The sequence below is a fragment of the Pelobates fuscus genome, chromosome 7 (genome assembly GCF_036172605.1).
Source record: "Pelobates fuscus isolate aPelFus1 chromosome 7, aPelFus1.pri, whole genome shotgun sequence".
Classification (NCBI taxonomy): Eukaryota; Metazoa; Chordata; class Amphibia; order Anura; family Pelobatidae; genus Pelobates; species Pelobates fuscus.
Window position 1 is genome coordinate 171,463,168 of NC_086323.1, and position 72,089 is coordinate 171,535,256.

At 41.3% G+C, this 72,089-nt stretch overlaps 1 protein-coding gene and 1 long non-coding RNA gene across 2 annotated transcripts; both read left to right on the forward strand.

The window, feature by feature from the left end:
* Positions 1-323: 323 nt before the first annotated feature.
* PTPDC1 (protein tyrosine phosphatase domain containing 1) lies at positions 324-35,956 on the forward strand. The gene is made up of 10 exons (XM_063426924.1): positions 324-348; positions 12,628-12,720; positions 19,199-19,370; positions 20,205-20,285; positions 21,217-21,335; positions 22,925-23,062; positions 29,417-30,669; positions 31,222-31,407; positions 31,938-32,048; positions 35,643-35,956. Exons 2-10 carry the CDS (start codon positions 12,639-12,641, stop codon positions 35,727-35,729), a joined length of 2,229 nt encoding a protein of 742 aa, XP_063282994.1. The 5' UTR covers positions 324-348; positions 12,628-12,638; the 3' UTR covers positions 35,730-35,956.
* A 23,718-nt stretch (positions 35,957-59,674) lies between these two features.
* LOC134568876 (uncharacterized) lies at positions 59,675-69,457 on the forward strand. The gene is made up of 3 exons (XR_010084065.1): positions 59,675-59,730; positions 68,730-68,776; positions 69,400-69,457. It is a non-coding gene; the product is annotated as an uncharacterized LOC134568876 (long non-coding RNA).
* Positions 69,458-72,089: the final 2,632 nt, after the last annotated feature.

Below are 72,089 nucleotides of genomic sequence, written 5' to 3' on the forward strand. Positions count from 1 at the left end.
AGCATAATTAAATATATAAATTGTTGCATTAAATAGATGCAAGGTAGGCAGTGCCAGTTTAGAGAGTTACGGTTTTCCTGTAAAGTGTCAATGTGACATGTGGGAGTCGGGTCGCTGATAACATCACGTTGGCATCTATTTAAAGCCATGCATTTGGAAAGAATCCTGCCCTCCTCAGCTAAAAGGCCGGGTGGACAAGCATACAATTGTTTTCTGGCAATGCTGAATACATCCTACAAAAATCTGAAATGAAATTGCATTTCTGTTCTGTGTGAACATTCAAGAGAAACTTCACAATGTCCACAAGTCTTCTGTGCTTCCGATCATCCATCAAACGAAGGCGATCAGGTGAGACTAGACTCTCTTACCAACCCTTTTTGGAAAGTTGAAACCATAGATTAGTTTGTTTATTCTTTTTTTTGTTAGGAAACGTTTTAACGTATTCCATTTCAGAGATTGATTTGTTTTACGTTGTTTGCATAGTAGCTTATCAAGGAAGGTTTAAAATAAAATAATTAAATAGCAATTTCACATGAGAAATAAAGACACCTAGTTAAATACTAACAGACATATCTTGTTGAATCGGATAAGATTAATGGTGGCTGTTAGGGAAAGGAAAATTAAATGATCGGGTGAGAGGCAAAACAAAAATAATGGACAATTTGCAAGCTTTGTGAAGGTTAGAGAAGATGATTTTGAATATGTTGGTGGGTAGTTGACTGGATGCGACAATGGAATTTTAAGCTTGGAGTTCTCATAATTGAGAAAAAAGGGGCAATGGGCAAGTAAGAACATTGTTTAAAGTGACATTTTAAGAATATCCTAGAGCTGAAGTGACCAAAGGTAGGTTCACAAATTTTAGAAGACAACTTCCTTGAAGCTTTGCCAGGTTTAGGTTGGGCAGACCATCTTGGGAGCATAAAAGTATAAATCACAAAAGATAGAGCTAGGGGTAGCACAACAATTTTGATATGTACAGTGATATATGCAGTATGTATTATATAATAGATAAACAAATATATAGTTGAGTCCAAAATGGTTGTTGACAACCCAAGGTATTGCAAATAGGGTATGTCCAGTCTTTTTTAGAAGCTACTTAGTCACAAACACTGGCCAAAATTGGCGTTTACATTAGTTTTTTTTGCATTTTTCACACACACAGAAACAAATATTAACACTAACTTTGGCCCGTGTTTGTGACCAAGTGGCTACTAAAAAAGACTGGACATACCCCATTTGCAATACCTTGGGTTGTCTACTATTGCAAATGGTATGCCATCATGGGGCTAATTCTCATTCCTGGGATACCATACGGTCTCAAAGGCAACGTAACCAATCTGGCGAATTTCAATGTGAAAAAACTGTAACTTCCCAAAACACCATAAAACCTGCACACAATGGTACTATTTTACACGTGAGACATCGCTGAATACAAATATGTATTTTATTGCAGTAAAAGCAAACACTTTCACATTCACAGTTAAAATTTCATGCAGAACTAAAAAAAATAAAATTTCTTATTTTCTCCCATTTTTAAAATATTTGATTCTTATTAATTTATGTTTCATAGCTAAATATTTGATGTAAAATGAAAGCCCTGTTTTCCTTGAATAAAATTCTATATAATAAGTGTGGGTGCACACAATATGAAAGAGTTGAATTACAGTTGAAAAGACATAGTCAAATTCCAGGTTTTGTTTTGATCACAGCGTGTACATTTGGATCAGTCCTTAAGGTGTTAAAAACCACTAACAGGTGATGGGAATAATATTGATTAGAATGTCACCTGTCAAACAGTGGGATATATCATGCTTTAAGTGAACAATCAGTTCTTGAATTTCATGTGTTGGAAGCAGGGAAAATTGTCAAGCGAAAAGATCTGAGTGACTTTGACAAGGGCCAAATAGTGACGGCTAGACGACCGGGTCAGAGCATCTCCAAAACAGCAAGTCTTGTGGGGTTGTTACTGGTATGCAGTGTTTAGTACCTACCAAAAGTGGTGCAATGTGATGGGTGCCCAAGGGATAGGAGAGTCGTAAAAGTATCTACTAGACGGTGAATTGGTTTATATTCTAAAACACGGGTAAAGTTAGGTGTAATTTATTTCATTAGCATAAGCTGTAATTTAAAGATGACGGTAATAAATATTTTGATACTGTACAAATATATGTACTCTTGTAGTTGGCTTACATGGTCCTTTGTGTGTGTGTGTGTGTGTGTGTATATATGTATGTGTATGAACAAACTGAACACACTGAAAAAAATTATAAACGCAACACTTTTTTTTTCCCCCATTTTTCATGAGCTGAACTCAAAGATCTAAGACTTTTTCTATGTACACAAAAGGCCTATTTCTCTAAAATATTGTTCACAAATCTGTCTAAATCTGTGCTAGGGAGCACTTCTCATTTGCCGAGATAATCCATCCACCTCACAGGTGTGGCATATCAGGATGCTGATTAGATCTAATCAGCATGATTATTGCACAGGTGTGCACAGGTATGCCTTAGGCCAGCCACAATAAAAGGCCACTCTAAAATGTGCAGTTTTATCACACAGCACAATGCCACAGATGTTGCAAGTTTTGAGGGAGCGTGTAATTGGCATGCTGACTGCAGGAATGTCCACCAGAGCTGTTGAATGTGAATTGAATGTTCATTTCTCTACCATAAACCGTCTCCAAAGGCGTTTCAGAGAATTTGGCAGTACATCCAACCGGCCTCACAACCGCAGACCACGTGTAACCACACTGGCCCAGGACCTCCACATCCAGCATCTTCACCTCCAAGATTGTCTGAGATCAGCCATCAGGACAGCTGCTGCAAGAATCGGTTTACATAACCAAAGAATTTCTGCACAAACTGTCAGAAACCGTCTCAGGGAAGCTCATCTGCATGAGATACCGTGACGAGATCCTGAGGCCCATTGTTGTGCCATTAATCCACGACCATCACCTCATGTTGCAGCATGATAATGCAAGGCCCCATGTTGCAAGGATCTGTACACAATTTCTGGAAGCTGAAAACATCCCAGTTCTTGCATGGCCAGCATACTCACCGGACATGTCACACACTGAGCATGTTTGGGATGTTCTGGATCGGCGTATACGACAGCGTGTTCCAGGTCCTGCCAATATCCAGCAACTTCGCACAGCCTCCGAAGAGGAGTGGACCAACATTCCACGGGGCACAATCAACAACCTGATCAACTCTATGCGAAGGAGATGTGTTGCACTGCATGAGGCAAATGGTGGTCACACCAGAAACTGACTGGTTTTTGGAACGCCCCGGATCCCCCAATACAGTAAAACTGCACATTTTAGAGTGGCATTTTATTGTGGCCAGCCTAAGGCACACCTGTGCAATAATCAGCTGTCTAATCAGCATCTTGATATGCCACACCTGTGAGGTGGATTGATTATCTCGGCAAAGGAGAAGTGCTCACTAACACAGATTTAGACAGATTTGTGAACAATATTTGAGAGATAGGCCTTTTGTGTAAAAGTCTTAGATCTTTGAGTTCAGCTCATAAAAAATGGGGGCAAAAACAAAAGTGTTGCGTTTATAATTTTGTTCAGTGTATATATATATATATGTTTTTAAATGTTAGTATGCGATCACCATTTTATATTTTTGCTGGACCAGCAACAGGCATAAAAAGCATCAGTTAGTATGAACACTAACTTTGGACAGAGTTTGAGACTAAGTGGCTACTAAAAAAGACTGGACATACCCCATTTTGCATAAATAATGGGTTGTCTACTTTTGTAAATGGTATGCCATGATGGGGGTAATTTAAATTCCTGGACTGCCATACGGTCTCAAAGGCAACGTAGGTCCAGCAAATCTGGCAAGCCTTATATTTGACACTTTAAAGCAGGGGTTCTCAACCTTGTCCTCAAGGACCAGTCCACGGTTTAGGGATTACCTGGGTGTGTCTAAGGTGTTTAGAAAAAGACAAAAAAACACCTTAGAATCTAAGCTGTTTTTTTCCCCTTTTTCTAAACACCTTAGACACACCCAAGCAATCCCCAAATCCTGGACTGGTAGGGGGTCCTGAGGACTGGGTTGAGAACCCCTGCTTTAAAGTGACACTCCAGGCACCCAGACCACTTCTGCCCATTGGAGTGGTCTGGGTGCCAACTCCCACTACTCTTAAACCTGCAACTGTAATTATTGCAGTTTTTTTTATAAACTGCAATAATTACCTTGCAGGGTTAACTCCACCTCTAGTGGCTGTCAACTAGACAGCCACTAGAGGGCACTTCCTGGTTTCTAGCACAGGAAACCTGTGCTAGAGCGTCGTTGGATGTCCTCACGCTGTGTGAGGACCTCCAGCGTCGCTCATTTCCCCATAGGAAAGCATTGAAATGCATTTTCAATGCTTTCCTATGGGGAGCGCTAATGCGCATGCGCGGCATTGCCGCGCATGCGCATTAGGTCTTCCCGGCCGGTGGGTGGGATCAGTCTCGCCCACCGGCCGACGCAGTCAGAGGGAGGAGCGGTGGCGGAGGAAGAAGCAGCGACGTGGGACATCGTCGCTGCCTCAGATAAGTTACTGAAGGGGTTTTCACCCCTTCAGCAACCGGGGATTGTGGCGTTGGAGGGAGAGGGGACCTGCAGTGCCAGGGAAACGGATTGTTTTCCTGGCACTGGAGTTTCCCTTTAACTTTCCAGGGTGTGGAAAGCCACATATAATTTTCCAACTTTACACACTTTTTTTTTTTTATTTCTTTTTATATATTAAATTGTTTCCCATATATAAATATTTGATGTGAAATGAATGCCCTGTTTCCCCTGGATAAAATTATATATAATAAGTGTGGGTGCACTTGATATGAAAGGTGAATTCTGGTTGAACGGACATATAGTCATATTCCAGGTTTTGTTGTGGTCAGAACTTGGACAATTATTTCTGTTGCTAAGGGGTTAAACCTATCTGTCAAGCCTTTGCATGCTGTTTTTTTTTTTTTTATACTGATTTTTTTATGTCTTGTTAAATCTGCATACAAATGTTTTATCATTACATTTTTATTACTACACAATAACTGTCATAATAAGTTTATTTTGTAGCAAAATAATTCTGAATTTCCCCAACATAAATTTGTTTACTTTTGTGTGTATTTTGTAATACTTAAAAGGACATGCATCACTTGACAATTATTTTTAAAATCCGCAAGCAAACACTTTTTAAACATATATTTACAAACCAAAATTCCTAGATTTTACTAGAAACATGACGTAAAGTCATGATTTTATTAAAGACACGGAGGCGAGTATTATGCATATCTCTTTCTTTATTTCCTCAGCAGCAAAGATAGAGGAATATAAATATTATCAAAATGAAAGAAAAAACTGTACAGGCATAACGAGTAGCCAATCACATAACAGAGGAAGTAGCTATATAAGTCCTGTGTCTCCCACAATCCCCCTCTTTCTTGCGCAACCGAAGACCAGGTAAGATAAACGATGTCCCACTTGATCCAAACAGGAAACGGGAAACAAAACGAGAACTTCAAGCTAAAAAAGATAGAAAAATATGGTAATTTCCAAACTCAAACTGTAGACTTACCAAACATAAACGTGAGGGATCTACATGAAACATGATTCTGAAATAGAATATATACATGATTAGAAATCAATATAAAACTGTCAAATCATCTAAGCATGATAAAAACTACACAGTACAAAAACATGAACTCAATACAGACCCAATTGCCCACGTACTTGTATTGCATCGAAGCATCTCCAATCCCAAATCCACACCGGGAGGGTGGGAGGGAATAATACTCGCCTCCGTGTCTTTAATAAAATCATGACTTTACGTCATGTTACTAGTAAAATCTAGGAATTTTATTAAAGACACGGAGGCTCCTATTATGCAAGTTTAAAGCTGTGCTATCACCTGAGATGCGACGTGTTCAATTGGTCTGAAATAGAAGTCTCTGAAGGTCGACTCTCGGGACCAGTCCGCTGCGCGCATGATGTCCTCTAGGCGGCAACCAACTGTGGATGCCTTCGAGGCCATAGCACCCCTTACAGAATGAGGCGTAAAGACAGATGTGTCTATACCCGCTAGGGATAAAAGCCAACGAATCCAACGCGCCAGCGTCGGAGTCGATACTGGGCGATGAGGAGCCTTAAACGAAATGAATAGGGGATGGCGTTCAGATGAGCGCACCGCACGTGTAGCCTCTATATAGGCCTTCAAACAATCCACCGGGCAGAGCGCCGGACACAACGGGAATCTAGGATATACGAAGGATTTGGACGCCGACTTAGTTCTCCTAGATATGGTGAAAGTAACGCCATCCGGCGTAAACACAAAGGCACCCCAGTCAAGAGCCCTAACATCGGAGACTCTCTTACAAGAGACCAGGCAAAACAGCATAACCATCTTGGAGGATAGTTGTTTAAGAGTCAAGTCCTGGTTAGGGTACCAATCCGACAGAAAACGCAACACAATGTTGACGTCCCAAAATGTCGAAAACCGCGACCTAGGCGGACGGACGAAGCGAATACCCTTGAGAAGACGGCATACAAAAGGATGTTTGCCGATGGGTACACCTTCCAAACCACCATGACCGGCCGATATGGCCGATCGAAAAACATTGATAGTCCTGTACGCCTTGCCTGAGTCGAACAGGGCTGTAAGAAACCCCAGTATCAAGTGGAGAGGGGCAGATATGGGATCCACTGCCCGTTCCATGCACCAATCAGCCCAAGACTTCCATGCAGCTCGGTAAGCTGATCGTGTGCCCGGAGCCCAGGCGTTATCGAGGAGCAAGAGAGTCGACTGTGGAACGTCAGGGACAAGCCAGCGTCCCCTGAAAGGAACCATGCTACCAGGGGCAACTGGTGCTGGAGCACCAATTCGTGCGAGTTCCCATCCGGATCCAGAAGGAGGTCCTGGAAGTTCGGCAACAGACGAGGGAAGTCTATGGACAACTCCATCAGACGAGGGAACCACGGCCGTGATCTCCACAGAGGGGTGATCAGGGTCAGACAACAGTCGTGACGAACCAGCTTCGAGATCGTACGAGCGATCATGTTGAATGGGGGAAAGGCATACAGGTGGCCTGGAGGCCATTCTTGAAGAAAGGCATCCGTCGCCACTGCCGCCGGGTCCGGTCTCCAACTGAAGAACCTCGGTAACTGAGTGTTCAGTCGAGATGCGAACAGGTCCATCTCGAACCGACCCCACAACCTGTTTAAGCTTTGGAAGACCGAGGCGTGCAAATGCCAGTCTCCCGAGTCTCTCAAATGTCTGGAGTTCCAATCCGCACCTGAATTGTCCAGACCCGGAATGTGTTCCGCCGTCACCGAGACGTTGTTTAGGAGGCAGAACTGCCAAAAGTCCTTCGCCAGCAGAGCCAACATTTTGGACTTGGTTCCGCCCAAGTGATTTATGTATCGGACTGCCGATACGTTGTCCAATTTGAGGAGAACACAACAGTTCGCCTTTCCAGGGGTAAGGCTGCGAATCGCAAAGGCCCCCGCCAGGAGTTCCAGGCAGTTGATGTGTAACGACTTCTCTGCGTCGGACCATCTGCCCCCCGTGGAGATGTCGCCACAACGAGCCCCCCAGCCGTGCAAGCTGGCATCTGATTCCATGACCACGTCCGGAACGGAACCGAAAATTGCTTTTCCGTTCCAGGCTTCCATGTGTGCCAACCACCATACCAGTTCGTCTCTGGACTCCTCGTCCAGACAAAGTCGGGATTCGTACGATCGACCCGAACGTAGGTGTGACCCCTTGAGCCGTTGGAGAGCCCGGTAATGTAAGGGGCCTGGGAATATCGCCTGAATGGAGGAGGCCAGTAGGCCGATGATCCTCGCCAACTGCCGGACTGACAAGTCCGAAGCGCGAAGAGCTCGACGGAGCTCCTTCTGGATGGCTTTTATCTTGGATTCTGGTAAGTACAGGAACTGCCGCACGGAATCCACCTGGAACCCCAGGAACTCCATAGACTGGGCGGGTGTCAGGACCGACTTGTCCCAGTTCACCAGAAAACCTAGGTTCTGTAAGAGGTTGATCGTCCAGTCTAAATGCAACTTCAGGCATTCCAACGACTGTGACATGATCAGGATGTCGTCCAGGTAAATAATTAGTCGAACCCCTCGGGTACGGAGGAACGACACCACCGGCTTCATAACCTTGGTGAAACACCAAGGAGCCGAGGAGAGGCCGAACGGAAGGCATGTAAAACGCCAACGCCGTCCGTGCCAGGTGAAGTGCAAGTAGTCCCTGGATTCTATCGCTATTGGAACCGTGAAGTACGCATCCTTCAGGTCCAATTTGGCCATCCAATCCGACTGTCTCAGAAGGTCTCTGAGACAATGGATGCCTTCCATCTGGAAATGTTGGTAGCGTAGGAAGGCGTTGAGAGGGCGAAGGTTTATCACTGGGCGGACACCGCCCCCTTTCTTGGGTACAAGGAAGAGATTGCTCGTAAAGCCTGGAGTGGCGAACGGCAATTCTTCGATGGCGCCCTTTGAGAACATCTCCGCGACTTCCGCGGAGATCATCGCGTCCTGCTCCCGTGGGAGGGACAATTCCCTGGGGGTATACGTTTGGACCGGCAGGGAAACAAAATCTAGTTGGTAACCCTTTACGCATTGCAGAACCCAAGCATCTGAGGTAATAACTGCCCACCTTGGGTAAAATAAGGCTAGCCTCCCCGCCACCCGAACCTGATCGAGAAGGGAAGAAGGGGTACTCACCATAAGGGCGTCTGCCCGACGACCCACCACGGGGGTATCTAGAGCCCCACGATCTCCCTCTAGCCGGGAAGAAAGGAGGCGTTTTCGGGTCCTGGAGCCCTCGAGAGGGGAAAAAGGAACCTCTGTTGGCCCTGAATGAGCCTCGGAAACCACGGCCGGGAGGACGGTTCCTGCTACGCCCGGCCCCACCGAAAACCTTGGGCGCGAAGACGCGCTTCATATTAGCTTGCGCCTTGTCAATAGCCGTAAAGGTTTTTACATAGGACCCCATGTCCTTCACAAAGGATGTGCCGAACAACATCCCCTCATCGGCTGAGTCAGGTTCAGCTACGGTCATAGCAGCCAGTTTAGGGTCTATTTTCAAGAGAATAGCCTTGCGTCTCTCGGAAGACATAGCCGTGTTGGCATTCCCCACAAGGCATATAGCTCGCTGGACCCACCCGATGGCCACATCCATATCTAGAACTGAGTCGCCATTACGGGCTGCCTCAAGGAGCTCGTACAGCTTAGACAGGGGGCCCAGCGTATCCAGAATTTTATCCTGGCACCCTTTTAGGGAGTGGTCAAGACCCTTTTTAGGCTTCCACCCAGACTTATTAAGAAATTGGGCAATCTGAGGGTCCACTTCAGGGGTCTTACAGGCAGCGCCAGGGAGGGAAGGTCGTGGGCATTCGGCACGCAATTTATTGCGGCCTTCCTTTGACAGAGGTGTGCGAATCCTCTTAGCCACATACTGGGCGATATGGTCCGGAGGGACCCATTCGGCAGACCGCGGGTGACGCAGGTCGTCCGGGTCAAACAGGGGGTTCCCCTGTGGGTCTAAAAGCCCTTTTTCATTATCCCCAGCGGGGTCTGGCACTTTTCTACGGGGGACGGCAGAGGACCCAGAAGGGGTGACACCCGTAAGGGGTTGATCCTCGCCAGACTCGTCCTCCCCATAGGAGTCATATTCCATAACATCGGAATCATTGTCCACACTCCGGTCGGTATCCGACCCATCATCCAGGGCTCTAGCCCGTTTCCACAATCTAGCCTTTTTAGCCCGGCCAGGGGCTCTTGTGCGCGTGGGATGCGCGCTATCTGCGACCGCCAGAGGCGTGTCAGTCATGACAGGCAAAGCCTGCATCGAGGAGTGGGACCCGAGATGTCTAGCCTTTGCCTTCGCCTTACGGGCACCCGGCACAGTTAGGGCAGGGGAAGGGGACCCCGCACCCAGGGGGTTAGGGGCAGCCATAGAAGGCAAGAGCACAGACTGAAGTGACTGGGCAAAGGAGGATGAAACAGTCCCCATAGCGGAGGCAATAGCCTTTTCAAGGGAAGAAGCCATAGTAGCTTCTAACAAGGCCTGGAGTTCCTGAGAGGCCATAGCGCCCTCGGGATTATCTATCGTAAAATCCCCAGAGGGGACAGTAGGCCCATCTTTGCTATCCTGCATAGTGAGGTACAAGAGAATCAAAACTGAATACTAGAAAAATGGGTTGATTAACCCAGTAGAACAGAAAAAAGGGCTAAACCTGATCGTTGGTGTAGCAAGGGGACCCGTAGGAAAGGGACCGACCGCGCGGCACAGCAGGGTGAAACGAATGGTCGCCCAAAATGGCCGCCGCACGTGTCAGGGTGTGCCCGTGGACCGGCTCCAGGCGGGGGAAGGGGCGCGTGCACCTACCCGCGTGGGCAGCCCGCGAGAGGGGAAAACGAGCACACTCAGTCGCGTTCACAGGGAAAGGGCCACGCGGCTGAGATAGCGCCGGGAAGCGGCAACAGGGGCGGTAGGAGGGGAAAAACAGCCCGCGGCGGCGGGCAAAGCCTCTAAGGGAACCCCCAAATACACCAACGATGTAGGTACTAGTTAGTAATCAACGATAAATAAAAACGACAATAATGAAACAAAGCATAAGCAAAACTCACAAGTAAATAAAATGCAATGAGTAGGAGAGCTCAAGTAAAATACTTAGCTGTCTGAGGAAGCAGCAAAGAAAGAGGGGGATTGTGGGAGACACAGGACTTATATAGCTACTTCCTCTGTTATGTGATTGGCTACTCGTTATGCCTGTACAGTTTTTTCTTTCATTTTGATAATATTTATATTCCTCTATCTTTGCTGCTGAGGAAATAAAGAAAGAGATATGCATAATAGGAGCCTCCGTGTCTTTAATAAAATAAAGTGAGAACGTTTTGAAAAGTATGGAATGTATATAAACTTGCTCATATTGCATTTTTAGGCACACCTCTCAGCTAAGGGAGTTTTTCCAGTCTCCCCCTCCCCCTCCTTATTTACTAAGCGCCATTTTAGTTCAATACACTAGTGACAGAAATAGGGCATCATTTTTCAGCAGCAGGAGAGAGAAACACAACACTAGAGTCGGTGCTGTATCGATAGACTGATCAGACTCTCAATGTTCCTCTCCTGTTACGAAGTTGCAAGGTAAAGAGGTCTTCCAACTGCACATGAATAAATCTGTCAGGCATGCCCAGTGCACTTTTACAGCATTCCTAGGGATATGAGACTGATTGGCTACACCAGTATACCCCCTAGCGTGGATGTTGAAAGCATAAAAATCACATTTACCTGGTTTTTTTCAACCTGCTGAGTGAGGCAACTGCACCATTCAAAGCCAAAGCTTTTGAATAAGATAATTGTCCTAAAGTGATGCATGCCCCTTTAAAGGTGAGTTGTCATTTCTCAGGAATTGTAATTTTGTGTGTAGTAATTCTGTATAGTTGATAAATATATGTAAAAAATAAAATTTAAAGGGACACTATAGGGACCAAAACAACTTTAGCTAAATGAAGCAGTTTTGGTGTAGAGAGCATGCCCTATTTAGTCTTACTGCTCAGTTCTCTGCCATTTAAGAGTTAAATAACGTTGTTTATACAATCCTAGTTACACCTACTTGCATGTGACTTTCACAACCTTCCTAAACAATTCCTTTAAATAAAGATCTAATGCTTAAACTTCCTTTATTGTACATTCTGTTTAAGTTAGAATATCTTCTCTCTTGCTATGTTAGGAGCCTTCAATGCCCTGCAGGAGCCTTCTGTGTGTGATTAAAAGAACACTGTAGTGTTAACAATACATAGCTGTATTTCAAACACTACAGTACCGATGCACCTTAACATTTTGGTCCTTCATTTGTAAAAAAAAATAAAAATAAATTTTTTTACAAACTACTTACCTTTTCTCCAGGGGGGCAGGACTGCAGGCACCATAACAACTTCAGTAAGACTTGTTAAAATGCCTAGAGTGTCCCTTTTGCAATTTGTTTTCTGGCTGTGCCTGAACTGAATTGGAATAATTTTCTAAATTTTTAATATACATTTAAGATAAAAAAAAGAGTGTATCGTGAAATAAAGTTAACTGGATATTTGTAATGTTTTAAACAGGTGTAATTTCTAAAGAAGTGATGGTTCCACTTTAAGATATTAAAAATGAATAATACAAACTATTTCTTGTGCTGAGTACAGTTTGGTAAAGATTTGTAAAATACCGCTAAGGTGACACCAGTTGCAGAACAAATAAAAATTTAGGGTGGTCACAGGTTTCATTTTTTGGCAGTACCAACAAAACCTGTCATCTTTCTAAGTTGAGTCATAGTAATATCTATGAAATATGTTGTATTGACAGACTGTGCAATATCATTTAAGTCTCTGAAGAGGGGAAACTGTAGCTTGTTATATGTAATGTCAGTTGTTAAACTGCATGACGTGGTAATTCTGTTTATATTATTACTCTATATTAAAGCCAATTTTCTAAATGATTTGCTTGTGAATTTCTACTGTGATTTTCAAATTATTCAATCTGTGTGCTAGGCGTGACATTTGTAGATAAGTTATGTTTAAATATAAATAAATAAGAATGCAATATTTCTGTGTGGGTTGACTCCGTTTCTCTTTGTTTTTATAGTAGGCCCAGTTATGGCTTCCCGAGTAATGATACAGAATGAATTCCAATGCAGCTCACCCGTTAGCACCACGCAACTCGCAGACATGAGTGCAGGTAATATACTTTGCTGTGTATTATTGTAGTGAACACAAATGTGTTATCAGTTGACAGAATAAAGCCTACCGAAGAGATCACATTCCTTTTAAATTATTTTATTTTGATTATTAATATAGAGATGGGGCAGGTAACCTTCTGTACTCCAGATGTTGTGGACTTGGGCCGGCGCTCCCTATAGGCCAACTAGGTGGCCGTCTAGGGTGCTGCTCAAGCGGGGCACAGGCAGTAGCTCTAATGCTAGTCCCTCTATGAGGGACTAATTCTGTATTGCATTCCGCAGGTCATGGCACCGGATGCTAGGGAGCACTTACATAGATGCAGACCAGTGCCTGGTGGCATCAACCTCCGCATGCAACTACCACAGAGAGCTGCCCCCCACCGATTGAAAAAGCCAGAGCAGTGCAAGGGCGCATTGCTCGATTGCTCTCGCCCCTTGCCCTGTACTTGGGGTCAAGTGGGTGGGAGAATAGCGGAGGTGGAGCTGAGAGCGAGGCAGCAAGGTGCAATGTGGAAGCCTGGGACACATGGAGAGCCAATATGAAATTAAGGTTAGAGGGACATTTCATAGTGTATGTTTTAAAGAATGTGTGTCTGCCTGCTTCAGGTGGTGGGTGGGTGTCTGCTAGGGACAGTGTGTGTGTCTGTCTTCTAGGGATAGTGTGTGTGTGTGTGTGTCTGCTTGAGTCAGTGTGTGTGTGTGTATGTCTGCTAGGAACAGTGTGTGTGTTTGTGTCTGCATCTGCATGGGTCAGTGTGTGTATGTTTGTGTGTGCGTATCTGCTAGGGACAGTGTGTGCGTGTCTGTTAGGGACAGTGTGTGTGTGTGTGTGTGTGTGTGTCTGCATGGGTCAGTGTGTGTGTGTGTTTGTGTGTGTATCTGCTAGGGATAGTGTGTGCGTGTCTGCTAGGCACAATGTGTGTGTGTGTCTGCTAGGCACAGTGTGTGTGTGTGTGTCTGTCTGCTAGGGACGGTGTATGTGTGTCTGCTGGGGACAGTGTGTATGTGTCTGCTACAGATGGTGTGTGTGTGTGTGTGTGTGTCTGCTAGGGTCAGTATGTGTCTGCTGGGGAGAGTGTGTGTGTCTGCTAGGGACAGTGTGTGTGTCAGCCAACACAAGTAATTTTATGTCTGCTTGAGTCTGTGTGTGTGTGTGTGTGTGTGTGTCACTCTGCATGAGTCGGCGAATGTGTGTGTGCATTGGTCAATAATTGTGATTATGTGGATCATTGAGTGTGAGTGAGTGAATGAGGGTGTGTATGTATCAGTGATTGCATTTGGGCAGAAAGGACCATCTTATAAAAAAAAAAAAAAAAAAAATCAATAGTTTTAAAAGAACACTATAGTGTTAGGAATATAAACCTGTACTCCAAATACTGTAGTGTATATGTCCCTACATAGATTGAAATACCCCCCCCCCCCCCCCCCCACCATAAAATGATCTAAAAAGAAAAAAAAAGGGGGTTTTACTTTTATTAAAAATTGTCAAGCACCAAGACTCCCTCTGCACTGCTTGCCTCCTTACCTTGCTTAATGTCACTGATGGGACAACACTGGTCCAATCCAATGTTCTTCATGCAGGAGCATTGGGGACCTGATGCGCATAAGTGGCAAACTCTATGCACTTTCAACAGAAGATGTGCCTCTAGTGGCTGTCAGTGTGACAGGTACTAGAGGTATGTTTAGCCCTTCAAGGTAAGGCAATGTTTTATCTTGCCGAGTTAAACCTACAGCACCACTGTGGAGTGAATGGAGTGACAAATTTGTTTTTTGCCTAGGGAGGCAAAAATTCTTGCACTGGTCCTGTGTGGACTACATCTCTCCTGATGCTTTGCTAATATGATGGCTGTAAGAGCATTATGGGAGATGTAGTCCACATGATCTGGAGAGCCAAAGGTGTAGAGGATGGATACTAGCATCCTTCATGCAGAGAGGAATCACCGCTCATAAATTAACTCTTGAATCATTTTAATACAGTATCAGTTTGTCCCAGTGCCTCCAGGAATCAACCATGACTTGGCATAGACCTATTTACTTCTTATGGACACAATGGTGTTTAGGTTTACCTGATCCCTATCTCCCTCTGCCCGAAAAGGTGATTCCACCACTTCTAGATTTTTTCAGTCCAGGTTCGAACAAAACACAATCTTTTTCTGTCTGCCCTATTGCAAACTGGGCAGATCTGCGAACCTCTAAGCAAATGTTAACAGTTGTATTCAAAGTCCAAGCCTGTTTTATAAAAGAGATTTCAATGTGTGCAATTTTGTATAATAACGTGATACTGTGCATTGCACAAAAACGTTCAGGCAAGTCTTGGAAATCGGATGTTATCTCCTTGTCTTGGAAACCAAGCTGATCTTCAACTGAGCAATCGGAGACACTAACATAAATGCCACCACGAAGAGCAAACTGGGTTTCTATGTCACTAAACTGGAAGATTCTGAAAATATTGGAACGAGTATATTTCTGTTATCCATTCAACATACCACATTTTTCTTCTTTATCATCTGTCTTCGCACTATATAATTATGTCACTGGCTCGTGTGTCGCCCTCCCATTCAAAATCCCAGTACCTAAAACATGCTGCACTTAAAATTCCCATAGTTTATTTTCCTTGCTGGTTCTTTTACTGTATTTATAGTCTCATTTTGCTAATTGCAACATTTCTTTCCAAAGTCATTAGAATCTTTGCTGCAATCATACTGGAGGTCGCTGACTCTGTTTTTCCCTTTTCACTCAGTTTTATGAATGGGGAGCTATTGATTCACTTCGAGCAACAACTGATTATTATTATTATTATTTATAAAGTGCCAACATGCTCCGTAGCGCTGTTCAATGGGTGGGCTAACAGACACGTATTTGTAACCAGACAAGGAACAGAGGGATTGAGGGTCCTGCTCAATGAGGGAGTCGGTTAGAGTGACACAAAAGGTAAAGGTAGGGTAGAAACGTAGGTTGATACTGTATTTTTTTCACTTCCAAATCTCTTTAGTTTTCCTCAAACTAAATAAATCCAAAAAATGAATCTTTCTGCAGCCCATGTATGCTTTCTTTTCATAAAAGTTGATTGGAAGGTACTCAGTGAAGCGTAGCCAATAAGAGATCAGTGTCAGCTAAAATGTTGACTTAACTGCCCCGCAGCCAGTCTCTGTCCCTGCCTTATCTGTATTTTTAAGTATAATTTATCAACTTGTGCTAAGAAGAATGGTCCAGATTGCAAGGCGACAGTGATTGGCTGTGAGTGATGTTATCAGCTCGGTTCACACTGATCTCTCATACACTGTGCTGCAGAGTACCTACTTGGAATACATATAATACGGAAGTTGACTCGTGAAAAGTGGGAGATAGCTGTTACACTGCAAACTAATTTTTTTAAATGTATTTATTTATTTTTTTAACTGAAGAGATTTTCAAACAGCCAATACACTCTGAAATAGCCTTTTCCAGTTAACCAGTCAGAGGCCGGAGTAATGGAGGTATAGGATCAAGTCGTTATTGCAATAGAGAGAGAAGCAGCGAAAAAAATGTTTCTGAGGGGCAAAGAGTTTGAAATGTTGCACATATAATACAAGATACCAGTTACAAGCAAAGAAATGTTTAGTTACCATCCCCTTTCTACAATTTCTCCCATATAATACACTGCAATGCACATACCCTTTGTTTGCACTTGTCTTGAGTGGAGGGTGAGGAAGAAGAGAGCAAGTAACATCTGTTGGCCTTGAGAGTTTCTTACAAAAGAAACTGCTAAGCAAACACTTGTGTTTATTAACCCTTTCTATTACCACACAGCAAGCTTATCCAACAAATACTGAATTATACTGGTTTGCATTTTATCTTTACATAACTATATTTGCCAGAGATTAAATACAACATTACGAAACATTAAGAAAAGGACAAAGCTTAACAAGTGCACTTAAAGAAGTGCTAACCGTTACAAACCTAGCATCTCAATGGAATGTTATAGTGTTCCTCTAACAATTTGAATGTCTGTGGGCCGATCCTCCCCCCATCACCACCACCACTCAGTATGCAATAAATTAAAAAATCACATCTACCTTTCAGCCTACGATGTGCCGGTCTTTGCACTGCCACCCCACCTCCTTGCCCTCCCAACACTAACGATCTCAGACTATCCAATGCTTCCTCAAAGGGGAATCAAAATGTTCTCTATGAGATCTGAGTCTGACTCGCACTGAAAGTGCCTCTAGTGGCTGTGGCTGTCAGGAAGACAGACATTACAGGTGTGTTTAAACCCTGCAATTAAAACATTAACTTCCTCACGAAACAGGCACAGTGCACCCAGACCACTTCATCTAGATCCTTTTTTTTTTTTCTGCTTGCATATTCTTAACTTCTAAAATCACCCTCGGAGTTGACAACTCTATTCCTCTCTGCACCGAATGAAGCTAAACTAAAATGACTTAACAGGACCTGTGTTCTCACTCGTCCAGTTTTCATTTCAGTAGTAAATCATAGCAATTCTTATTAGTTGCTACATAGACCCTTTTACACACACACTTGCCTTGAGTAGTGAAAGGGTTAAGTATTCTAATCCATCCAGGTATACAGTATCTCCAATATCCTATTGGAACGCAGTATTGAGATTTTGTTTCCATGGTGACACTCCAGCCTATCCTGCCATTAGATGCTCCACATATATGTGTGCAGTGTGCTCTTAGAAGCTGGATCACTTGGTGAAGGGACACACAACATGCAAGAATCGCCCCGGAGACTCTCAGCTGTTGGCATCCTCAGCAACTTTTTTCACGGACGTAGACACTCCACATCAGATGTTTTCAACCATCTCCAACGGAGGCGTAGCTCCGCCATAGAAGTTTTATCTTCTTCAACGCATAGAGTGATGGTGGCTGTATCTGCAGTCGGAGAAAGTGACATGAATGCAAATATTTGCGAGCTCACACGTAATTACTTCCTTTTTTTAAATTCAGTTATCTCTGTTCTCGGGGGAAACTGAGGCTGTTAGTTTCAAGTATGGACTTTGGAATATGTTCTTCAAAGGTTCTTTAAACTTTCCCACGGGAATTGGGCTATTCTCCTGCTCTCTTCTCCAGGCAACCTATGTATCAAACTTTGTAAATACTCACTACTTTAAAAATAAGTTTCTGGAAAATATTCCAAGAATGTTTCTTATGTCCGTTAATACTCTGATGAATGTACTTGTTAATCTCTTTTTAATTAAAGTAACATATTACATGCTCAAAATTTTATTAGTATTTCCTTTCCTTGATATTTCTATTTTTTTTTTTTTTTTACTTTTACTTTTTGTTATGACAAGGCTGTTAGCATATTTAGGGGAAAATAAATGTAACTTTTTATTTTTTTTTTTACTGAGCCAGGATTTGTGAATAAAATAAGAATTTAATTATTTATTTTTTTAAAATTCTGTCCAATACAAGTGAGTTGGAAAGTTTTACCAATTAGCCAATTGTGGGCAAAAATGTGCAATTTAAAAGGGATTTTAAAGAATTGACAGTTTTATTGAATAACCACAGTTATTTGGCTAGCAGCTGTTTCTGTGTAGTCAGAAATCATTGCAAATGTTGGATGTATTGCAGGGTCACACAATTGCAAAACTGACCCATATTTCTAAACATTTGTTTGAACCAATAAATTTTTCTTCTTTCTTTCCATGAAATACAATTTTTATATTAATCTAAATACTATTTCAGGAGTGTAATGATTGAGGTTGCAGAATGGATGATGGATGGAATTTGCATGATGCTGTGTAAAAAAATAGCTGCCAGCTCACTTGTTGCATGTTCATTTATACATTTCTATTTACACAGGCTAATCATCCTAATATCTAAGATGTATGTCTTCAGCCAGGGATTCTCTTAAATATAATAGACAGGGCTGTATTTAAATCTTTGTTCACTGGATCATTGCATTCATCTCAACATTCTTTATATATATATATTTCAATAAGATATGAAATGTGCCTAATGGTAGCAATATGTAGATGTTTGATTGTAGATGTGTTTAACTTGTCATGAACCTATCTCATAAAATGCAGGATGGTAAGCTCACTCTGTTTAGGGAATAATCAAGAGTTCTGCTGTTGTTTGCCACTAAATTCTTGGTGTACATGCTACTCCATAGCGTAGCTCCCCTGGCTGTAAATTGATTAATATGGTTCACAGGTATTTTGATATATTATACAATTTGTACATTTGCTGGCAATCCTGCTAGCACAGGTATAGATTAAATGCAATTGTCTTCTAAGTGGCATAATGTCTCTGTTACGCAAGTCAGGTGCCCTTTAAAGCTAACACAATAGCAGATATGGTTCTGTAAATGGTAATTACTAAGATTTGCTTTGTTTAACTCCTCAGCATTTTACACTGTACAAAATTGAGGAATTAGACACATTTGTGCATTTCCTGTTCACTCATAGAAAAGGAGACCCAGATTACTCGGCTGAGCTGAAAATTGATTGAATATTAATTTTTCATTTAGGAAATGGTAGACGTCCTACTTCAAAATATACAAAGGTTGGCGAGCGTCTGCGCCATGTCATTCCCGGTCACATGCAGTGTTCGATGACTTGTGGAGGACGTGCCTGTAAATATGAAAACCCAAGCAGATGGAGTGATGAGGACCAGGCTATAAAGGGTCTTTACTCTTCCTGGTAAATGAATTGGTTGTGGTATGGAATTGGGAAGCCCTTATTCACACTTCATTCTATGGAATTCTCCCTACATAGTGACAATAAGGGAAGCATTATTGAAAAATTACTCTCACTTTTATTTCAAGTCATTATTAAAATTAGTATTTAATGTGATTTAGTTCATGTTTACTTTTCTTATATCTATTAGAGTGTTTTTTATTTTTTTATAGCAAATCACATTTCTTTACAACATCAGAAATAATAGACAATTGTTTTTTATGTATAATCATTATTGAAGATTTTTTACATACATTGTTTTAAAAAAACATTATAAATATAATACATTGTATTTCAACAGCATTTTAACAATAGAGAAAGATACATTTTTATTGTACATAACATCTTTTTTGAGGACATTCATTTATTTATAATCATCAGCATCAGACCAATGTTGTAACAATGTGTCATTGTTATCTTGGAGGTACAATATGTACATATTCTTTGATACTTTCTCTTTTGAGTAAACCACATCAAGTGCTAACCGAGAGATAGGAAAACCAAATAGAAAGAAGAGAAAAGAAAAGAAAGGGAGGTGTGTGGGTGGAGGTTGAAAGGGAGACAGTGTTTTTTTTAATTCTGGAAAATATGATCTTTTTTTATCATCAACAATTATTTTACTCTGAAAATATTTGTTTATGAAGGAGCAGTTAGACTTAATTAAAAAAAAAAAATATTTATTCATATTTTGATTTGAAGTTTGAGAAATGTATCTTTACAAGGCTAGGAATAAACTATAAAGATTTCCACAAAACAAATATGAGTTCTACATTTTTCTTCTCGCCATATATTTTTCAGGATTACCGACAACATCCTGGCAATGGCACGACCTTCATCTGACATAATTGAGAAGTTTAATATAATTGAACAGTTCCAGAGGTAATTACATGGGTAAACCAAATAACAATCCTGTATTAACATAATCTGAAATGTGTAAGAACGACTAGATTCAGATAGATAGGTACAAAGTGAGTCTAAGTATTGTGAGAGCAAATGAGCACTTTTTATAGTGACCTTAACCCCTTAAGGACACATGACATGTGTGACATGTCATGATTCCCTTTTATTCCAGAAGCTTGGTCCTTAAGGGGTTAATTTTCTAGAGTAGGGGTTCCCAACCCAGTTGTCAAGTACTCCCTACCAGTCCAGGATTTAGGGATTATCCTGTTGTGTCTAAAGTTTTTTTTGTTTCCTCCTAAAAATAGCCTTAGACACAACTGGGTGATCCCTAAATCCAGGACTGTTAGGGAGTACTTGAGGACTGGGTTGGGAACCACTGTTCTAGATACCTGGTTACAAGTTCCATCCACACTATTTTAAAGTGACATTCTAATCACAGCTAATGAAGCTTATCTCAAACCGTCATTGCCATCCAAACTTGAACATTTATATAGAAGAATATTTGCACCATAACCACTACAATGGACTCTTATGCAACTTATGTACTGTGTTTTGCGGAAGAATGCAGTTTCACGTGTGCTCATTGCAACCAGCATTTCTTGTATATAGTTACAGGCCAACTGATTAGAGGCACAAGCCAACCTTTTAGAGTTATGTTGCGTCTTAACATGTCAAAGTATTTTGGATGCAGTGCAAACCGACAGAAACTGTATTCGGTAATGTGCTACCATATTTGCCAGTGTTTTTCCATTCAGGAGGTGATTTATATTCACCGTTAGCTGTAGTCTGCATTCACTTAAGTGTTTTTACTTGCTCATTTTGTTTTCTTAACTAATTAAGTTGTCAGTAAATAAATACGAGAGGCTTTTTTTTTTCAACCTGCTCCTTTTTTTCCATTTTTTTTCTGAAGCCATGGTATAAAAACAATAATTAATCTGCAGCGCCCTGGGGAGCACGCCAGCTGTGGAAATCCTTTGGAACAAGAAAGCGGTTTCACCTACCGTCCGGAGGCTTTCATGGAAGCTGAAAGTGAGTCTTACCCTGCTGTTTGTTCTAATTAATTATAGAACACCCCCAGTGGCTGGTGGAGACCTGTTGTGTTAGGCACTACACACTGCCTGGGAAGATAGGGTCTTGTGTAATATAGCAATCAGCAGGTTGGAGGAATGACTACTGCATTTTAATAGTAATTGGAAATTGAACGTAGACCCCCACAGTGAGTGGAATTGTTTCATAACATCCTTGATTCCTAAACAATACTGCAGTTACTGATATATTATTTCAGTGTATTAACGTATTATGATTAATTGGCTATATTTTAAAATATTTTTTATTTAAGATGAATACAAAATTTTGTTTACGACATGTTATTTAGTAGAGCAATTACGAAGAACAAGGGAATCACTTATTTTAGATGGAGGCAAGCACTCCAAAAATGTGTTTATTGACATAGAGGGATTGTCAGAATTGTTTAAAGGGGACTGCATGTGTAAAATAGGCTCCAAGCATAGTTGGCAAGAGTCATTTTACTAACATGTTAAATGCAAACTAACAAAGTTATTTGCAAATTAAATGGAAAATCTGAGACAAAAATAGTTGATCTGGAAACATTCTCCATCCCAGCGGTAGTCACAAATGATCTATTTTTGCTTCAGTTTTCCAATTCTGATTTAATTTGCACAATAACTCTGTATATGTATAGCCTTTCAATACAGCCTCTGCAGGTAGATGTGAATCAGCTAACGTTGTTTTGAGTAACACCAGTCTGTGATGTAAGATTTTAAGAGTCACCATTATCAGAAATTGCTTATGCACTATAATATTTTGTTAAAATATGTCTATGCCGTGTGCTGGTAATTTAAAATCTGTTCTGCTGAAAAGATTCCAGCTAATTTTGTGCATTTTTGCCCCAAACATCAGCAGTGAGTTTGAAGAACCATTTCTTGTTCCTTGTACATTGGGAAGTTCTGAGCATCTTTATAAATCACACAATTTGATTGTTTGTTAAGATCGCATGCTCTCTGCGTTTTCATCAGTAACTGTTTCTAAGGATTTTTTTTTAAAATGGAGTGTTCACACTGATAGGTCTTTAAGTGGTAATTCCAGTTATACTTACTGTAACCTGCTTAGATTGTAGGGTTATTTCAAGCACCATCACTATTTCAGTGATTTTAAGTGGTGATGGTGCTTGGAGCCTGCTTGTGCAGTGCTTCGCTATAAAAAATGCTGCACATACCGAGTGTAACCAATCTGCTGCCGGAGGTGTAACTCCACCTCCGGCAGCGTCATTAGGGTGAAATCGGCCAACCCGGAACTAGAGTTCCTCCCTGGCTAATGTCAAATCTATGCAGCTTTGTAATAAAAATGTTTTGCAGCAGAAGTAAAGCAATGAGTAAATGTGCCTCGTGCCATGCATAGACCAACCAAATCGAGAATGAGATTCATTGACCATTGATTATTATATATTTTATCAAATAGTTGTTGCAGCTCTAATCCAGTGTAATATTGTCATGAAGAAAATAACATTTACTGCAAAAATGAATGATTACCAGCTAAAAGTAATAATTTATAAATTTACATATGTACCCAATATAAATGGAATCTTTTCTTTATTTCAGTTTACTTCTATAATTTTGGATGGAAAGATTATGGAGTTGCGTCACTTACAACAATTCTTGACATGGTTAAAGTGATGACGTTTGCGTTACAAGAAGGCAAAGTAGCCATTCACTGCCACGCAGGGCTTGGACGCACAGGTAAAGGGTCGTCGTTTGATTCTTTTTTTTTTTTCTCTATAAAATGATAGAGGGGAGAATTCTGCTATCCAGCTGGTAAATGATTGGTTTTCTTTCGAACAAAGTATCTTAATAACAGAGGTTGAAAACACAAGACATATTTCAGTGAATAAAAAGTTATTTTTATTTGAATTTTTAATACAAATAAATGTGTTTTGCAGTACATTTTACTGAACATTTATTTTTGATCCCAGTAAAGCATGAGAAAATATGCAAATCTCTTTTAGGAACTTCTGGAGTGCAAGAATATAAACATAATTTTGTCCTGAAACTTTTAATTATTATTATTATTATTTTACTGGAAGCAAACTGACATGGCTGCATTAGTCCATTCAGGCTGCCTCTCCTGTTTCCCACTGAAGAAAATGAATGTATATATCTGTAAAATTAATCTTCCAGTAAATTAACCTCATCTTAAATGGATGCTCCATGAACCATAACCACCCCAGTTTGTTGTTTTAGATATGATGCAAGGGAGGCTAAGGGATGCAGTCTCTCCTGCCAAATCATTTTCAAACAGTTTGGCAAAACTGTAAAGAATTTTTCAGCTTCTAAAGCCCACCTCTGTGTTTGGGATGTCGTAGTCATTGTGTGACCAAAATATTTGTGTGGATTTAGCTCACATTGCAATGACAATCTCTCAAAGACAGATATACAAGAAATGGTGGAAGTGCACTCAACCCTTTATCCAGGAATCCAGGGTGCTCCAATGGACAAGTCCCAGTACCAAGAAAGGACCAAGTATAAAATTGTTAATTATAGAAAGTAATCCAGGCACTCCAACGAATTCCAAAATAGGAAATTTATTAGAACCAGGAACTACACAGCAACGTTTTAACCCCTTAGGGTCTTTATCAAGCTTGATAAAGACCCTAAGGCAGTGATGGCGAACCTTTTTGAGCCCGAGTGCCCAAACCGCAATACATGCCAACACACAGTCCGCTGAATACACACACAGTCTGCTGAATACACACACAGTCTGCTGAATACACACACACAGTCCGCTGAATACACACACACACAGACTGCTGAATACACACACAGACTGCTGAATACACGCACACACACACACACAGACTGCTCAATACACGCACACACACAGACTGCTCAATACACGCACACACACAGACTGCTCAATACACGCACACACACACTGCTGAATACACACACATACTGCATTGAGGTGTGAGGTGCTGTGTGTGTGTGGGGGTGCTGTGTGTGTGTGGGGGGGGGGTGCTGTGTGTGTTTGTGGGGGGTGCTGTGTGGGGGGGTGCTGTATGTGTGTGTGTGTGTGTGTGTGTATGAGGGGTAATGTGTGTGTGAGAGGGGTGCTGTGCTGTGTGGGGGGTAGGGGTGCTGGGCGGGGGAAAGGGTGCTGGGGGGTAGGGGTGCTGTGGGGGGGGGGGGGTAGGGGTACTGCTGTGGGGGATAGGGGTACTGTGTGGGGGGGGTAGGGGTACTGCTGTGGGGGGGTAGGGGTACTGCTGTGGGGGTAGGGGTGGTGCTGTGGGTGGTAGGGGTGCTGCTGGGGGGGTAGGGGTACTGCTGGGGGGGTAGGGGTGATGTGGTGGGGTAGGGGTACTGCTAAGAGGGTAGGGGTACTTCTGGGGGGGTAGGGGCACCTGTGAGGGGGTAGGGGTACTGCTGTGGGGGGTAGGGGTACTGCTGTGGGGGGGTAGAGGTACTGTGTGTGGGGGTAGAGGTACTGTGTGTGGGGGGTAGGGGTACTGTGTGTGGGGGGGTAGGGGTACTGCTGGGGGGTAGGGGTACTACTGTGGGTGGTAGGGGTACTGCTGTGGGGGTTAGGGGTTCTGTGGGGGGTAGGGGTACTGCTGGGCGGTAGGGGTGCTGTGGGGGGGTAGGGGTGGTGCTGTGAGGGTAGTGGTGCTGTGGGGGGGGGGTAGGGGTACTTCTGGGGGGGTAGGGTTGCTGTGTGTCAGTATCCCCCCCTCTCTCCTTCTTACCTTTAATGAAGTAGGGGAGGGGGGGGAAACACAGCCATCCCTGGTGGTCCGGTGGTGGTAAGCACTGCAAGGGGAGGGATCTGTGAAGCAGCTCCCCTGTCCTCCCACGCGATGCTGTGTGGAGCGTTGCCATGGTAACGCTCAGCAACACTCCACACAGCATCGTGCGGGAGGACAGGGGAGCTGCTTCACAGGTCCCTCCCCCTGCCTCCCGACACGGAAGCAGAGTAGGCGCCTGCCCAAAACAGGCAGTGATGGTGATGGTGATGGTGAACCTATGGCCGCGTGCCCACAGAAAGGGCCCGGCGTGCCACCTGTGGCACGCGTGCCATATGTTCGCCATCCATGCCCTAAGTGGTTGAAACGTTGCTGTGTAGTTCCTGGTTCTAATAAATTGCCTATTATTTTGGAATTCATTGGAGTGCCTGGATTACTTTCTACAATTAACAATCTCTCAAAGACACACTGAAAGAGTTAATACCAATGTAAGAGCACTGGAAGGTGTTATATAGCACAGCCAAATCTTGCTATAATCCAATGCTCAGAGCCTTATATGGCAAAGCATGTTCACAAAGGTGGCTCTCTAATTAGTCGGCTTAGGCGGACGTCTAAGGCTTCGTGGCCGCCTAAACCGTTTTAGGGCAGACTGTGTCGGGTCCTCGGTCAGTGAGCTAGAACCCGACACCAGGAGGGGGCCTGGCGGCTTACTCAGTATGCCGCCAGGTGCGATGACCCTCCGTGCCGTCTGCCTGGGAGGAGAACACCCGTGGCCTCTGGTCTGCAGCTCCGCAATGTGCAAAGCTGCAGACCATGTGGCCAATCAGAGTGTTGCCGTGGGTTACCACAGCAACGCCCTGACTGGGTCTCGCGCAACACATGTTCTGCAGCTCTGCACATTGCGGAGTTGCAGACCGCACATCACCACTGGACCACCAGGGAGCCCACCAGACCACCAGGGAATAAAGAACTCTGGACCACCAGGGAATTAAATAAGGTATTTAATCTCATGCCCTCTCAGACCACCATTCCCCCCCTCCCTCCCAGTATAACCTGTCCCTCACACCATTACCCCCTCCCTCTCAGTAACCCCATCACTTTTACCCCCCTCCCAGTATACCCCCTCCCTCACTCCATCACCGCCTCCCTCCCGGTAACCCCTTCACTATCACTCCCTCCCAGTATACCCCCTCCCTCCCAGTAACCCCTTCACTATCACCCCCCTCTCAGTAACCCCATCACTATTACCCCCTCCCTCACACCATTACCTCCTCCCTCCCAATAACCCCCTCACTATCACCCCCTCCCAGTAACCCCCTCACTATGAGCAGTCTCCCAGTATATCCCTTCCCTCACCCTCCCTCCCAGTATCTCCTCTCACTATCACCCCCTCCCAGCATACCACCTCCCTCACACCATTACCCCCTCCCAGTATACACCCTCCCTCACACCATCACTCCCTCCCAGTATACCCCCTCCCTCACATTATCATCCCCTCTCTACCAGTATTCCCCCTCCCTCCCAGTATCCCCCCTGCCTCACACTATCACCCACTCCCTCACAGTATTTTCCCACTTACAGTATTACCCCCTCCCACACACCATCATCCCCTTCCTCACAATATCACCCCTCTCCCACACACTATCGCCCCACTGTCCCTCACAGGATCACCCCCTCCAGACAGGATCAACCCGCAACACACACACAGGATCACCCCCCACACACAAACTGTCACCCCCTCACACACACTGTCACACTCTCTTATACACACTGTCACCCCCTCACACACACACACACACAATGATGCCCCCCACACATTGTCACCCCCCACAATGTAGTATCACCATACTCACACACTGTCAGCCTCCCCTCACACTATCACATGCCCACACATTGTCACCTGTCACCACGCTGTCATCCCCTCTCCACACTTTCAGCCCCTTAATCCACACTCACATTAACCACTCCTAATCCTGTTAATCTCCCCCCTCCAAACTCACCTGCCCTCGCTCTGCCACACTCACCATGTCAAATTAACCCCCTAATTCTGTCACACTCACCTTCTCTCACTCTGTCACAGTCTCCCTCCAACCCTGCCACACTTATCCCATCACATTAATGCTTCTAATCCTGTCACACTCTGTCATAATCACCTTGTCACCTTAACCCCCCTTAATCCTGTCACACTCCCTCCTCCAACCTTGCCACATTCACCCTTCACCCCAAAACTGTGATACTCACTCCACCCCAACTATGCCACAATTACCCTGTCACATTAACTCCTCCAATCCTGTCACACCCGTCCCTCCTACCATGCCACTATTGCCATGACACACTTACCTCCACTCGTCCTGTCACACTACCTCATCAAACCATGTCATACCCGCACTCCCTCATTCTTAATCACAACCCCCCACCCTGTCCCATTCGCCCCCTTCGTCCTGTCACACTCTCCCTGCCACTGGTACCCTTTACTCACTCTGTCACAGTAACCAGCTGAAGACATACACACTTTATTATTTGGTAAAGGATTTTTTACAAGCAAATTTTCATTTTTGTTTTCGATAACCCCTTCACACCAGTACTTATGTATAAGCAACTGCCAGGCTATGCAACCATACCCCACAATTGTGTATAAACAATTGGCATAATTGCAAATTAAATTTATTTATTGCAAATTCATTTTGTTTGCAAATTATGCTACAACTACAGCCAGAGAGCTCACAATACAGGTGCACAGGAAGCCGTAACACTGCAAGCTTCTGAACAATGAATGCAGAGACTGACTCTGTATCCAGTGCTGCAAGCCTGCCTTTCAATATAGCAAATGCTCCTTACTCACACACAAAATACAACCCTATTATTTTATACTTTTGGTGTTAGTGGAGCCCCATGCTTGAATTTAACCTATGGCCTCATAAAGTCTAGAACTGCCTCTGCATGTTCATACCATATTCATTGTGACTGTGTGCAGAAGGTATGTGTATGGCGGAGTAGAGGTGTCTGTGATTGTATGATTGTATGAGATGAAGGTGGTTGGTATCTATATATACATATACATGACAGAGGAGAGAGGTATGTGCAGGAATGGACTTTGAATTTTTTTTTTTGGCAACTTTAGAGGCAGAGCAGCCCAGTAGGAGGGTGCGGGGACTGAGAGGCCATGAACATTTTAGTTTGCTGTACCTCCAGGGCATCTTATGCTGAAGAGCACTTGCATGGAAACAATGCCCTGTGTTTTACACAGAACAAGCAAAATGAATCACACTATTGCAGTGCATTTGCTGGTGACTACGTGTGTGTGTTGAGTTGATTGCCTGTGGTGTACTGTGTGTAAAGCAGTCTGTTTGTAGTGTACTATGTGTGGTTAGTGACAATAGTGTGTCTGTGTTTCCAGTGACTTTATAGTATGTGTGTCTAGGGGCTGTAGAGATTGTGTCTGTTTGTCTAGGGGTTGTGAAGAGAGAGAATACTTGTATGCATTTGTCTATGGGATGTGGTATATCTATGGTGTGTAGTGTGTTTAAGTGCTGTAGTGTGCATGTTAGTAAATAGGGGCTTTAGTGTGTATGTACAGGGGTTGGTGTGTGTATTTGTATAGGGGGCTTTAGTTTGTGTAGAGCTTCTATTGCTTAGAGGAATGGGGTTTCAGGGTTCTGGGGTATAATATTAAATTATTATTATATTCATAATAATAATAACAACATATATACCCATACATAAATTATGTATTACGATAAATTAAATAATACTTACAAAAAAAACTACATTTTGTTACCTTTGGCCAAGGGAGAGCGAGTGGGATGAGTGAGCACTCTGGCTGCTGCTTCCAAGGAACTCTGGCTTTACTGAGAGCGTTGCCCCCAGCAGGAGGTTAGATCAGCAGCTCCCTGCGCTGCTCTGCCTGTCTGTGCAATGGGCCGGTGAGAGAGATCTCGAATCTCCTCACCAGCCCATCAAGGGACTTTGTTGCATGTTTGGGCTGCGCTCAGTGAGCGTCAGCCCTGCATGGGCCGGCCGAGACGATCCTTTGATCTCCCTGATCGGCCTCGGCCCTTGGCCATCGCGGCCCACCGGGCATTTGCCCAGTTTGCCCGATGGCCAGTCTGGGCCTGGGTATGTGTGTATGCATGATAGAGGGAAGATATGTTTGTGTAATGGAGTTGGGATGTACATATTATGCAGAAGGTACACATATGTGTAAATGTGTATTTCCTCAGTCATCTGCGACTTAGACAGGCTGGAAATAAAAATGTTAAGGCTATTTTCAGGTTTACTGCATATTTTCTATATTTTTTTTTTTTTTTTTTAAACATGCTCTTTGTAAGTTAACATAAATATCTTTTCCCAACAGGTGTTTTAATTGCATGTTATTTAATATTTGCAACGCGAATGACTGCAGACCAAGCTATTCTTTTTGTACGGGCAAAACGTCACAATGCTATTCAGACACGGGTGCAGTTGCTCTGTATTCGAGAGTTCACTCAGTTCCTGACCCCACTCCACAATGTGTTTGCCTGCTGTGATCCTAAGGCTCATTCCGTGACTTTATCTCAGTACTTGATCCGTCAGCAGCATCTTCTTCATGGTTATGAAGCCCGCCATCTCAAATATGTGCCAAAAATTGTTCATTTAGTCTGTAAGTTACTTTTGGACTTTATCGAAAATAAGCAAGTGATTGGAGAGGAAATTATGGACGTGCCAGATCTCTCTGCTGAAATTGAGAAGACCGTTTCTTTGTTACCCACTGTACTGTTGGATAAAGTGTTAGGAAGAGATATTGAAGTTGCTGATCCATTATGCCCTCCTATGACCTCTGCAGCTTGCTGTTTTACCCAGGATTCTGCATTATCGAGCGAACAGGAATTTGATCCTTTATGGAAAAGGAGGAACGTTGAGCGTCTCCAGCCTTTGTCCCATCTGAAAAAGCGTTTGAGCTACAGTGACTCTGATCTAAAAAAGGCAGAATTACTCCTTGAACAGGGTGAAACACCATGGACTGAGCCAGCTCAAATGTCATTCATAAATAACCTAAACCAGCAGATGAAGGTGAAACAATGTTGCGTCTCAGGATATGATGGCCTAACTCAGCAAACACCCAAGCCAAATTTTAAAAAACAGCCCTCTGTGCAGCACGCCTTTTCTTTTTGGACCCAAAACAAGCTTGGCAGCATCGAGACCCAGAGGGATGGGTCTCCACTTTTTCACAGGAGGAAGGTCCCAAAGGAAATCAAGCGAAGCCATACTTTTTCCTTAGGATATTCCTCATTTCCAGACGGTGGCCAAACCCAGTTAACAGATTCTAATTTATTAACCAATATTATGCCAAACCGGTGTACCCAAGAATCCGGTGACTCTAACACTCCTGATATCTCAGAGCCAGAAAGGGCAAGTGGCTGCTCTCCAGAAGAGCATTCTTTATCTAAAGCCACGTTTTACCTAGAAGGTGAAAGCCATGGACAAGCAGAGGTGGCAGAGTTCATCCCACACATAGTTTTACAATGTGAGCTCAGTCTTGAGGGCAGGAGATTGCTTGTAGCTAGAGCTCTTGCAGAGCTAAATGTGGACTGTTTAACAGACGTGGCAGAGAAGGTGAAGGGTTGGCAGGTATGTGTAACGTAACTTGTGGTGTAACAATAGTAGTTGTTGTGGCAGTGAACATGCGGCTAGTCTTCAAAGACACAGTTTACCTTGAAATCTTGCAACTTCTATAACCTCTATTTGCCATAGGGGTTGGGGTGCAGTGGGGTGGCGGTAGGGTTTACCTAGGAAGCAATTAAAGTGGCACCTCAGACCAATAAAGTACTTCAGATATTGGCACTTTTCTAAATAACACTGCACCCCCCCACCCCCCTCCTTAATATCTGATTGTTCCCCCTAATGCTGTGTGTTGCAGTTTCATCTCACAGCTATTCACTCATATGCCACAGATGGTAGAATGGAGGCACTATATTGGGTAAGCAGGAATTGATCTTCGGGTAACTATACATTTTAATCTTTACATTTGCTGACATTTGTGCTGGCAAAACTTATAGATTTAATCTATAACTACCTGAAGGTCTTCTTTAACTGTGAGTACTAAACGCTAAGTTGGTGTAGAGAGAGAATTGTGTACTATTGAGGTGTGGCATCCATAAAATTTGTGTTTGATTTTATTAGAAAGAGCTGAATTCTCGAGAAGCTGCCTGGGATAGAATCTGCTCGGAAACAAACCTATTCGTTCTCTGCAGTCTCATGTGGTCTTGGATGGAGCAGTTAAAAGAACCAGCTATTACTAGGGAGGATATCGATTTGCTGACTGGCTATGGAAGGGATCTGAACAGCGCCCTTTACCTGCTGGACAAAGTAATTTCTTTCTTTGCAAAACATGTTTATAAACCTTATAAAAGTTAGTTTAAAACATTAAAGACAACGAAAGTAATTAAGTCTACAATGTACACTTGCACGTGCACATGGCCATTAGTACTCCTGATCTATTTAAAATTGTCCTGCTACTTTTCTGATGCTGCCAAGGCAGAGATTTTGCAGGCATATTATTTGGAGGGGCAGTCAGTCGGGGTGTATAAAAAACAAATCAAGTTTGATCATTATACATTAATAATCTATACATAGAAATAAGAGTTTCGCTTTAGAAATCATTGATTTCAGCAAATAGTTTTCTTGTATTTGGGGAATAACTGAAACCATGAAATTCACCAGCAAACAGTAGTATTGGCAAATGAATAAGCATGTATATATTAAATAATAGGGTACAGAAACTCTAATATGTTAAAAACAAAAAGGAGAAACATAGAAAAGAGAATTTTTGTAGGAACCTATATGGCACAAACCCAAGATGTGATTTAACTAACACATTTATTTATTTTTGCTTTTAGAGTCGATATCAAACCATCCTTTGTATTTTACAATGTGTGAGTATACTACAGCCAATAGCCCCTGATATAGAGGACGCTTTGCTCACACGGATCATCAAAGCTTTTACGAAGGTAGGCGCAATTATTTGTTCATTCAAAGTTATTATTTACACACACACCTACAATATCTGTTGCTGGATTCATGAAAAGTGCTACCAGCAGTTCGTAGAATGAATGCTTTTTTTTTTTAATCAATGAATTAATTTATAGGCCGCTATACCCTGTATCCTGATGCCCTTTTATAAAGAATTGATTTTTCTCCTGGATCTTACAAAATTGCACATTACTATGTTACTAGGCAGCTCTTTTCATTACATTTTAGCAGTATGTTGAAGTACTATATGTGCATTTAAAAAATATTAAAATTCAATTTTGTTATCGCTGTACAATGTGCATACAAGAACAATGAAACACAGTTGGCTTATGAACAGAAATGCAGCACAATTAACAAAAAAATATTATATAAAATGTACTCTCAGCTTTTGCTTTTTTTCAATCTATAACTACTATCATAATCCCCTAGTATAAGCATTATAATACAAGTGGTAAATATGGACAGAGTTCTTTGCATGCAGGCGCTGAACTTTCCCCATAGAGATGCATTGAGTCAATGCATCTCTATGAGGAGATGCTGATTGGCGCAACGCAGTGTTTTGCTGCGCATGTGCAATAGCTTCCCAATGCTTTTCTATAGGAAAGCAATAAATTGGCTGAGATCATCAAGTTTAATGATTTCGGCCAAGGGGGCAGAGCCAGTTACAACCGGACCTGAGCGGCGCTGGAAAAAGGTGAGTAAGTCACCTTTTAACCGGAGGTGACACTGGGGGAACTAGTGTTATTTAGACCTATATTGTCAGGAATACACATTTGTATTCCTGACACTATAGTGCTCATTGAGGCCTGAAGATTTGCAATAAATGTAAGAATATGAAATGTAAGTGTTTCTTATTTTTTGTTGTTGTTTGTGACTGGAGAGACTGAAGTGTACCTTTGGTAGTTTGCATCAAAATTGTTAATCTTTTAAATGGACCCCTTTCTTTATTGGTGTTTGCTTGAAATCAGGATAGTGTATAGTGTATATATGTGTTTGAAAATTGCAAATGAATGTGTCCATCATTAAAAGTTAGAAATGCTGATTTCAGTAGCTTTTGAATAAGAGCAGAAATGATTTTCCATTATGATTTTCCTTTCAATACCCACAGCGGTATTACAGAAAGTAGGCCACTCAGCTATTCAGTTAGCCCTTTATACACTGAAGTCGTCTCTACGTGCTACCCTATTCCATTCATACCTGCTCACTTACTGAGCAAAGAGAGCTCATTAAATCTCCTGTACAGGGTCAGGCTAATTTCTTGATGTTGTATCGATAAAACATTGTTTAGGGACAGAACAAATGATGCCCAGCAAAGCAACAAATGCATTTACAGATATATTTTTTTCCCTGTTATATACATACTCCTGTTGATCTCATGCTGTTTTGACCCAGTTTTGTTAGATGGATAATTTTAATGCTGTGCTTGGTAAGATCAGTTTAAAGGGCCATGCCTGGCTGGACTTGACCTCCCTTTGTTAATGCATTGGAAAGGTTCCTGCAGAAGCTGACAATCCCAAGGGTTTGCTATTTTCTGCAGAAGTATATATGGAATATATAGTACAGCACTCTGCAACTGATACGATTAGTAAACTGCTGCCTAAGCTGATAGTAGCTGCATGGTGATTGCAATCAGATTACTGACAGCTCCGTATGCTGTTTGTGCAGAGAATTTTGGGTACATAGGCACACATCTTCACCTGTGTGCCTCTTAACCTCCCTTTTGTGTTTCTTATCCCGTCTTTTAAATATCTTACTCCCTTTAGTGTATTTTATCTCCCATTTTTACATTTGTGTGTCTCCTATCTCTGCTCTTTGTATGACTCTTACATCATCCCACATTTTGTGTGTCTTACTCCTCCCAGCCCCTTTGTGTGACTCCTTCTCTCCCAGCCCTTGTGTCTTTTACTCTTCCCAGCTTTGTGTGTGTCTCTCCCCCCCCCCCAGCCCCTCTGTGTATCGCTTTTTCCCCTTCTCGAGCCCAGCTGTGTATTTCTTTCACATCCAGCCCCTCTCCCCTCCCCGTCCCTTAGTGGTCCCTCTCTTCCCTGACCCTTAGTGTTCCTCTCCCCTTCCCTCCTTTCCCTGTCCCTTAGTGTTCCTCTCCCCTCCCCCTCCTTTTCTTGTCCCTTAATGTATCTCTCCCCTCCTCTCCCTGTCCCTTGGTGCACACCAACCCCCATAGTGGTCCCCTCCCCTTCCTGGTGTGCCTCCTACCTTTCTTGTAGTATGGCTGATCGAAGCGAATCCTGGTACAGTGAGCTTTTCCTGTCAGTCCGGCCAGGTACAAGGAAACAGAAGTTCCTGTACCATGGTCCGCTCTGCTTGGCCACGCTACATTCAGTGGTGTATACACACTGACAGTCACACACACTCAATGACAAACACACAGACGTCTCTGACAGCCAGATTAACTTATCTGACACACTCATTCATTGACAGACACACACACGCACACTGACAGACATACACTCTGACAGACACACAAACACCGACAGACTCATTGACAGACACACACACTCAATGACAAACAAACTCACTGATTTGACACACTCACACACAGACACACACAGACACACACTCACTCACACTAATTATTAATAAAATTATAATTTACATTTTCCACCCGGCCTCCCTACCCGGAGAGCTGGTGTGGGTCTCTCATTGGATGTCCAGTGTAGCTGCTGGGTGGCTGCCTCGGATTCCAATTCAGCCCCATGCCGTGCCGGGGATCCAGAAGGTGGCCTGGTAGGAGGGAGCACTTTCCTCCTGCCGGTCACTGGATTTTTGCGCCCCCAGAGCCATTGCGCTCTAAGGCGGCCGCCTGATGGACGCGCCGGCCCTGTGTTTGTGATATGGCCAAGACAATTATGGAGCTCTAGCTCCTTTACATTAAAGTATCACTCTAGATCCCTAAACAACTTTAGCTTGCTGAATAGCTTAAGTTGTGAAGGTCCTCGTTTTTTATTTTGTAAAAAGTGCAGATTTCAATAGAAATTATTAATAAACCTGGTTACACCCCCTTGACTTTCAAGCAGACAACCGGTCCTGTTACTTCCTGGTTGTTTAGCTCAGTGGAGCTAAACTCAAGAGGCAGCAATTGCCCAGAGCACCTGCCTTGCAAAGACTTCTCATTGAGCTGCATTGGGAAGTCTGTGATTGGACAGTCACAGAAAGTCCGGGTGGGGCAAGCAGGGGAGGGTTTTGCAAGATGTGTTTAGATATAATTCCAATGAAAAAAAGCATAAATAAATGCATGCATGTTTTCATTTGTGGTATATCTACTAGATGGTGATTTGTATTTCTTTTGTATTTGGTTAGTGGAGTGGCCGTTTAAGTGGTGAGCCTTTCTGTAGCATAAAGCTGCTGTATGGGTTATTAGACAGGTAGAGGAAAGCATACACTTGTACTAGCTACCAGTTGGTCAGATTCATTATGTGTAAATCAAATGACTGAGCCAAAATGGGTTGCATGCTAAGGGAAGAATGTAAGCTATAACATTGATCTAACACTTATTATCTTAATTTTGAGAGATAGAAATAATAGTTGACTGTACCTGTTTTTTCTCCGTTAAGGTTTCAGAAGATTCCGAGAATGGTCCTTCGGTTTACGGTACTCTCAAAACTATCCTTAAACACACACTGGCGGATATCCAAAAGTAGACAGAAAAGGAATGAGGATCTTCATGAACTACGCCTTGTATGTTTAGTAAACACCAGGAATAGGAAACCGCAGGGACGCTAGCTACTTTCATAGTTATAATTACCTCCATGTATTGCTTGTTAAAGACATTATGGGAGGAAACGTGAAGTAGCATGTGACATTATGGTGACCCTAGAAAATAGAACTGTAGGCAGAAATATTTATGAAGAGCAATTATGACACCCCAGTTTTTGTTGCAAATTATATATATCTATATCTCCAATAAATTGAAGGTGCACTCAAAAGGTCTTAATCCAAGTGATTTTTATTATTTGTAAATTATTTCATCAAAAACATCGATCAATGTTTTGACTCCTCAGGGTCTTTTTTAAGATCATAATCTTGAAAAAGACCCTGTGGGGTCGAAACATCGATTGGGACAAAATATTTTTGATGAAATAATTTACTAATATTAAAAATCACTTGGATTAAGACCTTTGAGTGCACCTTCAACTTATTGGATATAATACAGTACGCTGGTTACACCAAGGCACAACATTGAAAAGATTTAATGGGGTGAGTGCCAAGGACATTTGGAATATATATCAAATTTATTGCCATTGTAAGGACTACTGACAAGTGTGTGCTAAAAAAAACAACATATGTCTGACATGATTATATCTGCAATTTCCCTTCTCCCGTTCATTGATGACTGGAGATGCAGCTGGTTCTAAACAGAACATGGCATCTCATGGTGTTAACTGGGTAAAGCCTATCAAGTCGAGGGAGGGAGGAGTGCAGCCCCACAAATTTGAACCCATGTAGCTCTCCCTTCCTGCTGTGATGAACAACTCCCATGATGTTTAGCGCTCCTGCAGTTCCCTATTCTCTCTTACAGGGTTCACATTGATATGTTGGCTGTACAAAGGGCTAAAACCACCATGAATGTATCATATTTCTTCGTAATGTAATGTGCATTTAATAGGTTATTTTAAGAGCCTTTGTAATCTTAATTACTGTAAATGTTTGGTGTATTTTTGTGTTACTTTCTTAATATGGCCTGGTTTATTCTTTGTAATGAATAATAATATTTGTTTGTATTACAATACCATGATGCTACCTTAGCAAAAATGTCCTTATATTGCACTGTGAAAGATTTAGAATTTAGAATTCAGACACTACGGTAATAGTGTAGCGATCACCTTGTAAAAATGTATGCGCTATAATGTATTTATTGCCATAATTTTAGGGCTTTCTTAAACACTCCAATTAAAGGACAATATCGGGGGTAAACCGCTGAAAGAAATCGGAGCTTACAGTGGTTGTTTTAAAACATTTTTCCTGGCATTGTTACTGGATCTAAATCAAAAAGGGCATTAAAGATTTATACATGCTAACTATTTCCACCCAGGTTTTCTACCAACATGCATATGGAAATGAAAGACATTTTGTCATCCAGTTATTTGCAATACTCATTTGTGTTTTGAACACATGAGATTTAAAACACTTATGTATAAATACAGTACAATTAAGTCTGTTACAGGGCAGTGAGGCCTACAATACAAAGTTATTAGGCCAGTCCTTCTATGCGAAAGGTCAGTTTGAAGATGTTATTTTTGACGGTTTGATAAATACACTTGTATCTTTGAACTTTTAAAGCGACACTCCAAGCACCATATCTACTACAACCTTCCTAGTATAAGTAGTCAAACTGTTTGTTATGGTTTCACAACTTAACTGTTGTCTGCCAGGTTATGGTTGTAGCTGCCTGTGGAGTCTGAAGGTCCTGCTAAGCCCTGCACTCCCAACCAATGAGCTAAAGACTCTAAGTAAGTTTTCTCACCATTCTCACACAGTTTCACAACTTACCCTGAGAGGGTGTCTGGGCAGTCCAGGTACCATAACCACTACAGCGGGCTGTAGTTGTTGTGGTGCTTGGAGTGTTTCTTTAAAAAAAAAAATAATACATTATATATATATATATATATAATTTTAAAAGTTACGTAGTTTTTTATTAGACTTGTGCTGCACTATATATCAAATAACAGGGCTTTAAGAGCTTTTGCTTGGCATATTCCAACATATTTCAGTCAAGACAGCAAGCAGATGGGAGCAGCCATCTTCCCATGATGTGTTATAGATGTCAGCGGCATTTCATTGCACAAGACTATCTGTGAGATTTCCACCATCTTGGTGGAGAGAGAAAGATAACTTGCTAACGGACATATCACCTGGGGGGTATCTTAGCAAAAAAAAAAATATCATAATTTCTCTTCAAGGGACTCTCCAAGCTGGAACTGACACCTTTAAAGTATTATATAGATAATGTATTAAAAATATGCAAAAACAATACATTTAATGTTATAAAAAGGATAATCACAACTGATGTCCCTGCGTTTACTACAACTCCCGTCCCACATTGCAGCCTTTTTCTCACCAAACCAGGAAGTAGCTAGTCATGATTCCTGCTTAACTTTCCATGGCATTTCTAAGTTGTTATATAAGCAGTGCTATATATAGACAGCACATGTTTCTTTAAATTGTAGTCATTGTTGGCTCTCTACTGTAGAAGGCCAAAAGCAGAAGTCATGGAATCGTACATAGCAGTATTTTTGAAGTGAAGTGAAGAGGAAAAGAAAAAAAAGTAGATTTATGGGACAAAACAAATTATTTGTAAAAAAGAAACACCAAGCATAATTACACATTGCTCTTTACATGTGTTGATACATAGAGTGCCTCTTTAAGCATTACTTTTGAAAACAAAATCTTTTTTTTTTTTTTTTTTTTTTTTATAGCCAACAGATTGTTTATCAAAATCTGTATGTGACAGGTCTGGTTTCAAGTTATTTCTAATTCCAGCAAATAACCCATGCGTTCACCATAACTAAAATAGTCAAAATAGTTTACAGAGGTACTCAAGCTGCAATAAAGATGAAATATTATTGTTATTAAAAAACATATTTTTAAAATCAATCTATTTTAGCAACTGAATAAGGTTCTAGTACTTTCTAGAATGACAAATACAGTACAAATAATAATAAAAAAGTCTTATGGTACTTAACTGTATGACTTTAAAGGGACACTATAGTCAACAGAACAGCTACAGCTTATTGTATTTGTTCTGGTGAGTAGAATCATTTCCGTCAGGCTTTTTGCAGAGAAAATACAGTGTTTACATTACAGCCGAAGGATACCTCCACTGGCCACTCCTCAAATGGTGCTCAGAGGTGCTTCCTGGGGCAGTGCTGCACACTGTGCAGTACTGCCATTCAGTGTCTACACCCTCTGCATTGAGACACTGAACTTTCCTTCATAGAGATGAATTGATTCAATTCATCTCTATGAGGAGATGCTGATTGCCCAGAGCTGTGTTTGACTTGTGCTGGCTCTGCCCCTGATCTTCCTCCTTGACAGTCTCAGCCAATGCTATGGGGAAGCATTGTGATTGGCTCAGACCACCACTTCTGATGATGACAGCAGGCAGGTCTGGGCCAGCAGTTGCAAATTTGAATACAAGTAAGATTTTACTACATTTAGGAAAGCAAGGGGGCTGAGGGTGCTAGATTGTGGTTTTAACACTACAGGGTCAGGAATACATGTTTGTGTTCCTGACCCTATAGTGCTGCTTTAATTGATTTTCTGTAACTTTGTCTGAGAAAGAAATAGGTATTAATTTATTAAAATAGGACATTTACAATTAAATAGCAATACTATCTGGATGTATTATGTATCCAGCTGCTTTCCTGTCCAAATGTCATAACAGAAACTACTCTTGTTCTGATGAATTTGCACTAATCTCTGGAAAAACACTTAAAGTGTATCTGTGCTTTGTAAATGTTTGTGAGACAAGATCCACTCAGGTAAATTACAAAATATAATCTATATATTGCACTAGGTAAACTACCTGTAAATATATAGATTTTTATTAAATATTTTACATGCCATGTTTTGATAAGGATTTCTAATCTAGGCTGTGCTTCACAATTACTTGTCAGGCTTACAGTCTCAAGTGCTGGACTTTGTAAAATAATATTGTATATTTAATCAAATTGGGCCCTTTCAAATCCCATATAATTACTGTTAATTAACTGAATAGATTTTTTTGTGTTAATAATAGAATTACAAAAAGCATATATTTTAAAATGCACTTGGCAGCTCACCATTAGTGTTCAGCCATCTTATTTTGCTTGAACGTAATAAAGTTTTAACAAGTGAGATTGGGCAATTCTGCTTTAGATTATCCTTGTTTATTTCCACAGCACAGACTTTCTTTTCTTTGGGCAGTTAACTATATTATATGTTTGTTTACAAGATTTACACTCCTATCAGGGGGGATATGATAACATTATACAAATATATTCTGGGCCAGTACAAACCATTATCTGGAAATCTATTCATAAACAGGGCTATACATAGGACACGAGGTCACACATTTAGGCAGGAAGAAAGGAGATGTCATCTAAGGCAAAGAAAAGTTTTTTTTTTTTACAGTAAGAACTATAAGGATATGGAATTATCTGCCTGAAGAGGTGGTTTTGTCAGAGTCCATACAGATGTTTAAACTGCAATTGGATAAATACTTCCAAAAACACAACATACAGGGATATAATTTCTATTTAGTGGGGTAATAGCTGCTTGATCCAAGGAGATATCGGACTGCCATTTTGGGGTCAAAAATTATTTTTTTTTTCCGTAGTTTGTTGCAAAATTGATCAACAGCAAAAACATATGTGAGGAAGGCTGAACTTGATGGACAAAAGTCTCTTTTCAGCTATTAACTATGTAACTATGTAACATTTAATGTAATGTTTGCACTCTCTTTTTAAAGGAAAACTGTTACTTCACATGATTTTTATTATTATGGTTTACTTATTTCCCCTCTTTATATTTAAAGGATCACTTTAGGGTCAGGAACACAAACATGTATTCCTGACCCTATAGTGCTAAACCCACCATCTAGGTGGCTTACCCCCCCCCTTCCTTATAAAAGTCTAAAACATATTTCCAGCACCACGCGAGTCCACTGGTGCTAGCTCCGTCCCCTTTGTGGAATAGGGAAAGCATTGGATTGGCTAAAATTAACACATGGGCGGGGGGGGGGGGGGGGTTGCAAAATGCAGGAAATGCAATGCATCTCTATGAGGAAAATTCTGCATCTCCATGCAAAACGTGGGGACGCTGAACGACAGGGCTGCTTACCGTGCAGCCCTGAGCCAGGAAGCCCCTCTAATGGCCATCTAAGGAGTGGCCACTTGGAGGTGTCCCTTTGAAAAGGCAGTGTTTACATGCAAATGCCTGAAGGGAGCTATTATACTCAACAGAACAACTATGTTAAGCTGTAGTTGTTCTGGTGACTATAGTGTCCCTTTAACTAATATGTGTTTGTGCGTTCTGAGAAAAAAAATAATAATTTAGAAATCATTACTGCTGTATTTAGCTGTATTCTGTTACTTGATGCCTCCATCTTGGCTCTCTGTCAATCATAATTCTAAGCGCTGCCATTTTATGTCATTGAACATACTATGTGGAGGTGGGGAAACTGGAACAATGCTTCTGTTTTTTCTTTTCTCCTCTAATGCAATTAGAAGTGAATTGTGATGTCAGTTGCTAAATCTTTAATATAGAATTAAAGCAAAACAGAGCACTGTATAAAACAGTTCAACATATAGTATAGTTGATTTTCTAAATTTTATTCAATATGAAAATTTCCAGAAAAAGTTCCCTTTTAAACAAAACTTGCAGCAAACTACTTCACGCCTTTATCTTTTAACCTTATACCGTTAATCTCACTTTACAGGGAATCAGCAGTATGAAGAAACGTGTCCTCAAACTTTGCTATTTTTTCATCTTTCCTAATCTTTTAGTGACTGGAAATGGCTTACTGGTGTCAATATAAGTGTGACATCATGAAGTGGCTCGCTAGTCTGGATTGAAATTTGAGGTTTCAGTCTGCAAAACTCAAATTGTCTCATAGATGATATTAATATTGTCCTCTTTGTACATTAACAGTATATTATTACATATTAATTTCTTGGGGAAGGAATACTTACTAATCACTGTGACCGAAGAACCTTTTTTTGTGACTGGAATGTATGGTGCCTTTATTCCTTGTAATAATGTTGCATAATATTGGCTGTCTACTTGTACAAAATAATAAGTAACAATTATGCCAGTGAGACATTATTATGTATACACATGCTTTTGAAATAAAGGAATTGACAGATTATGCTCATGTGTGTGTGTTCATTTCAACCTCTCTACTTCTCATTTGTCTGTTTTTATTTATTAGTTAAATAGCTAAAAAACTGTCCAGGCACCAACTGTACTGATCAATGACACAACAGTAAGAATATGATTCATTAACCCATCACTAACTTTTGTACCAAATCTAGATTACTGAGAACAAACTGTGAATGATTCCGAATTTAAAAGGGACACTGTAGGCACCCAGACCACTTCAGCTCATTGAAGTGGTCTGGGTGCAATGTTCCATCACCCTTAACCCTGAGCATGTAATTATTGCAGTTTTTATAAACCGCATTAATTACCTGCTTGGGTTAACTCCTCCTCTAGTGGCTGTCTACCAGACAGTCACTAGAGGGACTTCCGGGCTCAAAGGCGACTTTTGGTAACCTAAATGATGCTGGACGTCCTCACGCTATGCATTAGGACTTCCAGCATCACCGGAATCCTCATAGGAATGCATTGAATAATGCTTTCCTATGGAGAAATCCTAAGGCGAGTGCAGCCATTGCCGCACGTGTGCATTAGGTATCCCCCGCCAACTGATGTCAGTGGGGGAGGAACCTGGGTGGAGCCTAGCCAGCGACAAGCGACATCGGTGCTGGACCCAGGTAAGTGACAGAAGGGGTTATTAACCCCTTCTGCACCACTGGGGGAGGGGACATTGACATAGGTGGAAGCTATAGTGCCAGGAAAACAAGTTTGTTTTCCTGGCACTACAGTTTCCATGTAAGCCCCAATTTTAATACATTTATAGAGTAGGATACATTTTTAGAGTGATTTTGGATAAACTTTGAAAATGATTTTTTTCTAAATATTTAAGAAAAAAAAAAAAATCGGTAAAAATATTTAATAATTTTTAAAAGTGTATTAAAAAATATTAAATCATATGAAAAGCTATTTCAAAGATTTTCAATTACATTTTTCTAAATATTAAAGTAAAAAAAATCAGTAAAAATATTAAATCATTTTAAACGTTTGTTCAAAAATATTAAATCATATGAAAAGCTATTTCAAAGATTTTAAATCATTAGTAACAAATAAAAAGTTCTGTTTATTTAAAGCACCACTATTGTGACCCAGACCACTTCAGCTCAATGAAGTGGTCTGGGTGCCAGGTCCCCCAGGTTTTAACCACTTCAGCCCAGCGGGAGGGGAGCCCTGAGGGCAGGGGGTACCCTAAGGATTATATAGTGTCAGGAAAACGAGTTTGTTTTCCTGATACTATAGTGATCCTTTAATACATTTTTGCAGCAATCTTTTTTATAAATGCTTTGATAGATTTTCTTAAAAAATGTAAATTAATATACATAGTTAAAAAAAAAAAAAAGTGACTGTCACACCCTACTTACCTTTTCCCAATCACTTCCTCTCTACTACACAGTTTTTCTTTTTTCATTTCTAATCTATTTCTAACTAAAAACATAAAACAAAGCAAGGACTTGGCTCTGTCTATGGAGCAGAAAGTACAGCAGAGACATCAGCGAAGATGACCTGCCAGAGGAAGATGGCAACCACTGCGATTAACAGGTTCAAGTAAGTTGAACTCACCTTTCCCTGCCTCATCCCCCCCTCCCCCTTACCCACTGCACCCCCAGCGGCTATGTCACAGTCAGGGGTCTTTGCAAAGTCACCAGACAGTGACTGTGCCACTTTAAGTTTAAATGCAATAAAGTTTTTAAAAAATGAGCATGACAGAATGGCTCTGCCACCGTATGGGGCTTCAGCTGCCAGGAGCCGATGTCAGAGCCGTAAACTCGCACATGCACGGAAATATAACACTGAGGTCTATGGAGGATTCTGCGTTATCGACGAATCCACCAAAAGAGCTTTTTTTTCCCAATACATCCATCACTGCTGAAGGCTGGCAGGCCAACTTACCTTTAGCACCGATGCACGGTCATGGAGGCGTGATCGCTTGGTGACCGGCAGGAGGGGAAGCGCTCCCCTCCTGCCAGTTACTGTATGTAGCATGGCCATGCCTGGACCGGGGGAAAGGAGCTTCTGTTACCTCTCCCTGGTCTGACAGGAAGCAGTTCCGTGCTCTCTGTGAGCACTTTCTGTCAGACCGAAGAGAGGGAAACAGAAGCTCCTGTTCCGAGGTCTGGGCTCTGCCACACTACAAGCAGGTAAGGAGGGGCTAGGAGGGTAAATGAGACACATGTAGAGGCTGAGGGCTAAATTAAACACATGGTGGAGCTGGGCTGGAATGAAACACATAAAGGGGCTGGGGGAATGCAACACATGGAGGGGCTGGGGTCGAATGAAACACATGGAGGGGCTGGTGGGAGATTGAGACACATGGAGGGGCTGGGGTGGGGGTTTGAGATACATGGAGGGGCTGGGGGAGAATGAGGCACTTGGAGGGGTTGGGGGGGAGTGAGACGCATTGAGGGTCTGGAGAGGAGTGAGAAAATGGAGGGGCTGGGGTGTAAGGAATGAGACACACAGTGGGGCTAGGCTGGGGGGAATGAGACACACAGATGGACTACTCTTTGTTAAGCTTAGAAAACATACTGAGAGGTCCCTACTTTTGTTAAGCTTAGGAAAAATACTGAGAAGTCCCTACTTCAGTATATCTTTTGACTGGGTTGGAATTTCAGTGAAATTCTAACACAATCAATCGATGTGAGTATTTCATAAAGATTCTATCTTTATAAAATGCGCATTTGGGGAAGTTGGGGGTGACAGAGCTACTTTAAATTATGTTCTCTAGAGTGGTAATTTAACCCCTAGGCTGAGAGCCAAAAATTTAGTGAAGACCCATTGTTTATCATATTCATTATACCCCAGGCAACTACTCTGTTTAAAGGGACAATCCAGGCACCCAGACCACTTCTGCCCATTGGAGTGGTCTTGGTGCCAACTACCACTACCCTTAACCCTGCAACTGTAATTATTGCAGTTTTTTTTATAAACTGCAATAATTACCTTGCAGGGTTAACTCCACCTCTAGTGGCTGTCTACTAGACAGCCACTAGAGGGCACTTTCTGATTCATAGCACATGTTTTCTGTGCTTGCGCATCGCTGGACGTCCTCACGCTGTGTGAGGACCTCCAGCGTCGCTCAATTCCCCACAGCTATTAACAGAGCAGGAGAAAATAAATTCTAAATTAAACAGACTATGCAATAAAGGAAATGTAAACATTAGATCTCACTTTGCAGGAGGTGTTTAGGAAGGCTGTGTAAGTCACATGCAGGTAGGTGTGCCTAGGCATAAACAAAGTGATTTAATTCCTAAATGGAATTGAGCAGTGAGACTGCAGGGGCATGATCTATACACCAAAACTGCTTCAAGCTAAATATGTTTTGGTGACTATAGTGTGCCTTTAAACATTTTAAAGGCTGTAAAAACATTTAAAATAAGTTACAGCTTATCTTGAATACAGCACTGAGTCACGTTCATAGAGAACCTTCTGCAACGCTGTGCCACCCATCAATGATCCTCATACAAGCATTGTTGGACCTTGGAGGCATGCTTCTCATCAATCATGTTATTCTCATTGAGAAGCACTGATTGAGAATCAATAACTTGCCCACCTTCCAATCCAAGACACAAAATAGGGAAGGCTTCTCCTTGTAGGTGCGCTCACAGCTCAAGAAGCTCATCATGACAGACATTTGTTTTTGCGCAAAACTGTTCTGTGCTGACTAAGTCAAGTGTGCTGGAGGTGGAATTACTGATTTATCTATATATAGGCTTTAAATGGACACTTTAGTGATCAGAACAACTACAGCTTAAAGGACCACTATAGGCACCCAGACCACTTCAGCTCAATGAAGTGGTCTGGGTGCCAGGTCCCCCTGGTTTTAACCCTGTAGCTGAAAACATAGCAGTTTCAGAGAAACTGCTGTTTACACTGCAGGGTTAATCCAGCCTCCCTGACAGCCACTAGAGGCTGCTTCCGCAATTTACACTGAGTAAATCGCACTTATCTGATGCTGGACGTCCTCACTGAGTCCAGCGTCAAATAAGATCCCCATAGGAAAGCATTGAGTAATGCTTGAATCCGCACGCGCCTCTGGCCGCGCATGTGGCTCCACTTGGGAGCTGACGTCGGCAGGGGGAGGAGAGGTCATCAGTGCCTGGGCTTCCCCGGCGCTGGATTAAGGTAAGTGGCAGAAGGTGTTTTAACCCCTTCAGCATCGAGGGAGGGGGGTAATCCAAGAGCCTATAGTGCCAGGAAAACGGGTTTGTTTTCCTGGCACTATAGGATCCCTTTAACGTAGTTGGTCTGGTGTCTATAGCATGTCCCTGCAGGCTTTTTAATGTAAATACTGCCTTTTCAGCCTGCCTACTAACACCTCACTCAGACGGCCACTAGAGGTGCTTCCTACACAATCTACATGGAGGTGCTGAATGTTCCCCATAAAGTTGCATTGATTCAATACATCTCTATGTGGAAATGCTGATTGGTGCAGCGTGGTATTTTATAATAACCTCCCAATGCTTTTCTGTGGGAAAGCATTTGGTTGGCTGAGATGACCAGATTTGATTATCTCAGCCAAGGAGGCAGAGCGAGCCGTGATCAGATCTGCGAGGCGCTGGAAAAAAAAGGTAAGTTCCATACCTTTTTAACTCGAGCCAAGGGGGTTGGCAACTTAAATGGCGGTTTCCAAACTACATGTTTGTATTCCTGACACTATAGCGTTCCTTCAAAGCTGAAATGCTGCACATTCAGATTACTTGCACCATGGCCACTTCTAAAAGCAGAAGTAGTCATGGTGATTGGAATAACCCTTCAAGGAATGGGTCAGTAATGCTTTGCGTCTCTCTTAGTTAAACCACTGACATACTGGATATTATGACTTCCCATTCTATTCTGTAATAAATAGGTACACTACCATCTGCACTGATAAAGTTAGTGCACGTACCGAGAGTTTTCCCCAGATATGTCCCTGACATAACATACTTATCAACCAGTCTCGTCTCCTTTTGTATCAAAGGACAGTCTCACACACAAGTCACCCAGAGTTAAGTCAACTTCTTTTAAGGGGAACACACCCATTGCATACAGGAGGCAGTGGTCGCCCAGGGACAGAGGTCAATGCCAATGCACTTGCACGGGGAGCTGTTTTTGGACGCCAGAGGTGTGTGTGTACCCCTTAATAGAGGGGGAGACCCACACCCTAGGCAGGCAGCAGCCAGCCAGTGACAGCTCACCAGCAGTGGGTGCAGCTCAGCCAGTGAGTCAGCCAGTCCGCTCCTCCCTCCCTCCCCGGCCCTGACTGGGTTCCAGATTCCATTCCAAGCAGGAGGTTTCATCCGGGTCCCTCCGCTCCAGGATCCCGCTGGTGAGTCAGGCTCTCTGTATACGGTGAGTGCGCTGGGCCTGGAGCTGGGAGAGGGGGGTGTGCAGGAGCAGACATGCTGTGTTCAGATATATAGGGATCAATCTGGAGATGGAGGGGTGTGTGGGGGTCACCTTATAGGAGAAATCCTGGGGCTGTGAGGGTTAACATTACAGGAGAAATCCTGGGGATGGAGGAGGGGTGCATGGATCCTTTGAATTTAATTGGGGGGATTAAGGGGTGAATCTGAACACTGCATAAGATCAGTCCTAGAGAAGAAGGGTAACATGGGGCTAACCAAGATGATTATTGCTAGAAATGGAGGGCTCCATGGAGCCACCTATAGGGTTAATAGTGAAGAAGAAGGGGCGTGATGCATGGGAGGACCAGTGAGGGAATGAAAGGGGGCACTGAGACTAATGGATTACCTATATGTTCGATCATGAGAATGCAAAGCTGTGTTGGATAGCCCTTATAAGATTACTGTTTTTTGGAGGGATCATGGAGCCATCCTGTATGGTCTATCCCAGGGATCAGTGGCTGTATGGGTACATCTTAGAAAGCCAATCTGTGAGAAAAATAAAAGTATGCATGGTTTTCACTATAGATACAAACATAGAATGGAGGGGTGTATGGGGTCACCATACATGATTTTTCCTGGAGACTTAAAAGTCAGTATATGGGATGTCTTTATTTTGTTAGTCCTGAATGTATGGTATGTGTAGTAACCTTATAGGGATAATAATCGAGCTAGATGAGAGTATGGAGTGATAAGGATGAGGTGGGAGGTATGGAATGCCCAGTAGGGCCAAAGTGGATATTAGAACTCTCAATATGGATTGATTCTGTTGATAAAAAGTATGGTTAATTTTAATGATGGAGGTTTTTATGGGGACCATATTGGGTATAGGTTTCCCCAACATTCTACTGTATAGTTTTAACCCTATAAGTTAACCCCAAACAGTCTATGATTAACTGTAATAACACTCATATACAGATCCATATAAGGCCATCACATACCTTCTTTCTGAAGAAGGCCTGCCCATGCACACCTCCATCATTTAATTCTTGAGTTGGAGATGTAGATTGTTATACTACTATTAATGCTGGAACTAAAAGTGTATTTGGGGATGACCCCGAGTGTGGATCACCATGTTTTTGTCAATACTGGAAATTTGTGTTCATGGAAGTCAACGTTTATGGTTAATCCAGGAAATAGGTGTAAACGAAATCACAAGGTTCTTTAATAGATTATTAAAAGTTAGTACTTGTATTTTTTGCCTCTGAAAGAACTGACCTTTCAAGGAAACAAGACTGAGGTTGGAGCAGATAATGCTGAGGATGAAAAATCAAGTAACCCATGTTGGGCTGCTAATTTATGTTTGAACCACTCTATTACCCAATTCTGTCATGGAAGGTGGTGTATATGGCAGATCGATCATATCTGGAAATTCATGTATATTGAGGTCACTGTCTATAGATCAGTACTGAAAACTGGTGTATACAGAAACTGTCATGTGGGAGTTAATGCCTGGAAATGGGTAAATATTGGAGTTGCCCCAAGGGTTCGATCCTAGAAAATGGTGTATACATGATCCTCGTGGTGCAGGAAAAATGATGTGTATTGTGGTTGCCACATAGAGGCTAGGCCTGTTAATATGTGCATATGGAGTTTCTATGTAAGAGTTCATTTCAGGATACTGGTGCATAATGAGTTGCTATGTAAGAGGCCATTCAATGAAATTGATTAATTTAGGGATGGCACAGTGTGGTCAAAGATGAAAATTGGTGCATATGGGATTTGTCCTAGAAACTGGTGTATAAGGGCAATGAAATGCACTGCAAGTCATTATGAGGTCATTCGGCGGTGTATATCTTAGCTAAATGTGAGTTGGTTCTTGAAGTTGGTGTATATGAACCCTAGGGGGTCCACCCTTGAAATTCTTGTATTTCACATTTGCAAATTAATGTACATTGGGTTACCATTAGTATATTAGCTAATATGGCGATTCCACCATTTGGGATATTAGTGCTGGAAATTTGTTTAAATTCCTGTTGCAATTCTCAGGTCAGTCCTGCAAAAATGTGTATTTGGAGATACCACGTAGGTCACAAATGAGTGCTTATAGGGCCAAGTCAGCTTTGACTTTTTTGCAAGTCAACATAGGTTGGAGCTAGAAAATGGGGGCACCTTGTGGGAGAGTAGTGCTGGGCACTTGTGTACATTCATGTTACTATTTCAAGGTCAGGACTGGAAATTGGTGTTAATGGAGTGTACCAAGTGGGTCAATTCTTATAGTTTGGAGTTACCATAGGGCAGTACTGGACATTGGTGTAGAGGGGTCAACGTTTGAGCAATCCGTGCAAGAAGTGTGTGTACATTGGTGTTGTAATGTGTGAGATCAGTGCTAAACATTGTAACTATAACTATAGTGGGGTTACCATGTGGGATGTCACTCCTCAAATTGGTGCATATGGTGTGGCCAAGTAGATCAGTTCTGGAAAGTGTTGTATAAGTGGATTGTTACGTCAGATATTTCTTGTTTAGTGAGGTTGTAAGGTGATGTTACTCCTGGACATTGATGTACATTGAGCTTGCCAATTCAGGGTTTATTATTATTATTATTATATTATTTATATTAATTCTGTAACTTTGTTAATATAGTATCATCAGATGGGCTAAGGCTTGACATTTGTGATGACTGAGGGTAAGTATTTCTTGATCAGCCCTGAAAATGTTTTCATATTAGTCACTACTGGACGATAGTGCACGTGATTGTTGCCATATGTATGTGTCTGGCCTGGAAATTGGTGAATGTGAGTGTTGCAATGGGACTGCTACTGGAAATTGGTTTACATAAAGATTTTAATGCAGGAGGTCCATGCTACAAACTTGTGTCAAACCAAGCTGGTAAATCTGTGTATTTTGGGTTACCATATGGGTGCTACTCCTGGTAATTAGTTTAGGTAGCATTTGCCATGTGGTGTCCAGACCTGGAAACAAATTGGTGCATGAAGAATGCGATGGCGGAGGCGGCTAGCCTTATAAATTAGAGTATATGAGATTTTTGGTGTGGGGATCAGAAATAAAAACTGGTGTGCATAGCAGTTACCACATGGGGAAGGGGGGGGGGGGGGGGGATGAGGACTTGGGAATTGGGTGTTTGATGGGTTTAGTTAACCCAGAATATTTGTTTCATTTTATTTTAGTGGGGAAGAGTTAAACTTGTCGATTGAAGTATATTTTGGTCATATCCTATGCCTTTTTTATATATATATTTCCACGATCCCAGCACTCTAGTTCCCGGTCCCGGTTAATGATTCTCCGGTGCCAACTCCAGCCATAGCATAGGAAAGAAGGTGAGTGCACTCTGGAGACTGTAGTAGTAAAGTGGAAATGCTTTTATTTAGCACAAATAAACATCAACGTTTCAGTCCTCCTGGACTTTTCTCAAGAAAAGGTCTTGAGAAAAGTCTGAAACGTTGATGTTTATTTGTGCTAAATAAAAGCATTTCCACTTTACTACTACAGTCTCCAGAGTGCACTCACCTTCTTTCCTCTCTCTCTATAGGATATATATATTATGTTTTATACTTGTGTAGATGGGGGTGGCTGGTTATAGGTTACATATCACAGTGTACTCGGTGTATGGGAGACACTGTGCAGTTCTGCCAGAGCAGGGTATACTGGGGGCAGCCTGTGACAGAGCCATGTTACTATTAATAATAGAGGAAGACATACAGTATAAGGAAGGAGTTGATGTTTGGGAGGCCCATACTCTGCCGGGGGGGAGAGGGGGGATGTTAATACGGGTCTTTGTGCAGCAGCTAGTGAGACCATGCAGGAGGCAGTGCACGGGTTAATGTCACTGGGATGGTCAGTCTGTGTGGAGGCCGTGACCGGCAGCGCAGGGGTTAACGCGCGCCTCAGTCAGATCGTGCAGGACGCAGTCAGGCCGCCGCTGATTGGCTGGGTTAGGGGGCGGGGCAGCCGCTGATTGGCTGGGAGAGAGGGCGGGGCTCCGCCTTGTGTCTGGGGCGGAAGTAGAATGCCAAGGAGCAGCCTGCCAGGGGGGAGATCCCTACTGTAATGGAGCAAAGCATCATGGGAAGTGTAGTTTTTGGGATCCATCTATCCGCGGCCTACCGACATCCAAGGGTTAAACACAGGACTTGTAGCTTCCCAGAGGGAGGAAATAAGTAGTGGGTGCAGGGGACGGACACCCCGTGTGGTTAAAGACAAAGGGAGCAGCTTCTATTGGGCAGCAAAGAGGTAGTGGATGCAGGGCTGGAGTGAAGGAGTAGTAGATACTGGAGCTATTTCCCATGGCTGCTGTGATGGAGTAATGGCTAGTTTGGTAATGGCATTTCATAATATTGATAGCAATAACAGGGGGTAGTGATTATTCTCTCCAGTGTACATAAATAGAATTGTGACCAAAAAGCGGACAGCAATTGGGATGAACATTAATCAGAGGTTAGCCTTCAGAGTTGGGAGTAAATTAATAGATGCACAGATAAAGGGACCTACATCTTGGAGGTGGGTGCAGGATAAGACTCCTAGACCCAGTTAGTAGAGTAGTATACTACTGCTTCTTACCAATTTTTACCAATCACCCCATTTTTTTTACTTGGTATTAGCTCAATGATCTATCCAATTATAAATAAAGTACATTTGTAAAAAAAAGAAAAAGGGGAAAAAAAAGAGGAAACAAACAAACAAACAAAAAATATAACATCTTTGTTAGACGCTTTCTAATGTTAATAGGTTATAAGGAAACAATTATTATTATTATTATTGCCATTTATATAGCACCAACAGATTCCGTAGCGCTTTACAATATTATGAGAGGGGATTTAACTATAAATAGGACAATTACAAATAAATAAACTTACAGGAACAATAGGTTAAGGAGGACCCTGCTCAATCGAGCTTACATTCTATAGGAGGTGGGGTGTAAAACACATTAGGACAGGAATTTGCAATCAAATAAGGTGGGCTGCCCTTTAGGAGAGGGCAAGAGACAGGTATGTGAGGTAGAGGTTAGTCTTGGAGGCCATAAGCTTTCCTAAAGAGATGGGTTTTAAGGCACTTCTTAAAAGATGCAAGACTAGGCGAGAGTCTGATGGCGGTAGGCAGGCTATTCCATAGGAAGGGAGCTGCCCGCGAGAAGTCCTGCAAGCGCGAGTTGGCCGTACGGGTGCGGACAACGGACAGGAGGTGGTCACGGGCAGAGCGGAGAGACCGAGAAGGGACATACCTATGGATATGTGAGGAGATATAAGAGGGGCTAGAGTTGTTCAGTGCTTTATAGGTGTGAGTTAGTACCTTGAATTGACTCCTATAGCAATGTAAGGACTGGCAGAGGGGTGAGGTGTGAGAGAAACGACTAGAGAGGAAAATCAGTCTAGCAGCAGCGTTCATTACGGACTGTAGGGGTGCAGTACGGCTTTTGGGAAGACCAATCAGGAGAGGGTTACAATAATCCATGCGGGAAATTACTAGAACATGGACAAGCTCCTTGGTAGTATCTGGTGCAAGAAAGGGGCGGATGCGGGCTATGTTTTTAAGATGGAATCTACAGGATTTGGCAACATGCTGGATGTGAGGCTCAAAGCTGAGACCAGAGTCAAGTATGATGCCAAGACAGTGCGCTTGCAAGGATGGACTGATGTTGGTACCACAAACTTGAAGGGAGAGGAGGATCAGTATTAGGAGGAGGAAAGACAAGGAGCTCAGTTTTTGAGAGATTGAGTTTCAGAAAGCGGGAGGACATCCAGTCAGAGAAGGAAAAAAGCCAAGCAGTGACACGTTGCAGGACGGCAGGGGAGAGGTCCGGGGAGGAGAGATATAGCTGGGTGTCATCAGCGTACAGGTGGTAGTGGAATCCAAAAGAGGTAATAAGTTTGCCAAGAGAGGCAGTATAAAGAGAAAATAGAAGGGGACCAAGGACAGAGCCTTGGGGGACTCCAACCGAGACAGGACGAGGGGAGGAAGTATCATTAGAAAAAGAGACACCGAATGAGCGTTGGGAGAGATAAGAGGAAAACCACGAGAGGACCATATTCATTAGGCCCCGTGGCTGGGGCCTAATGAAAATGGTGTGCACGTTCTTACCAGTGGGGATCCTCTCAATATTTGACTCTAAGTTTAAAACCACCGACTCTAAGTTTAAAACCACTACGATAAACAGATCAGTCTTCCTGTTGAAGGGAAAGGAGCAGCGTATTTGTATTCCATATGGAGGGTACATTAACCCCTTAAGGACACATGACATGTGTGGCATGTCATGATTCCCTTTTATTCCAGAAGTTTGGTCCTTAAGGGGTTAAAAGTGGTGGAGGCATGCATATGTCTCTCAGAATTGGGTCCCATTGCAACACACACATTCACCAATTTCCAGGCCAGACACATACATATGGCAACAATCACGTGGGCTATCTTTCAGTAGTGACTACTATGAAAACATTTTCAGGGCTGATCAAGAAATACTTACCCTCAGTCATCACAAATGCATTTCATTGCCCTTATACACCAGTTTCCAGGACAAATCCCATATGCACCAATTTTCATCTCTGACCACACCGTGCCTTCTCTAAATGAATCAATTTCATTGAATAGCAACTCATTATGCACCAATATCCTGAAATGAACTCTTACATAGAAACTCCATATGCACATATTAACAGGCCTAGCCTCTATATGGCAACCACAATACACATCATTTTACCTGCACCACGAGGATCATGTATACACCATTTTCTAGGATCGAACCCTCATGGCAACTCCAATATTTACCAATTTCCAGGCATTAAAGGGACATTAAAGTCACCAGAACAACTACAGCTTATTGAATTTGTTCTGGTGAGTAGAATCATAACATTCAGGCTTTTTGCTGTAAACACTGTGTTTTCAGAGAAAATGCAGTGTTTACATTACAGCCTAGTGACAACTTCACTGGCCACTCCTCAGATGGCTGTTAGAGATCCTTCCTCGGTCATGGCTGCCTAAAATGCATCCAAACATTCAGTATCTCCTCCCTCTGCATGAAGACACTGAACTTTCCTCATAGAGATTCATTGATTCAATTCATCTCTATGAGGAGATGCTGATTGGTCAGGACTATGTTTGAATCATGCTGGCTCTGCCCCTGATCTGCCTCCTTGTCAGCCTCAGCCAATCCTATGGGGAAGCACTGTGATTGGCTCAGGCTACCACTTCTGATGATGTCAGCAGACATGTTGTTTTTCTGAGGCAAACAGCATGCAGAGTTACAACTCCAGACTTGAAAACAAGTAAGATTTCTATATTTAGCGAGGCATGAGTGAGGCATGAGGAGACCAGAGTGGCTAGATGGTTTTATCCCTATAGGGTCAGGAATACATGTTTGTGTTTCTGACCCGATTGTGATCCTTTAACTCCCACATGACAGTCTCTGTATACACCAGTTTTCAGTACTGACCTATAGACGGTGACCTCAATATACATGAATTTCCAGATATGATCGATCTGCCATATGCACCACCTTCCATGACAGAATTGGGAATAAGAGTGGTTCAAACATAAATTAGCAGCCCAACATGGGTTACTTGATTTTTCATCCTCAGCATTATCTGCTCCAACCTCAGTCGTAATTCCTTGCAAGGTCAGCTCTTTCAAAGGCCAATAATATGAGTACCAACTTTTAATAATCTATTAAAGAACACATTAGCCCTGCACTCAAAATAATATCTCCTGTGAGTGCCTGTCATTTGCCATAGTTGTTTGTTGTTAAAAAAATAAATAAAACAAAACAAGTTGGCTTATTTTGTGTAATAATGTCTGTATGTTTATCTGCCCCTGAGCCAGCATTAGTGTTCTACCGACAAAAAGGATCATGCTTCTTTCAAAACTACAACTAGAGTATATTCTTCAATGTAAGAATTGTAAATTTTTATACAAGCCACACTGGACTCCAGGGAAAGGATCCACTCCAGTTCTTCCAAGTAGGGAGGCCGGGTGGACATATATTAAAATAAAAAAAATATTTGTGTGTGTCTGTCAGTAAGTGTGTATGCTTAGGTTACTGGCCCCCTTACGATCACATGGGAAAGGTGTTTTTACTCCCCTTTCCCACGCCATGCATATCTCGCCCTGTCTCTATGGCTGAGATAATCAGTATCTCCTCATAGAGATGTATTGAATCAATGCATATCTATTGGGGACATTCAGGCCTCTATGCAGAGTGTGGAGGTGCTGGACTATGAATCACCTATAGTGGCCATCTGAGTGACTGTCACTACAGGTAGTACTAGGCAGCAATATAAACACTGCCCTTTCTCTGAAAAGACAGTGCTTACATTGAAAAGCCTACAGGGACAGGATATAGACAAGCTGTAGCAGTTCCCTTTAAGAACTGTATTTTTGTTGATGAAAATTAAACTGCGTTGGTTTAAAAAAAACCAAACCTGGCTCCTAACTTTTTTAGCTGGATCCTCGATTCCAAGCAAATTTGTCAAGCCCTGGTCAATTACTAACATAATAATAATAATAAAAAAAACCAGTTCCTACATATATTTCAGTTTGCTCCTATAGTACTTTTTGCTCATCAGACCATTCTCTGTAAACTTTAATGCTGGAAATCTAAGGAGGCTAGCTATTTCTAATGTGCTGACACCACTATGTCTGGCATGACTAATATATGATCACAAGTTTTTCTCATTGTAACATTTGCTCCAACAACAACTAAACCTCTTTACCATATCTGCATGATTTCTCTAACGACGTGCAGCCACATGACTTACTTTTTTTTCAGTTTGCTGTGTATTTCTGTATTTGCGAAAAACATGTATATATACTTTGTGTAGTTAGTCAACAAACCTTATTTAATGTTTTATGTTCAGTGATCAGACTTTTAATAGACTGCATGGCCAGTGGCCAAAGGTGTGCGGACACTTGAGCTTGTTAGCCAAACTATCACAAAACCATGGTCATTAATATGGGATTGGATCACCTTTGGGGAAGGTATTCCACAAAATGTGGATTGTTCCTGAGGGGATTTGTGCCCCATTCAGCCAAAAGAACATTTGTGACATCAGACACTGATATTGGGTGAGAAACTTTGGCTCACAAACTGCATTCCAATTCATCCCAAAGGTGTTCAGTGGGCTTTGTGCAGGCCACACAAGTTTCTTTACACCAAACTCATCAACCCATGTCTTCATGGCCATTATGAGTTGACAGGGTATTCACCAAATTAAAAATTTCCGCAAATTCAACCAGAATGGAAAAACTGATGAAAAAAGCGGAACTGGAAGAAATCTTCAACTTAGTACTCAAAAGTTTTAGCTTCAGTTTTTCCATTCAGATTTAATTCACAAAAAATTTGCCTTTTTTTCTCACCCTCTGCTCCCCCACATAGTGTGCGGTGTATGCTGGCTGTGTGTAGTGTGTACTGTTTTCTGGATCTGTGTGTGATGTTTGCTGGTGCATGAAATATGTGTGTGTGATGCTTGCTGGCTGTGTATAATGTATTTGTACTTTAATGCACGTGGGTAGCGAAGGCTAGCCTGTCTGTTCCGATCACACAGAAGAGCTACCGTAGTTCAAATTGCCGAAAAACGTAATGCTTGCCATGATAGAAAGTTGTCAGAACACAAGTTTTATTGCAGCTTGTATGGGGCTGTGTAGCCTCAGACTGGTCAGAGTGTCAATGATGACCACTCTCCACTGTCGAAAACGCCTTCAATGTAGACGTGGGTGTCAGAACTGGACCATGGAGCAATGGAAGAAGGTAGCCTGGTCTGATGAATCACGTTTTCTTTTAGATCAGACGGATGTCCGAATGTATGTGCATCGCTTACCTGGGGAAGAAATGGCAGCAGGATCCTCTGGGCAATGTTCTGCTGGGAAACATTGGGTCGTGGCATTCATGTGGATGTTATTTTGACACGTACCACCTACGTAGAGACTCTACCTAATAAGGCTTGTAGGCCAAATTGTATCCAAGGTATGTATTGAGAAGGCTATTTGTTAAAAATGCACAAAAACACAAATCATTTGTGTATTGCTCACAAAAGATTAAAGCTTATTGGAGGCGTGACATTGTATTTTGGGGGCTGTCTTTCCCCCAAGATATTTTGACTATCATTTGCACCTTTTTGTCTTGTACATATTGTGTGGATTGTGGTGTCTCTTATGGGGAGTTAAGGTTCCTTGAGTATGGAGCACCAGTGGGGCAGAAGTGGTGCTCTTCAGGATGTCCCATTGTAGTGTCAATGTTATTTTATAGAGATTTTATGACCATGTGCTAGATTGCTAGATGTGCTAGATTTTATGCACCTGTTAGTTAGCAACACTTGAACTCCATAATTAGTATTGGTGACCACATACTTTTGACCAAAAAGTGTATGTGTCCTGGTTTGCACTCATCTATATAATTTATATCTTTACAGTTCAACTCATGTTTTTGAGCTTCCTCTCCTTCTTGCCAAAGGCTTCTCATTATTAATGTTCTAATGGACTACGTATTACAGTCTTGGCATGCATATCACAGAGTCTTGGCATGCATATTGGTTTGCCAGATAAAGAAAAGATTTACAGAAGTGATTTATTATCCAAAGATTAAAGAACCAGAACAAGTACCTTAAAACTGTGCATCAGTGCAACGTTGATGGTGCATAGAGTGTTTTATAACTGCAACAGTTTGTTAAAATTACTGTTGCTATAAGACAGGCCATTCAGAGTTGTCAGTGAGATGTTCGCATAGCTTGGATTTTTGTTTCTCAGGGAGAGGTCTTTGCTGTAGCTGTGCGCATGTGAGGTCTTGCTATTCAATAAAATATGACGCAGGCTAATGATAGTTAAAGTATCACTATATGGTCATGAACACAAACATGTATTCCTGACCCTATAGTGTTAACACCACCATCTAGCCCCCCTGGGCCCCTCATGCCTCCATAAATATAGTACAAATCTTACTGTATTCAAGCCAGAAGCTGTAAATCTGCATGCTGTTATACTCAGAAAAACAAGCAGTCTGTTGACATGTGGTAGCCTGATCCAATCACAGTGCTTCCCCATAGGATTGGCTGAGACTGACAAAGAGGCAGATCAGGGGCAGAGCCAGCATGATTCAAACACAGCCCTGGCCAATCAGCATCTCCTCATAGAGATGAATTGAATCAATGAATCTCTATGAGGAAAGTTCAGTGTCTGCATGCAGAGGGAGGAGACACTGAATCACAGGATGCTGTGCACAGTGCTGCCCTGTGCTCTGCTGACAGCAGATCTGAGTGGATGGAGGCATATTATGCCTCCATCAACTCCGAAGTCCCTCTGGTTCACTCTGAGTGACTGCAACTGGAGGTGTTCCTAGCTTTCAATGTAAACACTGTATTTTCTAAGAAAATACAGTGTTTACATGAGACAGGCTGCAGGGAGCTATAGTTCTCACCTGAACAACCTCATTAAGCTGAAGTTGTTCAGGTGACTATAGTGTCCCTTTAATGATCTCAGCCACAGTATGGGAGCAATAGGAGTACCCCTCATCTTAGGAGGTGTGTGGTATTGGTCTTGGAGATAAACTACTCACTGGATAGAGGTATATGGGATAAGATCAGACTTCTAACTATTGGACTTATAAAAAAAAATCTATGCAGCAGAATAAACCTAGTGCACTTGAATGTGCCGTGGGAAAATCAAACTCATGCAGAAATCTAGCCTCGTCTCACACCTTTCAAAACCCTTCTGGACAATTTGAACGTAGTAAAACACTACACATAAAACAAGTAAACAAAATACAAAGACCAATACACATGCTGGCATATAGAACTCCAAATAGAACTTTGATATGTTAAAGGGGTACTCCAGCCCTGATCCTTTTTTTGTAATAAAATATGAATAATTATTAGGTTTTTTAAAAATATATGTTTTTGCAATGAATTGTCCTTTAGTTCCCCCTCCCGATCGCTACAAGAACACTTATAAAATAAATCCAGCGCTGGGCAAAGCTCCCGCTATTGCTTTTCATGCCTACTCCGGTCACGGCAGCCGATAACGATAGTTTGATCATTGTGACAGGTAGTCAAAGTGGTCAGTTGCCATGGAATCACGACACCTTTTTATTGCAACTGGTTCCTATATCTTTTTTTCACTGATTCAAAATAGATTTTTATTTAATTCCTTCTTTTGTTTACATTGTTTTTCAGCTGACCTAATTGGTTTCTATTATCAGCACTGGCATGGGGTCATGTGAAAGTATAACTGTGGATTGTTGCTATTTACTGTGTCCCATTCTTGCTATTATATTGTTTAGTATTCGCTGCAAAATATTTATGTTTTCCTCATTCCTTTTTTTTTTTTTTTTTAAATATATGGCGTCATAGATGTTAATTAAGTTTGGATTTGCCCACTATGATTGTTTACTAAGTTTGTGTTTCACTTCCATGGTTACTACACACACTTCCTACAGGAGGGATTTTCAGTTTTGGCTCCAAAATCTCACGTATTTAAACAGGATGATGTACTTGATTTTTCCCATACATGATTCTCTACGAGAAAACATTGTATTTTTTATTTCTCTATCTTTAATAAACATATATGATGCACCTTATCTGTTGAACTAGCAGAGTCTCTATTTTGATACTACTACTTGGAGGTTGCAGTCATATACCAGGGAGTACCAGGTAGTGTACTGGTTCCTACTCATTTTCCCCTGGAGTGCCACACCGTATTCTTTGGCTGAAATTAATGGACAACATTAAAGGAACACTCCATGCACTATACTGTTTACGGTGCCAAGAGTGCACTGAGCATCAACTATTGTTGGTAGTTACTGAGAGAAGTAGGAAGAGCACCAGGAGAGAACAGTATCTCGTATGACTGCGATTATGGAGGATGAGAAGAAGCTGTTGATGATCAACAGTGTCAAGGAGAATTAGAATAGTGACCACTAGATTTTGCAGCAATTAAATCATTGGATCTTAGAGGCAAACAGCAGTAGTTAGATAAGTTACTAGCTGGATGGAGAGGTATGGTCAATGTTGTTTTTTTTCAGAATCGGGGTTGTGGTCGCATGTTTGCAGGGTGAAGGAAAAATGCCAGCGGAGATGGAGAGGTTGAATATTTTAGTGAGGGGCAAAGCAAACGAATGTAAATGAGATACGAAAGGCAGAAGGACTGGAGCTGAGCAGAAAGCTCTGTTGGCGTTGAGGGTGCGAGTGAGCATAGAACAGCTAAAGGAGCGGTGTTGGCTGAAGTATTGGTACGGGAAGGAGAGCGATTAGAGATATCTTCCCTGAATGCCGAAATCTTCTCAGTGAAGTCAGTTGCAAAGTTTGTAGCGGTTAAGTAGGAGCAGCAACAGTTCAAAGAAGAGAGTTAAAAGTGTGTTAGGGGCATTTAAGTCTACGGGAGAGTAAGGTTATGAGGGTATTGAACTAGGTTTCTTTTGCAGAGTAAAAAAAAGTCCAACTGTACGATCTTAGCATACATTTATAGTGGAGAAAGTCTGATGCAGAAGGACACTTTCTCCAGCAGCGCTCGCTAGTTCTGCAGCATTTCTAGAGGTAATGGGTAAGCTTGGTGAGGGGGGTGCTTCCAATGTTTAAATGAGAGGGTGGAGTTTTAAAGGGAGGTTGCAGAGCTAGGTCAGGTTTGAAATAGGTAAAAGGAGAGTTTGGAGGTTGGTGGAGTACGGGGTATGCCGATGTCAAAGGTCAGCAGGTGACTGTCAGAAGAAATGGAATATTGGAGCGATTAGAGGCGGTACAGAACTTGGTGAAGATGAGAGCAAGAGTGCATGAGGCCAAAGGAGGAGGTTACAGAGAGCAGTTGAGAGGCTTCAGAGCAGTTAGAGTTGTTGATGGGGATATAAAAGTCCCCAATTATAAGGGAACGTGTGCTAGAGAAGAGGAAGTTTGTCAGGTGAAAATGTGTTGAATAACCTAGGATGATCGGCGAGGGAGAGGGGGAATAAATGATGTCAATTCTTATAGAAGTGGGTTTAAATGAGTGAAAAGGGATATGTTGAATATTACATAACTGTAACTGTCCAAAACGCCATGAAACTTGGACATCACAGGATATAAATGTGTGTGTTTTATTGTAGTAAAAGCCAACAGACTTTAGACTTTATTCATATTAAATTACGTTTCATATATGAATATTTGATGTGAAATGGGAGCTCTGTTTCTCCTGAATTAAATGATATATAATAAGTGTGGGTGCACATATTATGAAATGTAAATTATAGTTGAACAGACATATAGCTCACATTTTAGGTTTTGTTTTGGTCCGAACTTGGAAAATGACCTCCGATCTTGAGGGGTTAAACTGTTTTAGAAAGGTTTGACGTATTACCTGGGGTCCACTAAGTGACCCACTTTCACTTTAGAAAGCTAAAAAGGATGCATGTGCAGTGCAGGGCAAGCTCATTGGCAGAAAGTGTCAGCTGGAGGGCTTAGCTCATTAGCTCAGACAGAGAGCATCCCTCTCTCTTCAGGAATAGTGGAGGTGAGGGTAGTGCCTGGTGGACTACAGGTAAATTGTCAAACTGCTAGCAACCGTTATGACTTGGAGGGGCACCAGGGCACTCCTGGCACCAAAACCACTTCAGTGCTCTGGTTATGGATATGGCTGGTTGCAGTGTTCTTTTAAAGGGATAATACAGACTGGAGATTACCCAATTTTTAAAAGTATATATATATATATATATATATATATATAAAAAAAATATATATATATATATATATATATTTATATTTCTGCATTTTCTGAAAACTTCCAGGCTTTGGATAAAGTTCTGCCATGACCAGAAAGTGACTCAAGCAATCATAAATGATGAAGTCCTATTATTAGCTTCCATTTAGGTTTTAGCTCGTTTGTACCGTTACAGTCTTATGATGTCCACTAAGACAGGTGAGAATGAAATACCAGGAGGGCACTTCTGCCCAAGAGATCTAGATCATCCCCCATTTTGATGGGTCTCTTCAGTGATGGACACATTGATAAAGTCTGGATTCCATTTAAGCTTTACATACATTCTATTTTAGAATTCTGTAGGTCTGTATTAGAGTGTATAATCCATGTGGAGAATTAAACATTGGCATGGCTTTGCATCTTATTTTGCATCAATATTCAGTGTACAGCATACTCTAGTGCTGTACAGTGTAATGTTTAAAGCAAGTGTACAATATCTTACTTCAGGGTTATTTATGAGAATGAGAATTGTTGGGAAAGCAAACTAAATTTCGAAGTTAGCCTCTGAAAAACAGCATTCACAGAATTTTTTCCCAAACCCTGTTTGTGTTTACGTGGAAATTCAATCTTGACTTGTCCTGTTAGCCAATAACATGCACTAGTTATGAGTTAGTGGTCGTTACCGAAAAAATTCAAATAAATAAAATCACGAAGACTTTTGACACATGTAACATATACAGTAAACGTGCAACATAGTCATATGTGCAAAACCAGTTTCTAAAGGGACACTATAGGCACACAGACCACATTCCCAATAGGAAAGCATTGATTTAACCCTTTTCTATTTGGAAGGCCTAATGCTCGTTGCGCATGCACATTCGTTTCTCCCTTGGAGCTAACGTCAGAGGAGGCGGAGCCAACGCACAGGGACCTCACCGCTGGAATAAGGTGAGTATTTTAAAGGATTTTTAACCCTTTTATTGCCACGGGGAGGAGGGGGCATGGGGTTGGCATGGCAGAGGTGTACATTTGTGTTAGGAATAAAGCTTTGTAATCATAACATTATAGTGTTCCTTTAACTTATTTCAGCTATTTACCACTGGGTTTGTGCAAGTGAACAAAGAAACATTTATTTATTATTGAGTTAGGCTATTATTTATTATTTTTATTAGGCTTGTGAATATTGCTCCTCTGGGGGTTGTGAGGTAGCAAAACATAGTGCCACCACACATCACATAATGCTACCTCACAACACACAGCGACCACATTACTTACACTAAACACTAAAAGTTTTACTACCATGGAGCTCTGTGATACATTTATATGAACTGCACGTTTATGTGAATTTTACTACTGTGTAGCTCTGTGATTGTATTGCAGATGAGCTCTGTGATTCATGCATATGCCTTACACATTTCTGTGAGTTTTATTGCTGGAGAGCTTTGTGATACACACTGCAAACCCAGGGCTTCAAAGCTATGAAATGCATAATATTCTGTGGAACAGAGCAATAAATGGGTTTATATGCGTTGTGCTTCTGTTAACTTAGTATGGGCGGCCTTCACTGTTTCAGTAGGTCTTTGATATTTGCAATTATTAGTGGGCGCCCCTAAGCATGCCTCTGGTATCTCATGTTTCTCTTCTATATGATTACTGAGGACAGAGAAAAACCTTATATCGATATATCTGATCTTCATGCATGTTTATTCAACTAACTAGCATAACTGTCTTTCCATAGCACTTTGCATTTAATCTGTCCATTTAAACCCACATTAACCAACGTAAATTATAAATATATTGGATCTCTCTCTATGCCATGGGGGGCTAGATGGTAATGGTAACACTATAGGTTCAGGAATACATGTAGTTGCACTGGTGACTATATTGTCCCTTAAAAACAAACAAAAAAAAAACATTTTAAATAGCATTAAATAGCCTTTACCATAATAAGTGACTTCCCCTGCTCCTCTGACAGGTGAGGTGTAGTGAAGGAGTGAGAGTGACTCAGTGAGCGTCACTCAGCTAAAGGCTAGTGCAGACTCTGCTCCTCTGGACCTGACAGACCGGTCACAACACAGCGCGACATTCTCTGTTCATTTCCCTTTGTTGCGCTGAATCTACACATGCATCCCCTTCATGTCCGCGTAACCAGTCTGGGAGATGCATTAACGTTTAGTGTTCGGAAAAGTGGCGCAATGTTCTAAGGTCCAATCAGTCAGCTCTCATTCATCTCAAAGTGTCGGAGCTGCTGTTCTTCCTTGTGCATTCAATCTACTTAATAGTTCACACGTGTTTAATTTTTTTTGGGGGGGGGGGGGATTGTAAATAATAAGCATAATACAGAAACCTTTAGTGTACTGAAGGTTTCTGTATTATGTTGTATATCTTTTTATATAGCTTTTGGACTGGAAATGGTTTATACGATGTCTTTATTATATTAAATGTTATGCAGTTTTTGATACACTTTAAGATCTCTCAGGTTAATCTTTAAAGAGGTGAAAACAGCTAATATAAATGTATGACTACATATTCCAATGCATATGCCAGGAGCAAGCTGTAATTTTATTTATTTATTTTTCTTAGGCATACTTTCATTATAGGACTGGAATTAATATCATCTTATGACTTAGTTACCGGTATACTAAACTCATTGATTTAGAATGGTTATGCTTCTGATGTCTCACTTTCTCCATTACTTGGAAGGCAACAACTAAGTACAAGTTTCTGCTGTGTAAGAATGGAAATGCAGTGTTTTTTCTCTTCAGGTCAGTGGAAGCCGCTCGTATTCTCCCACCCGGAAGTATCTTGGTGCTAGTGTTTACAAACATTCTGAAATGCCGTATATTCTTCCCCAATGATAAATTCAGTACTCATCTATGGCAATGGCGGGTGATTGACATATGTAAACATTCACAAATGTCTCGGAATTCGAGATAGTGTCAATATGTATTTAATGTACTGTTACAGTAGCCTTGATATAGAACAAGGGCATAGGCTGTTCAAGGACAACGAGGATACTACAGGTATTTTATCAAATGATGGTCTCTGCAGAGTGCCACCCCCCCAACAAGTGATATCATCACATTCCACCTAAGGGTACGGCTGCAACGATGTCATACTTGGATAGTAGCCAATGGGAAGAGGTGTTTGGTGTCACTGCAGATGCTGTCTCTGCGTGGATGTAGGAAGCAAGGGGGCATGGGGTCAGATTACCTCCAGATAATCTTGTAAAATACCCCAGTCATTTTGTTGTAGCTTTTAATATGATATGTTTTAATTATACACAACACATATTTTAAGGAGTCAGTTATTTTCTTTTAAAACAACTACATTTCAACAAGAAGGTGCAAAAATATCACTATGTAACTGAAATATCCAACATCATTATTTGGTATAACATTTATGTACCTTTTTGAATAACTGATTTTTAGTTAGAAATTTTATTTTGATGTGAATATAAATGGGAGGACTGGTAGCTTAAAGAGGGATCATCACTTCTCTGGGAATTACACCATTGATTAAAGCATTGAAAATCACACATAAGTTTAACTTTTTTCATTACCTGTTTTCTTAAAATTTATATTGAAGGGACACTAAAGTCACCAAAACAACTCTAGGTTAATGAAGCAGTTTTTTGTATAGATCATTTATCTTGCATGGAAAAAAAGGTTTAATTTGTCAATCAAATGTTAACTTACTTTAGACGTTTTTATCTGCTGCTCCTAAATTTAACTTTAAGCACACTCAAGAGCTGAACAGAGCAGGAGATGATACATTCTAAATTAAATAGAAATTACAATAAAGGAAGTATAAACATTAGATGACTCTTTACAGAAAGTGTTTAGGAAAGCTGTTGTCACATGCACGAAGGTGTGGCTAGGGCTGTATGAACAAAGTGTTTACTACTAAATGGCAGAGAACAGAGTAGTGAGAGGGCATAATCTATACACTAAAACTGCTTTAGTAAGGTAAAGTTGTTTTGGTTATTATAGTTTCCCATTTAAGATTTCACTAATTACATCTCAATCCATTTGAGTCCAGGCACAGCCAGGGCACACATTGGGTGAGGTGGAAAAATAAAAACATGCTTTAATTTCACCTATTCCTTTTATACTTTCTCTGACTGCTGACTGCCATCGGAAAAAGGAGAGAGCATATAACAAGGATGGACAGGGAGGTAAGATGGAGGCGACCAATTGCAGGAATAAGAAGTATAGATTTCTAAATTTAGTATTGTTTCACACCTGCCAAAAAAACAAACACATTTTAATAAAAATAGTGGATAAGTACCGGTATATAGATTAAAATCCAGTTACCCTCTAATGGTATAATTTGTTCCAGTTCCTCTTATAATAAAGTATCATATTAATAAATTACTTGGACAGAATAATTTTCTATATTTTTTTAATTCAAGTTACCCCAAAACACTGTAATTAATAATAAATCTAGCACCAGTACTAAATTCAGTTATAATAAGTTGGTGTGCAAAAATATTCTTATATGTAGCTATCTGTTCACTTTCTCCCAATATAAGATCCGGTTACAAATGAAAAACAATATTCATAGAGCAACATTTTGTGTGAGGACGTCACTTGGCCGAGGATGGCGGTAGTGGAGAGTATCTGCAAAACGCTGACCAGGAAACGTTTGTGCTCTTCCTGGGCAGTTTTTGAATATTATTTGTTAGCATGTGAGCAGCTTGAAATCAAGTATTTTGGATTCATTCCATGTCTGTATACACATGAGCCACCGTTGCTGTATTTGCAGAGGGAGCAGAGTTTCCATACATCTTACTTGAGGTGCACTGCTTGTAGGACAGCAGCGTTCATACATTTGAAAAGGAGCAAATTAAAAAAGTGCTCTTGCTTGTTTATATTTCAGCTTTTGCGCTTTATTTTGCATTTATATGTTACTTTATGCACACCATACCTACACACAGGGTGTCAAGGAAGCAGAAGGAAGATACACAGCGAGGCTGAGTGTAAAGTCATGCTTTGCTGAGGGTGTGAGAATTACAATTACTTTGAACACTCTACCTGCTGGTAATGGGGAAAGTTGAACAAACAGGAAGGAATTCTATGCATACGCACCTTAACAATAAAGTTGAATGTGGGGTGGATTGTTAACAATGCCATGATGGACACATGTCTCTTCAGCCTATGTAACTATGGTGTGAGTTATTTAATGTGTGTTTGAAATGAGTGCATGAGAGAAGAAATTCAGGCTTGTTGTAAATAACCATTTAAAGGAACACTCCAAGCACCATAACTACATCATGCTGTAGTAGTTATGGTGACAGCCATTGCCCGGCTTCTCCCCAGTATAGGTAAACAGCTTGCTAACAGGTTGACACACCCCCTAAACGCAAGTTGTGTCACTGGCAACACCCCCTTGTCTGCCCGACTACCCGTCCACATTACAACCACTTTTTTTTTTATTTTTATTTTTTACTACCACGTAGAATGATATGGAATAGCAGTAATATCGTGCACAAGACTAGTTGAGATTCTAGACTAACATATTTAGTCTTAATTAAACAGGAATATAAATATATTCAGATAAGATTATTTTCTGGTTAAGTATAGAGATCTATAGATAGAACCCACGTGTGAATTGGTCATATTAAACACGTGTTCCTTTTTAGCTTAGAGAAGGAAAAAAAGTCCCAAATTAACTCAGAGATTCCTCTTTATTAGCTTTGACTGTGGGTTGCCATTTTTCTAACAATTTTTATTTTTATTTCAAAATTTATAAAAAATATAATCTTGATGAATATTTAAAATTTTTCTTGTCTATGCTGCTTATAAATAAAGCTAGAGATCTTATTAGGTATAATTCTTTGTGCCAGCTAATGTTGGCGCTCGTGAAATGAACATCCGTGGGACAGACATGTGACAGGTTGCCCTGTGTACGGTGCTGATGCTGTTTGTTGGGTGACGTCAGTTGACTCACTGGAGTGATCAGGCATCAGCAGGATTTGATAAGCATCCTCGGGATTGTACACGCTCCATATTTATTGGATTTTTACAGCCCGGCTGCTGAAAATTTCCTCTGAGAGAAAGGGAAAGGCCAAATCTTTGTTACATTGTATGCATTTGTTTATTCTCCCTGCTGAATATTTTTCTCAGTTTCCATCGACCGGATCATGTGTTCTCCGAAGGCCTTGTGCCAGCATCTTTTTTTGTCCCAGTGCCATCTTGTTCCAGTTTTATCTGTATTTTGAGCATTTTGGACCAACTGCTTGTACCCATCTGTGTGCTGGAATACTTAAAAAAAATGCATTAGATTAGATTCTGATGATACATAGGCATACAACCTGCTGAAAGCAAGTCTGGGAGATATGCCAAGTGTTGGCAGAATAGTGAATGAGCGGTTCAGTAAATAGACACTTTCTGTTTTAGAGAAGATAGTCTGGACAAAAAAATGGCTAGTGCAGCAGCGAATTTATATATTCTTTGCCATTTCTTTTCTGCATTAATGTAATTTGTCATTATTGTGATTATGGCTCGTTTGGTGCTGTGATGCAGATTACAGGGTGAAATATTTCTTCTGCATTAAGATTCATTGAGCAGACCCGTCGCTTTTCTCTCCTTTTCCATCATTGCTTTGTTTGGAGCTGAAGTCATTTGCGATAATCCAATGACCCCTAAAACTCCCCCGTTTCCCCCCCAAAAAATATAAAAATATACTGCTGTATACATATATGTTATCATCACTTGATTTTATCTTTTTATTTACCTTTAAAACAAAATAATTGTTTTGTATTTCTGTATGATAAAACAAATTTTTTTCCTTTTTTTTCAGGATCTATGTATATCGCGATGACGTATTATTCATAGATTTTCCACACGGTAAGTATTTTTGTACTTTTTTTTTTTAAAAATGTTCTAAATGCATGTTTGTTTTTTTGTGCATGTGCATCAATATATGGGTATTAGTCCTATTTATGATCTATAAAAAATTATAATACATTTACAAACCAATTAAGTCTATTTCATACATCTATTCAACCTAAATTTAGTCTTGAAAAAACAATTCTACCATCAGTAAGGTGATCCATTAATAAAAAATAATTTATGCCGCTTACTAAACATTCATTGCACTAACAGCTGCAGTACTAGACAGTATTTTGTAAATAATGAGAAAAATATCAATAAGGGGGTTTAATGGGTCTGTATTTTTAAAATATTGTGGACGCCTGTACAATAATAGTCTTGGCATGATTTGACTTGATAAAATGGCGTATTTTTTTCCTGGCTTTGCATAGTGTAGAAACCATTTTAATTCCCAAGCTGGCTTAAGGATATAATAAAGGCACCTTAACTTCAGTGATATATTCCCTTCTCTGGTGTGCAGTATTGGTAGATTTTTATCATTTGTATAATAAAATGTGCTTACGGAAACCTGGGGTGGTTCTATCCTGATTGTCATTATTTTTTATTTTTTTTGTGTCTATCTGACCTTGCTTTTCTAGGTGGACCCTAAAGCAACATCCTAATATTTTCGTATTGACTGCTCTCCCGCCACAGACGTCTAAGAGGAAGCTCTGAATTTTCGGATGAGGTAGTAGGTTGTTTAGTTTTTTGGTCATACCCACCACTGGGAGATAACTACACAATCTACTGTCTTTCCTAAAGTTACAGAAATGCATCGGAGTCTCAAGGTCTCGAGTCTCAAATGAATTGTTTTCTGCTGTTAAAATTACATGTATTTTTTACTTCCAAATTATTGATCTGTTTTACTATAAATAGTTGATATATTTTTGTGAATAAATGTGAAGGAGTTTTGTCCGTCCATGCTGTGACATGGTATAATAACTTTGCTCTTTCCAGTTGCTCTGTCAGGGTGAGGTAGTAGATTGTATAGTTGTGAGGTAGTGATTTTTACCTTGTTTAGGAGATAACTATACAATCTATTGCCTTCCTTGAGGAGTGGACGTTCAACAATGCCATTAAATTATTAATATGTCCATACTTGTGTTGTTTTTCCAGGAATTCTATGGGTTTTTTGTTGTTGTTGTGTAGCGCCCTCTGGTGACCCAATACAATTGTTGCATGCAAACAAATTCTGAAGAAGGCTATAATCAGACATCTTTCCTATTTACATTTACAATGAGCAGAATCAAAGTTGGGATCATTTGTAAACCTCAGGGTTTTCACCAAAATGTGAATTGTTAGGAATTCCAAGCAAACTCAAAGGGAATTTCAAATTCTAGGCAAAATTACCAAACCAAAGCCATAGCTGATCAGGAGAATTCTTTTCAGCGTTTCAGCTTTTTTTGCAGTAAAATTTGAAAATTCACTTTGAAATAATTTTGAATTCTTGACAATGTTACACTTTTTAATGAATAACCCTGTGAATTTCAATAATCCTGTATTTGCCATTTGTGTATTTTTGTAAATCGGTTTATTGTCGAGCAAGGCAGGCATGTCGAACTTTGGCATCCATTTATTCTCTATTAGACATTCACTGGAGCAGATTTGTAGTACAATATTATCTGGGGACCTCACAATGACACTCTTAATGTGACGTTTACTGTGATTTTAAAGACGCATTTGCAGATGCAAGATAAATAGAAAGAAGTGGGTTTCTAGGAAGAGGTAGTAGGTTGCATAGTTTTAGGGCAGGTTTTTTGCCCAGGAGGAGGTAACTATACAACCCGCTGCCTTTCTTGGGGCCTTTTATTGCTACAGAATAAATAACCTTTCCGTGGACACCAGCCTGCAAGGAGAAAGGTACAAAACAGTGTGAAGTATGGATGTGTGTTGTATATCTTACGGTTTTATCTGGTAATGGTATCATGTAGCATTGTACTAATCATCAGTGTTAATATATTGCGCGGCACACCACATTAGATGCTTTATAGAAGAAAGATGAAACTACTTTAGTAGTACTTTGAGTATTGTACATTTAAAAAATATATATATATTTTAATGTTGGTTGAGAAAAACTATTTTTTATTCTATATAGGAGTCTGCAATACTAATGAAACCTATCTTTGTCTATCATATTTAACACTCCCGTCACAGCATTGGAATTATAAAAACACAGATATTCAAACTGATTTGTGTAAATAAAAACAAAATATAAGATTGTTAACTTTTATTTGTTTCTTTTTTTTTTTAGACATGTAATTGATTGCTTAAATATTATTTCTTGAATATAGTACTGTTCCTGGATAAATAAAAATAAACAAGTACATTTTCATTTATTCATACTTCATAAAAATGGAATATGAACGTAATTGATCATCTTTATTTCAGATAGCGATTGAAATATTAGAATAAGAGCAAAACTACAGTTGTTGTCACCTAATTTAGGTATGCAACACTTTGAGTTCCTGGATAATCTTTTTCATTGCCTGGTCATTGTGGGATTGCTGGTCCTGCTCCTGAGCACCGGGTGGCTGCTGGGATTGAGTGCGGTTCCTACCATTATTTTTGCAACATACTTTAGGTATAACAAAAATAGATTACGGGGGTTTGAAAAAAGAAAAAAAAATATTGTGTGGTAGGAGGTCATATGAACCACATTAGCAGAGAGTGCAACTTACATACCAATCCTACCCATTCCAAGATAAAGTCAAATGTTGCCTGGTGACTGTTGTGACACAATAAAAATGGACACTATTCAATGACATAGGTATTCGCGAGGGTGGGAGGTTGTTTCTGCTTGTGTATATTTGTCAGGAACCTGATGGCTCTTCTGTTTAATTCAGAACCCTAAAATTGCAGCAACCACGTAAACATGTCTTACATAGGGTTAGTACAATTACAGTAAGAATCTGTATTGAACAATAGCTGCAACCAGTTGCAACCATTTAGTATACGGAATGTGCATAGTTTAACATGCAAATCTTGCTGTAGAGTGTGGGAAACAGTAGAATCTACTATTTCAGTAACTATGCAGAGTGACAAAATGGAAATCACTGACAAAAATGTTTCTCTGTAGGATGAACCAGAGTTGGAGCAAGGGGGTGTCACAGGGTCATATCCCAACTCACAGGACTGACAAAGTACTACAAACAGAGGTACTAGATAGACGTGTTACTGGGTCTTAGAGTGGCCGGACTTAACGTGAGAAAGATCAAGACAAGGTCAGAAATAGCCACGGTCAGGAATATAAAAATACAAAATAACAAGCCGGTTCAGGATACCAGAAATA

Coding starts and splice junctions, on each gene's coding strand:
- PTPDC1 (XM_063426924.1), top strand. CDS start 12,639: ATGGCTTCCCGAGTAATGATACAGAATGAATTCCAATGCAGCTCACCC. Junction 12,721..19,198: donor ACTCGCAGACATGAGTGCAG/GTAATATACTTT, acceptor TTTTTCATTTAG/GAAATGGTAGACGTCCTACT. Junction 23,063..29,416: donor CGCAGGGCTTGGACGCACAG/GTAAAGGGTCGT, acceptor TTTTCCCAACAG/GTGTTTTAATTGCATGTTAT.